The sequence below is a fragment of the Melospiza melodia genome, chromosome 6, assembly GCF_035770615.1.
Source record: "Melospiza melodia melodia isolate bMelMel2 chromosome 6, bMelMel2.pri, whole genome shotgun sequence".
NCBI classification, from domain to species: Eukaryota; Metazoa; Chordata; class Aves; order Passeriformes; family Passerellidae; genus Melospiza; species Melospiza melodia.
The window spans coordinates 68,577,151-68,649,093 of record NC_086199.1 but is presented as its reverse complement, the minus strand read 5'-3'; the positions used below and the strand labels follow the sequence as shown (position 1 = coordinate 68,649,093).

The following is a 71,943-nucleotide window of genomic DNA, read 5'->3' as shown; positions in this document are numbered from 1 at the left end:
TCTATGCCTCCCTTCCTGTTACTTTGAGGGAAAAAAAAGTTCATTATTAACTCACAAGATGGTCAGACCTGGAATTCTACAGTTGTCAGGTTCTGTAATATAATATGTCTTCTGAAAAGACATTGTCAGTATCAAATATAGACATTATGTGACTCAGAGGGCTGAGGGAGATCAGTGCACCAGGTATGAGCCCCCAGCTCAGGGTATTGTTTACAGCTGCATTTTGTTCCACACAATGCATTGCAGAGGAGTGTGTGTGGAGGCCACTCACTCCCAGTGGCTGGCCACAGGAAACCACACCACAGGCGTTTGCAAAGACATGCTGCTATGAATGTCTCAGGCTGCACATCACCAAAGCACTCTGTAGACTCAGTTGGCCTATTTACTTCATTGCAGTGCATATCTAAATTTAAACAGCAGCTAAAAGCCCAGGGTACTGACCTAATCATCAGTATTTTTTCTATTGCTTCCCTCTTTCTGTATCTGCTGCTCTAAGTCAGGTCCTGTTTGATTTACTCGGACTTCTAAGGTGACCATCTAAAAAGAGAGGGAAAGGCTGTGGATGTTGTCTGCCTGGACTTTAGTAAAGCCTTTGACACCATTTCCCACAGGATTGTCCTGGAGAAACGGGCTGCTTCTGGCTTGGATGGGTGCGCTGGTCACTGGGTACAAACCCATAGAGAGGTGATGCCAGCAGTTACATCCATCTGGTAGCCAGTCACAGTTGTGTTCCCAGGGCTCAGTGGTGAGACCAGTCCTGTTTAATGCCTTTATCAACAACCTGGATAAAGGCATTGAGCGTACCCTTGGTTCACAAATCACACCAAGCTGTGTGGGAGTGTTGATCTGCCAGAGGAGAGGAAAGCTCTGCAGAGAGATCAGGGTGGGCTGGATCCACAGACTGAGGCCAAGTGTGTGCAGCTCAACAAGGCCCAGTGTCAGGTCCTGCCCTTGGGTCACAACAACCCCAAGCAGCGCTGCAGGCTGGGGGAAGTGGGGCTGGAAGGCTGCCCAGCAGAGCAGGGCCTAGGAAGGTTGGCTGACAGCAACTGAACGTGAGCCAGCAGTGCCCAGGAAGGCCAATGGCATCCTGGCCTGGATCAGCAGCAGTGTGGCCAGCAGGACCAGGACAGTGATTGTCTCCCTGTACCTGGATTAGATTGGATAACAAGAAAAATGTCTTCCCAGATGAGTTATCGAGCATTGGAACAGGCTGCCCAGAAAAGTGGCTGAGTTTCCATCCCTAGAGGCATTTAGCAGGTGTGGCACTAAAGGACATGGCTTAATGGTGGATTTGGCAGGACTGGGTTGAACTTGGTAGTCTTAGAGGTCTTTTCCAACCTATGTAATAAACTATCTTGCTGTGTAATAGGTTTAGTTTTATCCCCAAAACCCTCAATAACAGTGAGAAGCACCAAAGAGCAGGGAAAGAGCACACTACCCTGAGACAGGTACAGAGCACACTCCTCAGAGAAAGGCACTTCTGCACTCTTCACAAATAATATAGCAAATAAAGAAGCAAAAAAACCCCTACACTATGTCAGAAATATACTGTATTGTTAAACCTAATACTTCATCCTTCACAGGAAAAGAAAATATTTTGGTTCCTGGTTTTTAATCTGCTATAGACCCAACAAAAATTTTGTAAATTTTCCATGCAAAGAAAATCCTATTTGTCTACACTCTCAGAAAGCATTAATTCCAAGATCTCAAAATATTGTTCTGAACGTGTTTTCACAGTATTTCAGTACATGAGAGGAACTATGACAACTGCTGACATAAAGCTTAATAGAATAATGGAAATACTCTATTACATTTAATCACTAAGGGCACCTGCTACTTAGTACTGATTGAAGCAACTTATCTTAATTTCTAGATCAAGTGTCTTCTGTTAGTGCCTTAATGAAACAGTGTGACATACAAGAAAAATTACTTTGCTTTGCATATTGCCATTTAAATGATTCACGGGGGGAAATCAACCCAAACAAATATTTCAGTGCTTTCCCTGTTTTGTAAACATCTAATTTTCCATAAAAACCCTTTTACAACAGAAGTGTCTCTCGGGTAACTTCACTCTGTGCACAATATGAGCACATTCTTTGGAATGTCCTATTTCAGTGCTGTTCAAGCCACCTCATGTTGGCTTCAGCAGCCTCCCTCTAGTCCAAAGTAGGAATGCTCTCACTGCCATGCTGAACCAAGTTGAAAATCGCTGGTTTAGTTTAGTAGGGTCACATCTACATATAGTTAAGGCTTTAAAATGAAGGATCTAGCTTGTCAAAAGCAGGGGAATATCAGTAAGGATGTTTTTAAGTATTACTTCAAAAGCAGAGGCGAGATGACAGAGAGGAACCATGTGAAAGAGGGATGCAGGCATCAGCAGCAAGGAAGGAGAGTAAGGGGAAGTGGAGCAGTGCCAAGAAGGGAAGCAGGAGTTTGCAGGCACCTAATGCAGGTGCTGAACCAGGTGGGAAGCCCTGTATGCACAGCCCAGCTCACCAGGAGTGCCCCGAGGGTGTAGGAGATAAACAATTCTCAAAATTGGTGTACATATTACACAGCTTTTCCGTTTCTCTCTTCCTGAGCTGCTTCTCTCCCTTCCAAGACAATTTCTACAAGGGACAGCAGTTGGATTTTGCCCTCAGCTGCTTTGATTTTGGTCCCATTTCCTACTCTGATGTGTCCCCTGAGGGCCAGTACTACCCTGCTCTTCCCAACCCCACCCTAATTTGTGCCCTTTCCTCTCAAGGCTTAATTTCCTTGACTTTGATCCTTTAATTGGCTATTTCCCGCTCTCAGCCATTAGCCTGCTTCCCTGTGTGCTGGCCAGCATCCCATTATTAATCTACATTTTGAGAAAAGGGTAAATCATAGCACTGAAATGGCACCCAGGAGCACACAACTGTGCTGTAAGGGGGCTGAGTAAGCCAGACATCCAGGAACACACATCCCTTAATGAGGAGCATTTGCAGTCACTGTTACCTGAGACTTTCTAATGGGCTCCAATCTTCATCTTCCTTGTCTTAGTCCAGTAGTTTTGCAAGTTCTTGTGGCACCCAAGACTGTGCCATCCACTGCAAAACACGATGGTGAGAACTCCTACAAGAAAGATTTTGTGGATAAAGATTGTAGCCACTGGCAGTGTCACAAAACAAAACAACTCAAACACTTCAGTGTACTGTAGGATAAGGGGCTAGGACCAAAATGAAACCCTTATAAACAAATCACAGATGTGCAACAGCTAGTAAGGGAACCATTTTCTAATATGCGGGAATCATTGACATTTCTTGTATTTTAGAGAGGGAGATGCATAGGACTTGGAAGAAACTTCCTGAAATGTTGTAAATCCACCTTCAAGTTCCTTGTCTGCCTTCCAGGTAAATGTCAGACAGTGCTGGTGCCTTTCTCACTTTTCTGATATGAGCTGCCATTTTAATCAAACCCAGCATATTTGTAAAGTATCTCCCTAGAAAAACCCAATATGTAAAAAATAACCAGTCACTCCTCAAAACAATTATTTGGACTTGGAAAAATTTCCTTCATGATTCTGATGTCTTCAACTCATGAAGATGGGTGAGGAGAGAATAAAATGAGAGAACACCATACTTTCTAAGGCAGCAGCAGGGAAATAAAAAGGTAAGCTGAGATGAATGGGAGAAGGGAAAGGGAAAAAGAAGGAAGGAAGGAAGGAAGGAAGGACCATGGGATGCAGAGCAGTGTGGAGAGCTCATTCTCTTCCTTTGACAGACCAGCAGCTAGATTTTTTCCTGAGAAGGATCAGCCCGCCTCACAGCTGCTTAGAACATGAGCAGGGGGATGGGAGGGGAAGCAGAAAAAATAGCAGTTCATTGCCAAGCAGAAATTGCACTGTAAACAGGCTCATGGGAATGTGCAAGATGGGATTTGCAGGCACAGCCATGCAAGGTGAAGAAAGAAGTCATTTTCTGAAAGGTAGGAAAGGCCACTGAAGACAGTTCAGGTGTTCAGTGTGATCTTCTTTCTTCTGAGTTAATACACACAATTTGGAAAAGAAAAAGAAAATTGCAATAAAAGAAAATGGCAATAAAAGTTATTATTTTTATAGGAACAGCTGCCCTGTTGGTGCTTGCCCTCACAGCTTTGGGTCTCCCTGACCTTCAGTTTCATGTTGTCCCTTCAGTGCACTTGGGCAGTGACCCAAGACCAAACCCACAACACACTTGCCACCAGAAAACTCCTTTCTAAGACACTCCAATCATTGCCACAAATCTTCTGGACAGTAGATTTCACAGGTCTGCTGACTGTGTGTATTTCTGTTTGGGACTATGTAAAAGCACAGACTGTTCATCATTCAAGGTTTTGCTTTGCTGTCATGATATCACTGTCTGGGACTGATATTTTTGGTGATGGCCAGAAACAGCAATAACATACTTTCCCTCATGTTTTGATTATACAGGAAGAACTTACACGATAACATTGACTGAAGTTCAGAAAGAGAACTAGTCAGGTTACTTTAAAATAAATTCCTAAGTAAAAACTTAGAAATTGGGTTTTCAAAACTGCATAAAAAATAAATACTTGTAGGAAATTCGATAACTACAAAAATTTCTAAAAAGCAGGTAAAACCCTCAACATCCTTTTTTTCTCTTTTTAGTAAGAAAAAATGAAAGTGAGAATAAGAGAAAAAACAGACAAACTTTAAAAAGTGAATATTCCTGTTTAACTTTGAAATTGAATTCTAATCTAAAAACAAAACTATTTTATAATTTTAGACAAACGTATGAACGTTTTGTTTATGAAAACACATCTTAGAGGGAAAGAAGCGTGAACAAAACTTTCAAAAAGAACTTTGTAGACGAGGTATGAATTTTCAGATAGTGTCACTATTTCCTATTTTCAAATTAAAAGTCCAGCAGCAGAGATGAAACAAATTTTCCCCAGAGAAACATGTAACACTGAAGTGCACAAGGCGAGAATTGTTTAGAGTCACAGAGATGGACACCAGCTTTCTAATAGTGTTCTAAGACAACTGGTGGGCATTCTGTAAAAAGGGCTTTAAGTTGTGTTTATCTGAACTGACAGCAGTTGTAAGTGCATTTCATCCTTATCTATCAACTCCAAAGCTGATTTAACTGGATAGAAGGCCATTTTCATGCAGGGCTGCTGCCCAAGTTGTAATCAGAAAAGCAAATGCAGACTTCACGTGGCCTGAACCACATGCAGACATTTGCAACAGTGCAAACTGCATGCAGAATGCTTTTCTATCCAGAATGGCAGCACTTTACATTTTCTTGCACACTTTCAGAAGAAAGGAGCGCACAGGGTGAGGACAACAAAGAATTTAACACAGAGAGTGTCTGCGACAGGGGGAGTGCAATTATTATGAGTTACAACACTGTCAGGATTAACATGTCTTTTTAACAAAACGTGCAAAGGAATCTCAAGCCATTAAACTGTCTAGCTCCTAGCTATTATATTTGATCCATAAACAGTACCTTCAACAGTACAGTGCCCTCTAGCACTGTAATAAAGTATCAACCATTAGTTAATACTTACCCTCCAAATTGCTACTTAGAAGCCTCTTTAAGTCCTCCCATTCAAAAACCTATCAAAAAAGAACAGTTGATTCTGAAAGGACTGCAGCCCCATTTAGAATCTGCGTTTGACTGTCTTCAAACTGTTAACTCTTCCACAGCCCCAGGGGAAGCAATACTATCACTCATATTTTACTGGTTTCTAAATTAATGTTGTGATTAATCTTCCCCTGGAGTTTTCAACAGCTCCTTATGACTATGCAGGTTACTCTCTGAAACAGGAATGGCCGTAATTGAGAAGTGGGAGCAGAGTTTAAGAAACCATGCTTTTGAAATGTGGCTAGGACCAGATAAGAAAAGAAGTGGAGCCATTGACACCATATTATAGAATTTGCCATTTCTGACAGTACCAGCTGGATGTGTAGAATCATAACAAACTGCACTCACATTTGAGTCAGGATGAGCTGAGCTACCTCCTCACCATCCTATGTCCAAATGCAGCTAAACTGTATGAACTAGGCTTGTTGTCATCTTATTGCAGAGCTCCCATACCTTCTCAGCAATTTCTCATGTGCAGCTCCTCACAGCACTAACAACAACTTCTCCTTCCTCACAGCACAACCAACAAACTCCAACTCTCCCCTCACCCAGCTAACCCACTCTTTTGTAGCACTCATCTTCTTATTGGACACAGCTGTGGCCTATTAAGGGCAGGCCTGTTCCTAATCTTTGGTGATTGGTACAGCTGCAGCTCCTCAGGTGTGAGAATACCTTCTGCACTATATTTTCTTGCATTCTATCCCTCCACATAGGCTCTCCTGAGCATTGGTCAAAAGAGCTAATATATAGGAGCAGGGTCAATCTCAGCTGCTTTGATCCCAGACCCTTAGACTTGAAGATGATGAAGCTTGGTGTGATTTTCTTGCAGAAAGGGATCAGAATATGGCATGGAAAAATAATTTTAACAATCATAGAATCATAGAGTGTTAAGAGGCTGGAATGGACCCCAAGGATCCTCTAGTCTCACTCGCCCTGCCATGGGCAGGAACATCCCAGGTTGTGGATAAGACTCAAGGCCTTATCTATAGAAGTTCTCTTGAGGCATGTAGAATAATGGGCAACAGGTGGATAACTCCACTCTTAAATGCTCCCAATGGCTAAGAAGGAGATTGTCAGAAAACAAATTATAGCTTTGATTTTGGTCCCATTTCAGTCATTGGACAAAGCTCAGTGGGTGCCAGCTTTTCAAGAGGAGCTAGGGAAAAGCAAGGAAATACCCAAGGCCTTTGATACCTAGTCCTGTGTTGCAAGGCCACAGCAAACAGGCACCAGGCAGGGAACATCCATGTCCACACTGCTGACTTCTGCTGCTGCCTGGGGGAAGAGCTGAGGGTCTGTAGCAGCGTGGATACAATAAAACCAGTGGGTTTGGGGAACTGGGAGGCAGCTCAAGTGCCGGATTTCATACTATGTATGAAAATACTATGTATCTGTTTGCAGTCTTAAACAAACGCAATACTCACTACATAATAAACTTTCTTCTTCAGTGATGCACTTCTAACTGTTTCTTGAGTTGCTGGTCCTGCCACATCTTTATGGAACTTCAAGCTTCTCCCGGGTTCATGTTCTTAGTATTTAGAACTTCCTTGTAGATACAGGCATGGACCTTACAATTGCAGTCACACAGAACCACTCACCCAGATTCTGCTGCGTGGAAGGGGGGGCACAGAGACTGAAGAAGTTCAGTGCCTTTCCTCAGGTACTTATTTTGGCAGGATTCATTAGGCTGTGCCTTTGAGCTCCCATCAGTACTTTCCCCCAGTCCTGTTTTGACTGTAGAAGCCATCCCCAGTGACCAATGAGGAATGGATGAGATAGCACAGAGAAAAAGGAGATATTTTCCCACCTTTTATTCCAAATATCAGTGATATGGATGTCATCCACAGCAGATTATATCTATGCCTAAAAGCAGCAAGCCACTTGAGGGAAATTGCACTAATTAAGTATACAGGCTGATTGTTGTCTCACTTAGTTCCTGTCAGCTCTGCCATCAAAGAGGACACAAAGAAGAGATTGTGGAGGCTTCGAGAAGTGTGGATGAGTTTTTCCCACAGTTTAGGATACTTGCATGTGGGAAAGTCAGGAATCAGATAATTTGCTGTATTCCTCCTTCCTTACCTGCTTCATCAGTCAGGGCCTGTTACTCTAAGTCCATTCAGTCAGTATGGTGGGAACTGTCAAGAGAATCTCTGAGCAGCAGGAGTTAGTCATCCCCAGGTAGGAAGCTACCCCATTTGCTGATTGGAAAAGGACACACAGATTGCCCCAGTGGTGCTGGCACTGGAATCTGGGGGATTAGGTCGAATACAGAATATTTCAAGGGCTTTGGAAGCAAAAAAGGGAATCACAGCCAGAAAACCCCTCCTCACATGGTCTCCTTCTATCTTCTCCAGTGGCCTGTAAGATGCTATTGTTTCACTCTCTGTTTTCAGTCTCTTTGGTCAGAAAAACAGAAGCAGCTGAAAACTACTTTTCTAAAGGCTGTGGTAAGTTTGGCCCAGTTCACATGAAAGACAACCAGAGCAATTCCCATTTTTTGCTGGAAGGCTTCTCTCACATGAACTGCTAGATCTCTGAAGTGCTGTCAGTGTTATTTGGAAATAAAAACTATAAGGAGGTTCTATTTTAAAGCACTCTATGTGTAGAACCCTGTGAATACATGTGAGATGCTGTACCTATTGTGCAGTTTGCATCACTCATTAATGCATTGAGGCTGGGACTGCTCTTAACTGACTTTCCATAAACCCAATACATTTAAACAATCCCCACAAAAGGCACATATGATCACTCAAAATACTTTATCACGTGGAACTATTTTGAAATAAATCATGTGCTACTGGTGCTAGCTAGTGGACTTTGAAGTTGTGATATTATGTATGAAAAGCCAATCTTGTCTTTCAAATGTCTCCCTCCATCTCTGATGTAGGGTTTTCCTTTCCCTGGAAGCTTGAACACCACCAAAAAAAGCTCGCCTTAGTGCAAAGGAGGTGATCAGTATTCCAAATGAAGCCTTTAACCTCTTGGATGCATTCCAAAACTACACTGTGGTGAGGGATGTTGGTTTTATTAGCACAAGCTTGGGATGCCCTGCATATCTCAGCTGCAGCTTTGCCAGCACAAGGTGTCAGAGCAGCAGGAGGGGCTGAGGGTGGCAGCAGGGCAGTGCTCCCACCCACGAGTGCAGGCAGCAGAGCGTGTCCAGTGCCTCTCACCAGCGCTGGGCTCAGGCCAGCAGCTGCCACACGAGCCCACAAAGGCAAGGCAGCTCTCAAGCCAGGCTGTGAATTCCAGTCACTGGGTCAGGGACCAGGGGGTAGGAACGTGGTCAGGCATATCTGCAACACAGCTGCAGCAAGGACAAGGGGCCTGGGCTTAACAGTGCCTCTCACCACTCTCCCAGGCCTCTCCAGGGGGGACCCTGCCAAGGCTCCACACAGATCTCACACAGCTTGTTTCACAGTGTCTCACCCCAGGTTACAGCTGCACACAGCAGCCCTGCTCCTGGGCACAGGCAGCCAAAACCCTTGCTAGGGGCAGGGAGTGTTGCAGAGCCTGTTGGTGCACTCTGGCGCAGGAAGGCAGCTCTTCCTAATCTCAGGAGGTGGTAAATGTGAAATGAGTGGATGCTATACCTCCACCAACTAGTGCCCAGTGCCCGAGGATGAGTTATTTTATAACAGTCTGGAAAACAATACAAAGCTGAACTGAACAAAATGTCCAGAACAAGTAAGCAAACAGAAAAACATCTGTAGCATGTTATGGAGACACTCATAGAGTCACCCACATCCACACCCATTCACACAACACATCTGAGGTCATTACAGAATCCTATTTGTTTCTGCAAAAGAGAAAGAGAAAAATGTGTGAAGTTTCCTTCTTGATGCATGCTTGGAATCTCTGACTCAACTTCCTCCCACTCTCCATTTGGTTTGACTCAACTCAGTATACCTTTCTCCTGCATCAACCTTATAAGCAGCATAACAGTCTCTGCCACTTCAGCACACTCATCCAGGACACCTAATAGCTACTAAGAAAGCTCCTGTAGCACACCTGAAATCAGTAACAGCCTCCTGATACCAACACCACAAAATGCAAGAGACATTGCAATAGATCCTGGACACTGACCCTGGGAAAGATTATAACTAAATGCAGTCTGGATGCTGGAGAGTATCTTTGCTGCAGGAAGAAAATAAAACACAGCCTTACAGAGTATATCCAGTCATTCTCAAGCAAAACCATCTGGCTGAGTCCTTGTCACTGTCCATACAGGACTTCAGGAGTGTACATCAGCACTGGTATCCAGATTCAGAGTATCTGCCACTCCTGTGATACCATGCAGGCAATATTCTCAGGTGAAGGCAAGGACACTGAGAAGGTGAGGAAGCTAATTAGTGACAAGCATTAACACTGTTTCGTCACAGTCCCTTTGCAGACTCCGAGTCAGACACCAAACAAACTCCAAGTCAAGTGAGACTTGGAGATTAGCATCTCCCTGTCTGTTATTGATGTGTTTCACATTCAAAGCAATAAAAACTGAAACACTCGGCACTCCAGACACATAGCAGATTTCTAGGCTGAGGAAAAAAACTTGAAGGGAGTCACAAAATTAATCTCTTGTCAGAAATGAGAAATGTTATCAATTTTGTCAGTGGAAAAACCCACCTAATGCCTGCTCAAACAGTGTTTGACTCTAGCTTGTTTATTCCAAAGTTTTGAGATAATCTTGAAACTATGCAAAAGAAAAGGCACCAAGAAAGAGAAGTGGGAAGCAGAGCAGTGGTACAAATTTAATCTTCTGGTGAATAATATCTCTATGCAAACTCTGACTCCATGGCTGGTGAAGTAGCACACTATGGCAAGAGGAAAAGGGACTAGAAAAACAAGAGAAGGAAAACAAATAGTCCTATCTCACTCAACACCACCAGAGACTATAAAAAAAGGGAAGAGGTTTCTCCTGAGCTTGGTACATCCCTCTGTGGTGGGAAGGTCACAGGACAGCTTTTGAAAGTTCCTGACCTGGAGGCCTTCCTGCTCTTTGAGGGCCTCTCTTTCCACATTGTGCTATTCCAGAAAACAGAGACCATGTCTCACAGTTGTTTTAAACACTAAGTCAAGATCAGGGTATTAGAAAAGCTGTTAAATGTTAACAGGAAAAAATGCCTAGTATTTTTTGGGAGTTTCCTTGACTTGGGAGGGGAAAAGGTTAAATTAGTAGGTTCACTGATGAAGAAAAACCACTGTCAAGCATTGCCTAAAGGATCATTTTACTGCTAATCAGTGGATTTTATTGTAATCTGAATTAAAAACACGCTGCTGGATATCAAAGCTCACAGGCTTTATCGCTGAGCAGGGCTATCTGTAGTAGGGACCACAAGAACTAAAAACAAGACTTCAAATGTAAGGCTTATTCTATCCAATTAATTCAGCCTACAGAAGAGAAGTTTTAGAGGTGACATAATTGCTGAATATAGGGATTTACACACTGAAAAGCATTTAATAAGCGGAGGAGGCAAGCAGACATGCGTTTCAGTCTTTCTGTCAGAGACATAATGTGAACCAACAATTGCAAGTTCAACAAGAAAAGTTCTTTCTTATTTAAATAAGTTGTAATTTCTGGGAAGTCAGAACTACTACAGCATAACAGTGGAGGTCAGTGTCTTTTGGAGTCTTTTTGACAAGACTATATATCTTTTGTATGTAAAAACACATAGTTATTTCCTAGCTTCAGGGGAAAAACTGCAAAGGGCATGTTCAAGTTGGCTCCTTCCCTCACAAAGTCAAGATACCTCTGTGGTGCATTGACCCTTCAAGCCGTTCAGAGAAGTTTGGGGTGGGGCTGGCAGCAGAGCAGCCTGCAGAAGCACCTTTTGTGTGACTGTCAGCAAGTGGCCCAGGCACTGTGTGAGCAGCCAGAGCCCAGTACCCCCAGCTACCCCTGCACACAGGAGACAGCAGACCAGCCACTGCGTGCCACAAAGGTCTAGAAGGATCTTAAGATCAGTTCAGAACAACCCACCCAATGCAGGGATCATGTATCTCCCTCTGAAGCATTTGGCAGTGGCCAGAGACAGCATTCCAAAGGAGACAGCCTCCTGGGCAGGCACAGCCTGGCAGGCACTGCAGCCTTGGCACGGGCTGAGCAGCACACAGGGTGTCCTTGGAGGGCTCCTATGCATGCAGCGACCAGAGCTGACCCTTCTTAATTTATGAGCTCGTCTGAGATCACAGCCTCATGTATTATGGCTCCAGGCTCCATTGAAATGAACTTTATTAAAATAAATTCCAGCTGCTTGGAAGGAGTTAGAGAAATGACAAAAAGAAGGCAAACTCCTCCATTCCCATACTCACTGACAGCAGAAAAAGAAATAGTTACTGGAGACCGAGCAAAATTCAGCTGGCTCAAATTGAAGAGCCATGAGAAAAGGATCTAGTCAAAGAACAAGCAATTTTGATAAAATGACATGGTTACAAATGCCAAGGCAGAACTCCCAGCTAGACAACAGGCTTAAAGCAAAGAGACAGAAGGACAAAGGGTCAGGAGGGCACCTGATAAAGTTTCTGACTGAAGGTGGGATACATTTTAATAAATCAGATTCATTTGCAAGGGGTCTTGAATGCTTGTACCTTTCCTGTTTTGTCTGTTCCCTGGCCTTTGGTCTGCTGTATTTCCTTCCCCAGGATGCCTGTGGGCTGTTAATGGAGAATATTAGGGAGCAGCACCAGGATGTACCTCACTCAGCCTGTTGTTACCAGCAGCCTACATGCTCATTATTGTCCCCTGTTTGGTAGATGCTTCTTTTATCCTTGCTTGGCTCCTGGGGAATTTCAAAAGGATGAAATTTCTAATGAAGCCTGGCATTCTTGCCCAGCCACAGCTAATCAGAATTGCAGTCTGGTAAGGATCTCAGAAGAAAAGCTCCAGTTTTCTGTCCTTTCATGGGTCAGCAGTGAGGAGATTAGATCTAGACCCTACCAGAGCAGCAGAATTGCTCTCCTTGGACATAGGAGTGTCCACTCCCACCTCAGGTGTTGGCACTGAAACTGCCCATTGGAGTTCCAGTAGGAGCACCTAGGCTTTCAGAAGCCAGGGATATGAGACATTAGCAGTGCTTATGTGACCTTGTCCCCATTCCTACCTTTCTGCTTCCCAGCAATGAATTCTCATTACCTTCTCACACATTTCCCCAGTTTTAACCAGCATTGCCAGCCGCCTGCTTTCCTCAAGAAATTCTGTAGTCTCCTTGCAATCATTTTTTGATAGTGCTGGAAACAGCCTCTTTCACCTCATGTCAGGCATCACAGACTATATGAGCAATACTTTTCCTGAGGTGCCTAGATCCAAGCCACCTACAGTAAAAAAAAAAAAGAAAAAAACAACCAAAAAAACCCCAAACCCACCCCCAACTAGAAGCCTGGGATCAGTGAATTTCAGTGAAGAGGAAAGAGCCTATCTCCAGTACACTCAGCAAAGCAAAACCATTTGCCAGATAGTCCTGTAAATTGGGAAGATCTGTAGATCTTCAACAGTTTAATGGCATGCACTGCCACTGAGGGAAGGATATCACACCTCAGTAAGAACAGGTTTCACTGAAAGAGATGAGAGCGTTCTGTTTCAGCAGTAATTTCACCTAATGTCAGCTCTGTAGCCGGGGTTTCATGTGAATAGCGTAGCTGAAAGCCATTAGACTTCTCCTCATGCTATCATCAACCACTTTTGGCAAAGCCTGTTAAACAGAATAACTTGCAGAATGAGCCAGAAATAGGGCCTGTGGAACAGATTCCTCAGATCACAAATGTTAAACCATGGAAATGGATTGGTGACAAAGAGGGTGGAGAGGAGAGAGAGAAGTTTCCACACACTATTTTTTTCCCCCCATCACCCCCACACACATGGTCTACACCCCTACATATGTTTGCCACAAGCTTAGCCCAAGAGACACTCCAGATCTTACTCAAGAGCTGAAACCTGGAAGAACCTGCCAAGTCTGACATTAATCAAAGGGCAGGGTAACAGTGTGTGGTGAGTGTAATGGAGTCACCCATGCTTAGATTCCACAGACAAGGGGCAGAGAGGTACCAAGGGCCCTGCAGAAATGACTCTGATCTCTGGTCTGAGGCTCAGCCACGGAAGGCTCACCTCCCAGCTCAGATTAGGTTTTCAGCTGTGACTAGGCTGTCAGTTTAGGCACCCCAGGTGTGCTCCCAAAGTTAGAGAGATGAAGCGTGCTTTGGGGAGCACTTGGCTTTGAAAGAAGGTTCTTTGAATTTTATGGCTCCTTCCTGTCTTGCCTCTACTTCTCTCTCCCCACTACCACTGGATTAGTTTACCAATTTTCACAGAAACATTATGAGCATGAAAGAAAATGTCTCTTCACTTAGCAAAATCCAAAGTGTGCCAAGATAGATGGTTGCTGAAGAGTGAATACCATTCAGGCCATGTCAGATCAGAAATAAGGAAGCTAAATTTTTCTAGCAAAAAAAAAAATTAAATACAGCAAGAGGGTTACCATGTGACACAATTCTTCTATCATGCTTATACAATTCTTCTAAAAATTAAAGTTATACATCTATGTTTCATAGAGACATTTAGGAAAAATAAGTATGTAAGTTTGATAGACTTGGAGACTGGCATCTTTGAAATTCCTGAGAAGATATTACAGAAAAACAGGAATACAAATGTATGTACTAACACATTACTGGTGACATAAGTTAATTTAGGGAGACCTATTAGGAGAATGAGATAGTTCATATAAATGTGTTATTTTATTTATCACAAATGTTTGTGTACTTGATTTAAAAGACACTAAAGATTTAGTGGGCCTTGGGGTATAGGCTGGGGATTTTTATAAAGCTATAAATGAAAAGGGAGAAGAAAGGAGAAACACATTTCATTTTATATACCCAGTACTGAGACTGGAGCTAAATACAGAATAACAGAACAGTGCTCCCAAATAGCCACAACTCTGTCACACGGGGGCCTGGCAGGTAACATATGGAACTGTTAGATGGAAAATGACCCACCAATTTTTGGCTTCAGTTGAACTTTTTTCCCAATGGAGTAAGAGCGGTAACTAAATAAAAATTCATGGAATAGGCTGAATGATGCAGGTCCATATCTTATCAGAGCTGGTGCCTATGTTCAAATGATGAATTAGTTTTGGCAACTGAATTTGGAAATTTATTGCTGTTTTTATTTTCCTTCAGTGGAAGAAAGACGAGCAGTTGGAAAGGAAGCCTATAAATCTTAACATTAGAGAGGGGAAAGGGCAAGGTGTTTTACATACATACAGGGGCTAGACAAGAAATTGTTTTTTCTAGACACAAAGAGCAATGTGCAACAGATTCCTTTTGAAGATTTTTCATTTACTGAAAAATAGAAAGAATATTCAGTGCACATCCCCTTTGTTCTTTTAATTCCAGGTTTTATTAATTTTCACTGAAAAATCTGTAGGCATTTCAACATGAATAAAAACCGACAGCTTCTTTTACATAAAAAAGTGATCACAGATTTTTGCCAGAAAGAGGAAATCACAAAAGAAAGCAAAGCTCTCTACCTCTTTGGAAGATGACATAACCAGAGTTTTTCTGGGATGAGAAAAGTTTGGGAATCACCTCACCCTTAGATGAAGTATCTAACCCAAAGAGAGGTTTGTTGCTCTCCACTATGGATCACAGATGGGGAATGCACATTTCCAATCGGGAAACAGCCAAGTAGAACAAGGCTGTTGAAGGGGTGATGGGAGCAGCAATTGTAAATGATAAAAAATCCTGAAATCAGTTGAAAGCAGTCTGAGGAGCTCCAGCCTGCAGAGGAAAGAACAAGAAGATGCAGCAGATATTCAACTGTCCTCATAAAACTTTCCCTTGGCTATTTGCAGTGATTCCTACTATCCCCAGGCAAGATGAACAAAATTACCTAATTAGGCCCCCGTCTTCAAAAGTCCCAATTAAACCAGCTCCTCATCTTCTCTTGCTGAGAGGCACCCTGCATTCTCTGATTGAAGCTGGTGGCAGCATTTAATGTAGTATGCTGAGAGCTTATGGCTAAGAGTTAGAAGCTCTGAGAATCTCTCCTGTGCCTGTGAATTTGGGATGGAGCTGGTAAGCAGCAGGCTCTAGAAGGAACATGGACACTTTAGTTTGAAATGAGCCCTTGAGGAAGTTCATAAACTCTCTGGTAATGGCAGGTGATGAGGGTTATGAGGACTGGCAGTAGCTTCAGAAGAGGTTTGCCTCTTACCTTGGCAAGCACAAGGGAAACTCCCTTCTCTGCCTCCTTTTTCCCTTAAACAACCCCCTCAGAGCATTTTGGAAAGGAACATTAGAGCACTAGGATGACAAGGCATTCTGCAACATGGGTCTGAGGAACTGCTTCCAAGAAAGAAATCCTCATACACACAGATCACAGGAACTTGAGCCCTTTTCATATCAAAGCAACTTGCTCAAGGGCCTCCAAAGTGCATTTTCCATTCCAAGGCCTAATGGAGTTGGAAACCTTCATGGAATGAGAAAAGATAAATTTCTGCCAAAGAGCCCCACTCCCTGGATTTTTAAGAAATCAAAATGTTTCAAGCTGCTAGGTCTGCAACTAAATATGGGATAAAATGGGATATTTTATCCTATTAACAACACTGCCTTCACACTCCTTTTTCTTCAAGTCCCTAGTTTAAGAAGGATTAGAGTTGTGGGAGGTGAGGGAGGGAGAAAAAGCATTGAAAGGAGAAAAACTGCTAAAAGACAAAGCAATGACACTTTAGACAATGGAAAACTGAAATTAAATATAATTGTTTAATTGGAGCAAGGCAGGATCAAATATTTCTGATTTATTACACAGCTTGACTCTTGATTTCCAAGGAGTAGAATCAGCACTCTGATATATTGTGTGACTCACAGAAAAACAGTTTCAACTTGAAACTGTAGGATAATGGTGACAAGATCTACAGCTGATGACTCTGCAGCACCCTATATATAAGCTTTTGGGGTGTGATTTCCACATCAAGATCAGACCAGGTTGTGGCTGAAGTGAAGCCTTAGATCATGCCAAAGTTTTTTTTCTTGATCTTAGTTTTAAATCCAGTCCAGTAACCACTTGCGACATCAAGCCTCATGCATTTACCAAAACCTTCACCAACCTTTCTCTTAAAACTACAAGTCCTGGATAAATTTCCAAAACTCCTTTTAGTCCTCAAACTCTCCTGAATGCTTTCCAAGCCTGGCCTCACCTAAGGCTGTCCTGACTGGCACCTAAATATCCATGGCCCTTCTTGGAACCAGCCTTTATTCTTGCCCTTTAGGCAAGGAAAGGCAGAACAGAATGATAACTCTTAATCCCAGCCCAGTTCTCTTGGTCTGGGAGAATAAAGGGTTGAGCATGAAGCAGTTACTCAGGAGATTCCATCATTATGTCAGAAGCTAGCAGACTAACCTTTCCCACCAAGCTGATTTCAGGGTAGAGACAAAGAGACTGCTTTCTCCTCTACCTCTGCTTTACCCTCCCTTTGCTACTGGAGCATAGGAGTCCCCAGCATGGCTTGTGAGCAATTCAAGAGGAGAGAAGAAGATCTCATTACAATTTTGCTGCCTATTAAAGAGTGAGACAATTGAGTGTTGGTAAAGAGTAAATAGCTGTATGCAATTATGAGAATCGCCAGACATCTCATGTCAGGCAAGACTATTGCCTAATAGGAAGACAATATAATCCTGCTGTTGCCTTCTCAGATGAGAGAGACTTGAGCTAATTAGCTTCCACTATAGCCAGGCATGAAACTGCCAACTTTATTTTATGATAGCCATCTGAACTCTGCATCTTCTCATCACATAAAAGCTGGTGTAACCAGCTTCACTACTCTAACAAAGTGCAAGCTCCTCACTAATGACCATAGGGATACTGAGGGAAATCTAAAAGAAAGCAAGAGAAGGTTCCCAAATCCCAGACATACCTCTGTCCCTGGGAGGACATCTTCCCACTTCTGCTCACAGCTCACCAGTGTTAGGAGATTGGTTACAGCCAAGAGACTGGACCCCACAGCATCCTGCAGCCAAACCTTCTCATCAAGTTTTGGTATTCATTAGCCAAAGCAGGAACTGCTGGGGACTCCAGGAAGAGGCAGCAAGCGTGAGAACCAATGTTCAATCTCGGTGTTACAGGAGGCAGGAGATTGTTTTCATAACATCTGTGGTGAGAGTGTATAAGGCAATAGACAGACTGCCAATACTTGGAACTACTCAAAAGGCTACTCTGGCAACCTCACAGATTGTTTTATAAACAACTGGTTTCAAACTGATCCTTAAGTTAATGGGAAAGACAACAGAGTCGCTTAAGGATAAAGGTGCTGTGGTTTCTGCATTCCCTGCTGGCTCCTTCCACAACAGCAGCCCTGCACTGCAGTGCTCACATCAGGCACAGAGGTTCTGTTCATCCATCTCTCACTGCTGGCAAGAACCAGTGTGGCAAACCTCACTGTCAGGTGGCTTTGACACCTGACAGCAGATAAAATAATGAAAACAGCAGTTCAGTACTGAAATACTGCTGCAGCTGAAATGCAGCCTACCTGTCTCATAAGTCCCAGTCCCCTGAGAACAACTCTTCCAGAGAAATTTTCTTCCTGCATCCCCCCCATGGCTGGCTGCAACTCATCCTGCTACCCTTCATGGCCATACCACGGCCTGGCACTTGCTCAGCAAACCAACCTACCTGGCCATGCTGGCTGGCTCCTCAGGGCAGGGCACTGCTCTGGGGGGCTCCTCCTGTCACTGCCTTGTCAGGCCAAGCCCACACCACCACTGTCTGTCCCAGACACGTCCCTTACCTCCAGACCATGTGCCAAGGCCTCCCCCTCCTCCTCAGGCAGTTCATTCCTAAGAGTACCCCTCACCTTCCAGAGGCTCCCACGCTGCCCCAGCCCACCTTCCACACCACCTCACTTCCACAGGTTCATACAGACCTGTTACTCATGCATAACATGATAAAAACCAAACAAGACAAAAAAAATATCTTCAAAAACACCCACCAAACCTCACACACCAGTAGCAGTGGCTGCATCATTTCAGCTTCTCCACCACCTCTCCCCCCAGCCTCTCAGCACGCAAGGAGACATTAGCTCCCACCAAGCACCAACGTGACACCAGGGACACACCTGCTGCCATGCAGGCACTGAAGCAAAATCCTGTGTAAAACTGTGCTCAGTTTCCAGGTGACTGGGAATGCACTGGTCTTGAGGAAAGGCATCCACTGATTTCTCCAGGCAGCTTCCCTCACACACCACATGGAGCCCACCTCACTTCTGCTCTGCCCTACTTTGTTCTGCAGCTCTGAAGTTTGTTCTGTAGCAACTGAAGCCCATAGTTGTCTAGAGAAGCCTCTCCAAAATACAAGTGCTCAGGTGTCAGGTTCTTTGCCCAAGTAAAAAGTGACAGGATGGAGGAAACAGCCTCAAGTAGCACTGAGGAGTGGGAAGAAAGGGGATTAGATTGAACACTAGAAAAAACTCTTTACTGAAAGGGTTGGCAAACATTCCTTTGTCTATCCCACCTCAGAAGACCAACACACCCTGGTTTTAGGTCACAAGTTTAGAATATAGCTTTATAATCCTATTTTGTTCAATCTCAAGTCTTTTACATAATTTTTACTATGAGGTAACCACTGAGAAAGCAGAAGAAATCCCTCAATCAGAAGTTATTCAACTATTTTCAGTCTGCTTATGCAGAAGAAAAAAAGAACCAAAACCACTTTGTTTTAGAGGAACTTACATCCTCAAGGGAAAAATGGTTATGCAAAAAAAATCCCAATCAGTGCTTACCAGAGTTAATTACAACATCATATCAAAAGAACAACTTATTTTTGAATACTTTAGAGTATAGTGAAAAAACCTCTGCCAAAATTAAAGGTCTGCACTGTGCTGGGTTATTGTTCCAGGCTGTCTGCAGACATCACTGCATGAGTTATACTATTCTGACATCATTTTGCAAGTTCAGTGCACAAAGCACATGCCTATACTATAACATGACAGGACCTCACATTTCCACCCTAGTAAACCCCAAATAGTTTCCAGAAGGGCTATGCAGAAAATACCCAGGAAGCACTCTGGGTAAGCCATACACATGATCACATGCTCTGGGATTCTTGCTGTCTCTGAAGAACTTCCATATGTTGAGTCTGTAACTCTAAGGAGGGCAAAAAGAAGGAAAAAGTTAGTCTGGTGCACAATCCTCTGATCTCCTGCACTGTCACAATTGCTGCTTTGGAGCTGGTTACCTGATGGTGGCAGACAGATTCCAGAAGAATTGCAGACAGACAATCTCCAGAAAAATTGTTTGGACAAGGAGAGACAACATGGAAAAGATTTAAGCTTATGAACAGCAGATAACGCTGGCCAGAAACACATGATGGTAGAGGTCTGGCAGTCTGGGGACACAGTGAGGACCTGGGGTCCTGCAGGAGGCCTAGGTCTGATGTCAGTATAGTTCCTAACCTGGTAAACACTCACAGAATGAAGAGCAATGTCAGGATAATCCCTGAGCTGCTACGATTGTTCAAAGAAACATTGTGAAGAAATGGGAGTTACATCTGGACCCCAAAGGTGGGAAGGAAAAGGCTCTCTTGTTTCCTAAAGATAAGGCCTGTTGTAGTTACAGAAGTAGGTTTCCATACTTTCTGCTAAACTCTGCATTGTTGAGGACAGAGGAGTTACTCCATGATGCCATTCATCAGTGAGAGAGCTATAGGAAAGAAGATAACAGAGAGAAATTTAATTGAAGTGCATGAAAATACCATCCTTGGGGCCTAAAGCAGCATCTTCCCTCTCAGATTCCATACCTCATAAAGCATCTACATATTACTTGAGCATTATCCTTCTTTTAAATCCCTATTTTAAATGGAGCTAATATTTTTTGCCCAGAGAGCTGAGAATAGTTTTTCTCCAGGTACACAGCATCCAATATTCCCCTAATTCCTCCCCACAAAAGCCAAACAGCTCACAAACCCCAATCAATTGTATTATTAGGAGCTTAGAGAAGGGAAACCAGACAATTTATCCTTGTGAGAAGAAAGAATTCATGGCCAGGGTTACAGAATTTACTTAGGAGAAGGTAATTTCCCATGTTTGGCAGAGAAGATTCCTGCCACAAGGCAAAAAAATTGCATGAACTCTGCCAGCACACACCTGCTAGAAAGTGTTTATAATGGCTAAAGCACATTTAGTAGCTTTACTAGCAGTGTTTTACTAATAGCTCTGGTTCACTAATTGCGTATTTTTTGCTAAGGGCCTTTTGCCAGTGTACAAGTGTTTGAAGACTTGCATGCTAGTAGATTTTTACATTGACAAGCTTTTACTATCAACCTGGTTTAAGATGTCATTCAGAAATGCTGGCTGCTAACTGAGGCTTATATGTAATAAAAGGCCAAGGCTAGAGCAGAGTCTCAGAGGCTGATGGGGTAGAGCCAGCCCATGAATAATTGAGGGTATGTTCTCCATTTATGGCATTGAGTGGTAGCATTTGTGAGAACCCCAGGGTCCTTTGGCTTTTCAGCAGCGAGCCCCTGTGGCTGCCCATTCCTCACTTTCCTCAACAATGTCACAGAGTCTGACACCAGCACTTGCAGTCTGTCCCTTGGCAGCCAGAAACCAGGCTTTTCTGAAGTCTACCACATTCAGCCTAAATCCTGAACAAAGCTGGCAGGGACCAGCCACACCACCACACATGGGAGAATTACAGGGAAAAGAACAGCTGCCACATGTTAAATTGGGGTATGTTCCATACAGAAAACAAGATGCATTGTGACCTACAGACTTACCCTTAGCCACTCTAACTAATGCAATTCCTTTTCCCACTCCAGAAAAAAGAAAACACCTCATGGAAAGAATTATAGCAGCTCGTGAGTGCTTCATGATCACACAGAACAAGAAACGTCACCAGTTCATTACCAGGGGCCTTGCTTCAGGCCACAGGGTGGTCACAACTCTGCTCTTGCAATATTAATTATTGGCCTGGGACAGCCACAGAGCAGCTTATTGGCTGTGCACAAAATGCTTCCATGTGCTGAGCTTCTGCAGAGGCTGGCCCTGTGGGCTTTGCTAGACAAACACTGCAGCTCCCAAGAAGTCTGAGTGCTAGGCTGATTTCTAGCTCCAGCAGCAAATCTCCACCTCTGGAGAGGAGCTGGGAGCCTGGCCCAAGGAGCAGCAGCAGAGCAGATTTCTTAATCTCTGAAGACCTGAGGACTTTCTTCCTGGAATCTTTTTGAAATCAAGTTTTTAAGTATTCAATGCACTCTCCTTCCCCTCTGACTGACAACTCAAAGGAACTGAGGATGAAGGGAAACAGGGAAAAATGGGGACAAGAAGCATCATGGGAATTCCCTCATGCTGAACTTCCAGACCTAGGTAGAGCAGAAACACAAGAAGGAAACACAACTCTCACAATAGTGGAAGACATGCAACAAAATATCCAATTTTGTGTGCTTCCCCAAGAAATGGAAGGGAAAATTATCCCTAAAAATGCCAAGCATGTAGCTCAAATCGTTTACGAGGAGAATACATCTGTAATTACAAGTTAATTTAGCTACCCTGCTGCCAGGAGTAACCGGGAGCAGACGGAAGCGATCAGTGTCATCTTCCCATTCCCCTGGGACCAGCCCGGCTGGGTTTTCTTGGTGGAACACCTCCCTCCAGTGGCCAAAGGCAAGTGGTTTCCACAGAGCTCGGGCAGAGCTGGGGACCCAAGCTGGGACAAGCAATTGTCCTCCAGTCCCCTGCTTTCTCCTTCCAGCTCCACAACAGGCTGGGTGGAAACCAGCAGCGCCCTTCCCACCTAGGAGCCATCTGTCAGGGCTGGCAGTTCTGCCAGGAGTGTAGCCCTCCAAGTTGTGGGGCCCGGGGAAAGCACTACCTCCTGATTAAAGCAGGGTGCTCTGGGAAATCAAACAGAAAGGGGACACTCCATGTGACCAAGAACCAAGCTCTCCTCAAGCACAGCCCAGGACAGCCTAAAGGAACAAGTTGTACTCACAAGTAGGACAGATCATTGCACCCTACTGTGGCTCCAGGATCCATTGAAGTCCCTCTTGCTCTGCACTCATCTGGTCAGGGCTGCTGAAATCCTGACTTAGAACAGTTGCCACCAGTGTTGTCTTGTAGCACCCCAGTGCCTTCTCTGCAAACTTCAGTGTTTCTTCAAAACATATATGAGGACTTAGGTCATGCTTATTACTTCCTAAAGCAACAGCTGTAAAATTCATTAGTACACCATCTTAGTTTCTTCTAAGCCATTGGTCCAGATGCACCAATATGGTGCAGGATCTGAAGGAATTTTGAGATCCAGCTCATATCCACTTCTCAGTTGCTTAGCCTGAGAAAAGCAAGAAGATTTATATAGTTGGTCTATCTACTTCTGAAGAGCTTTTCAGTCAAGGCCAGCATGTGGTGATATAAACTATGAAAAATGGCCATTTAGCTTTCTTCCTTCTCACAGGGTCAGGGCAGGGGCTGAGGAATCCTACTGAAAGTGAGTAGGAAAAAATGATATAGTTAAGCTTGCAAGAGCTGTATGCACTGTGAGCATAGCAGCAACCTTGTATTTCATCAGAATTAGTCCCCAAGGCTTATGACTTCAAACTGTGCAGATTGTGCAGATCTGAAGTAACATCTTCAAGTATTTTGCTTAGGAGATAGCATGTTCAAGGAACTATCACTCAGTCAGCTCACCCTAAGACAAACATACTTCATAAAACAAGAGAAAGTTTACTTTAGAATACAGCCCAGAAAAATTGTAACCTCCCCCTGCTGGGCAGGATCTTTGGAGCCCACACTGATCTCACACATGCGCATCAGACCTTTTGGTACTTTGAACAAACAAGATGTCAGTGATCTGCACGTAAAGCAGAAAGGGGTGGAGAGGAAGCAAGGGGAAAAAACTTCAATACACAAGTCCCAGGCAGAGATATATATTTTTTAGCAAAGTCTTTATTACAGAAATATTCACCCTCTAGTCTTTTATATCTGTATGTGCATTTCTTCCACTAGGAAGACATTGCTAAAAACAGACAAAAACAAAAAAAGGAAATCCAAAATGGACTCCTTTTTACTTGCTGCTCAGCATTGGCATCTGTAACTGAACAAGAATCTTACAAATAAGAAGAACTCATTAGAGAATAGACTTTGTGTTACAAAAGCTAGCAAGCTTTACTGCTAAAGGTGCCTTCTGCTATAGAAAAGGTCAGCTTGAAGGATCTGTGCAGGAAGGGGCAGATATCTCAGAATTGCAAACCTTATCCACAAAAACCAGTTGCCCAGTCATTCTCCCCAGTCATCACTCTGTCCAAGACAGAGCAGGGACTCACTGCTGGGGCCCTGATTCTCTGCAACAGCCTTTCTTCCCAGAAGGAAAATCAAGTAGGTTTTACCAAGTAGGGTTATTACTACCTGCCCCACCCCTGACAGGAGACAGTCCTGGAACCACCTCTCTAAGGCAAAGGCTCACTCACCAAGTACCTTGTAACAGGTGCCTGGCAAGGACCATCCACTTATCTGCCATCCAGCTTCCTGATGTCACAGTCATTGTACCATGTGTAACAGCAGGAAATCTGCTGTGCACAAGACACCTCTGAAAGGGAGGATTTGCACCCAGCTCTCTTACGTAAGCAGTTGGGGCAGTGCTTCTTGTGCATTTCCTACATTCTTCTGGTCTACATCACTCCTTGCTGCTGACCACTGGCTCAATAGAACAAACAGCCCAGCCATTAGCACAGAAACCTGCAGCCTGCACAACTGCAGAACCTGCTACTTATCTGCTGCTGTGCTGGCACTTGAGGCAGAACTCAGGATGCAGCCATGGCTCCAGACAGTGGAATCAGAAGAATGGACAACTGAAATAAAAGCAATTTATCTTTACATCCCAGCTACAGAACCTATACTGGGCACTGATACCAGTGATATTCCCAATATACAGCATCAGCAATCCAGTCAGATATTTCCATATTCATATCTAAATCCACAGCTAACAAATTTTATGTTCATAAAGGAGCAGGGGAAGAATCAAATTAATTGTAATCTCTATAAAGTTGGCAAACCAAGAATGCAAAGAGCAGAGCCAGCCTGGGGCTGAGTCCACAGTATGCAGCAGTCTCTGAAGTAACCTCCAAGCTGACAGGAGCCAGCAAAGCAGAGCTAGGGGGAGAGGAGAAGATAAAGAGGCAAATGGGGGAAACGTGTCAAATCCAAAACCCAAGGGATTCATTCCAAAAGCAGCTGAGCACCACCACCACAATCTGCCAGGTCACACTAGGAATAAACAAGTAGGCTTGGCTCCCTCCTGGTGGCTTCTCATCATGCTCAAAGGGAAGAGCTCCACTGAAGGCAAGGCATAGCTGACTCCAGAAACAGGAGAAGCGAGTGTGACAGTAGCTCTCTGTATTTCAGATCAGAACCTAGGCTGGAAGATGTACAGTAGGAGCTGAATCAGGTCAACTGCAAGGGAAGAGAAGGCCTATAAAGCATGACTAGTTACCACAAGTCAGTGAAGCAAGTGAAGCTACCAAAGCACAGGGAAACAAAAGTTATTGTATGTTAGGTCCAGTGGGTTGCAGAATGAAGATATGAATAGTATTGTTTAACATGGAGCAGACAGCAAAAGCATTGTTCCCTCAGGTTAATCAGTGTCTCGTGTGACACAAGACAGTTTAAGTTCTGCTTCTTGAAGTAGAAATAATCCAGAGGCAGGATGCAGGTGGCCCAAGGGCCCTATTGACAGAAGATCAGGCTGTGTTGCAGCTCTAACAGTTCTTAGCAGAGTGGTATCAGATATGGGATGTCAAAGAAATAATGGTTGTTGGACAGTCTGGGCAGGAATGTTCTGTTTGCTCCTTTCTCTGCGGTGCCGTAGCTCTGGAGCAGCCAACTCAAGACTTGGGCACTTTGGTGTAGTCTTCGCTGTGTATGTTCTTGCAAAGCGAAATGGCCAGTATCATCCCCAGCAGCTGGAACAAGTATGAAGAGCGGGAACAAAATCAGCAACCAGACAGATAAGGTGGGAAGAACAGGTGATATTGGGGAGCAGAATACAGTGAACATCTTTTAATGACACCATACAGGTGAATAGAGTTAGTCCTCAACACAAGGCAAATGCAGTAAACTGAAATGACAAAAAATTCGGCTTCATGAAGATGTGACTTCATCTGGAAACTATGTTATGGGCTTTTTAAGGCAACAAATGGGATTTCACTAAAGTGGGATTTTGCTTGCCTCAGTATTCTGGTTACAGAATTGCCAAAAGTCAGATACAGCAGGCAGAACCACAAGTGGACAAGGCTTTGTTCGATTTTTAATCCAGTCAACAAAAGCCACAGTTCAGGCAGACACAACCACAAGCTAGAACTGCACTGTCATTAAACCACGTGTCTATTACTTGAGAAAACAGCTTTGCCTTTAAAAAAGTCTCCATGAGAAGACAGTATAGGTTCATGTCAGGAAATTACCTACCTCTATAACAGCAACACCAGTGCAAACCCCAAGAATGATACCAAGGTTGTCCTTCAGCCACTCCTCTACACCATCCATGCATCCCTATAGAGAAAACACAGCCACAAAGAAGAGAAGCATGGATCTAAATATGTCAAAACTGAAAATCCATAACATATCTTTGCACACAGGAATTATCCCAGTTACATGCTATACCATGTTTCATGGAAGCTTTTGCAGAAAATGGCAGGATCCCTGTCACCCTGTCCCCCCTTGCCCCAAATTCCACAGGTACTTCAAGCAATAAGGACATGAAAGAAGTGCTCTAGATTTTCAGAGGAACAAAGACAAGGCAGCCTCCGTGGAAGCTTCACAGGGCCCAGACATACTCACTCACCTGCTCATGAACAGGCCAGTCAGCATATGTTGCAGTGCCATTGAGAGGGTCTTCCAGACTGCAGAAACCTCTTCCTTCCACTAAGTCCTTAGATCTATTGGAGCAGGAGCACGGATATTCAGTATTGCTTTTGTTCCTTAGAATCTCATTTTTTTCCCATTCCTTTGCTCCAGTCCAGCCACAGCAGGCAATCTAATAATGACAGAGAAATCATTACAGTCGTACCCTTTGCACTGGCAAGATAACTGCACATGACAATAGGCAGGTAGAAGCACTCAGGAGCTCTCGGTGCAAGAACAGTCATGCCATACAGTCTGCATGAATTAGCAGCGCTAAACACCACCCTGGCTGCTTATGTACGGAGCTGCCCAGAACACAGGGACATTATTTCCTACCGAAGAGCCACTCTGCTAACAAAACAAGAGCTCAAGGGCCCCGGTCTCCGCCGCGGCCCGGGGCAGCAGCAGCCGCCGCCACACGGGGGCGTCCCCAGGCCGCCAAGGCCCGGCACGGCACCGCGCACCAGCGCCCGCCCGGGAGCAGCACGGACCGGCTGCAACACGGGATAGGGGAAATTCCCGTCCAAAGAAACATCTACATTCCTATAGAGCCACGTGATAAAACCCTACTTGCTGAAGGGAAAAGCACATCGGGAAGTCTAGCAAGCAGTAAGATCCTAAGCATGGATCCCAGTGCTTGCCCAGTAGTACAGAGCAGAAAGGCTGTCCTATGTCAAGGTAGAAGTTTAGGGAAAATCCTTCTTTGCTTGGAAAGAAAAAGTAACGTTTCTGCTATAACAGACATGAGATACAAACAGCTGAACATCCACATCAGGACAAGCATTTGGTTTCCAAAAGGGTGCTGTGAAGACACAGCCTCCAGAAGGAACTACATTTCCTTCACAAGAGGTTTGGACTTTAAACTCCCAGTTTACAGAACCCCACCGTCTTTCAAATACTAACTCCAGTGTGTGAGATGAAGTAGACTCTTAACACTCAAATTCTCTATCTCTGCAAAACCTTTTTCTTCTGTTCCTACACAAAAGAAGGGCCCAAGCAGCAGCCTCTCTCCACAGTAGAATCAGGCTTCTCTTGAGTTCACTACCAAGGAGTTACAACTGCAGTGAAAAAACATACATAACTCATTCTCCAAAGAGGAGAAACACTGCAGGTCAGTGTTGTGCAAAGCAAAGAACAGACAGAAGACAAATGCTGTTACTTGTACTTACTACCCATCAGTCCCACGCTGGCCATGTGTTTAACTACAACAGCCAGCCAGCTCTGAAGCTTGTGGTTTGGCAGTAAACAGCTGTCATGACTCCAGTGTGCTTGAATACCCTCTAGTTGCTCAAGAGCTGACCCTGATGCTAAAACAGAAACCATGGGCAGTTGGATGGCTCCCAAGAACGCCGATACTTGCAAAAGAACCATCACAATAAGCAAGCAACATGCACCAAGTAGTAAGGCAGGTGGTGCTGTTGACTTGCCTGGCAATAAACTAGGGACTTTTTGTTACAAAAATCATGTACAGAATGTTTTTCACACATTAGTATTCAGGAGGCCTAGCAGAAAAAGAGAAGTGTTGGAGAGCCACTTGACAGGCTAGATACACTAGCACACAGCCAACACTAGCTAGCTCTAACACTCGGCAGACAAGAATGGTTCAGGGTCTGACACAGAAGCACCAAGCAAGAACATTTTCTAGTCTGCAGGCACCAAACCTCACAGGCCACTTTGTAGATCAGCCAGATCAATATGCAATAGTTGCTTTTCTGTCCTCAGCCTACTTTAAAGGTCATTGCCTGCACTGACAAATAGCATCATCTACCTCTTGCTGCCCCCCACGACTCACCTGTATCTGCACATAGTCCCATGCATCTCGCAAGTTGCTCTTATCTTCATTCGAAGGGTCATACTCTTCAATCAGACCTACAACTATGCCAGACAACTCAACTTTCAACTGGCAAGAAAAAAAAGAGGCAGGAGAGTTAGATTATCAGTTCTTGTAGCCTTTTATTTGGTCTTTCAGATACACATACAAAGCTACAGTCACTCATAAAAGCTGACTGCAAATAATTAACAAGTACAGGTAAGGGCAGCAGCTTTGCTGCTCAACAGCCAAAGCACCAGCAAGTCCTTGCCAGGACATGGGGAAAGCCTACAAACCAGGAGAGCAGTAAGGAAACAGATCAAGTATGGTTACTTGCTAAGACACAGGCTGAACAACTAACTGCCTGTCCCAGACAAGACAGATGTGCAAAGTAAGTGCAAGCTGAAGGACAACACTGCCTTAAGGACTCACAGGTTATGTATTTCTAACTTTGTACTGCAGCAGAGACCCTGCTCCAGGATCTCTGCCACTGCAGCTCCTCTCCACTGCTCAGAGAAGGTATAAACCACTCTGCTCATGAATGGAGATGGGTTTGCTGATACACAGCTGATGGAAACCTGCCTTTTTCACAAGGTGCTGATCTACCTCTCCCCAAATTCCCACAAGTCCTGTTTCTATATTAAGACAGGAAGTATTACAACTACCTAAACTGCTCATTAACGGTCTTATCACAAAGTTCAGGTGTATCAAATCATCCCTTCACCACCATTCCTTTTCCAGAGATATTTACAACACCCTTCAGTTTGATGTGCAAGCTACCACCTGGCAAGCTACCACCTGGCAGACTCCTTCACCTTCTCCCTCCCAGCTACTTCTGAAGCTCTTCTTAACCAGCCTGTACATAAGGACTGCTAAGGACAGACCCAGATTCACAAGAGGTTGAAGAAAAGTGCCATTAGACTACCCAAGGCATAGGATAGACTTACATCAACCTAAGCACCAGGATGTTCCCATCCCACCTATTACCTTTTTGACTGTGGTGCTACAGCATATTTCAAATCAGTGGAAATGGGTTTTCTCTTTTCTTCTATTATCAAGCATTTTCAATCACCATGACAAATACCAGGACACTCAGCAAGAGGAAGCACTGCCTACTGTTGAGAGAAGCTTCTCTACATCAGCAACTCCTCTTCCTAGGAAAACTGCAGCTCAGTTCACTGGGATCAGCTATGTCAGGCCAGACGGATGGGAGCTGCATGATCTTTCTTCTCATGATGTCTATCTCTTCCCCTTTTAATTACTTCACTTCCCTTTTTCTTCCCTTCAAATCAAGGCAACCTGACCTGGTTCTCACTAATGAGATTGGCCTTGGCTGCTGCCATAAGCCTTATCAGTTACTGAACCTGTGAGTTCCTACCCTGACCCCTCCTGCACACTGCTGCTCCACATGCAGAGGGAGGCAAGGAGAGCTGGGTTTGTTTCCCTACCCTGGGCCCATCTTGCCCCTTAGCTATTGGGTCAGATGGAGCCTACTGCCACTTCTGCAGGATCCCACCACAAGCAGACAGGACTTGAACCTGATGTCCTCAACCACAGCTGCATAGGGAAGCTGTATGTCTGCTTTGCCCTTAGTCTTACAAAAGAACAGCAAAGAAGTCCTGCAAACAGCTCTTGTTTCAAAAAGTGAAGCATTTCAAATTAAAGAAAAAAAAATTCAGGCTTTCCTAGGTGTTGTAGCAAGCAATCTGAGAGAGGGGGAATATTATGCAAACAGTGGCACAGTTCTGGAGCCACATAGGCAGCTTGCTTGTGGGTTTAACCTATAAAGCAGCCCAAAGGGAAAACACAGGCATCTGCAGCTGTTCACCCTTAAGCACCTGGCAGAGGAAAACTGAAAGAGCAACAAGCCAGAAAGGCACACAGAACACACAGGCTTTCAACATTCTAACCATCTCCACCCATTTAAAGTTATCAGGACTTAGCACTGTGTGAGACATGAATATCTCAGGAAATGGCTACCCTTGCTTTCAGGGCTTCTTGCCCCTTCCCACTCTGGCAAGCCCAGTGTCCGAAAGCACAATCCACCTCCAAGCAGGGGCACTTAGATCCTAGGCACCAAAGCCACAGCTCACTGCCAGAAAGCAGCAAGGCTGTCAGTCTCCCCACCACATGGGTTACTGAAGAGGGAGATGGGGAATGCTGAATGCCAGAGGCAAGACCAGGTCTTTGATCACACAATAGATTGTGCAGGCTTCTTCCCCTATCAGACACTGTCAGTCATCTATCCTGTTCCTGTCAGATCCAAGCTAGATCCTTTCCTCAGCACTTATTAGCATCTAGCCTGCACACAAAAGCAGGCTCAAAAAACTGGAGGGAGCTCTCCTCTGCCATGTCACTTCAGATTCTGAAACTCATGCATAGTCCACAGCCCCAGACAAGTCGCTGCATGCAATCACACAGGCCTGTCTGCTGCAAACAATAGCTAGCAAGTAGGGCTATTCCCAAAACACCACCAATCTCCTTTACTCAAGGCACTCAGAGCCAAGCTGCATAGAACTGTGTGAAACAGGCCAAGAGAGAACTTGCCCAGGCTCTCACACATTTAGGGGCTTGTGATCTACTAGATGTAGGTGATAGCAACATTCAGTTCACAAAGCAGAATATCATTTGCAGCATTTGTGATGTTACTATGTTGTTGACGACAAAAAACCCCCACCACAGAGTTTCAGCCACCAACAAATGTAGGGAAACTAATCTTGCATCAACATCCTCCCAAAAGTACTGGGCAATTCCAGTCTGAAGGGGCATTCCTCTAACAATGCCCATGGGAGAGGCAAAGCAGCAGCCTTCCTGTCAGAGGCTCAGCCTTTTACAGTTACACTAACTCTATTCCAGTATACTTTCATTTGTCAGTGTGGGGGAGGATTTTGACACCAAAAAGGAAAACAGATATGCCAATAATAACTTCAAGTGAATCCATAGAAATAAATACTTCAGTTACAAGTGAAGGACTGAGTACCACCTTGCTACATTCTGGATCCAAAATCTTTTCCTTCACACTTGTTGTTCCTTGTTTTATATCTAACCAAGTTCCTGAAGTCAGAAAGAAATAAACACAAAGAACACAATAGACATCTGGGGACTGGCTGTTGAGCAGTTTCAGTGTGCCTCACTGTGCTCCAAGCTGCCCTGGGATGACGTACAGCCAGCGAAGCAGAGCGACTCGCACAGCAGCACTGAAGCGCAGCCCCAAACCACTGTGCTGGAGGTTTCAGCCAAGACCTTCCTCAAGCAGCTTTTCTTAGTGCTCTATGCAGGTGCTTTGGAGGATCCCTGAAAAGAGAATGGCTCTAGAACAGCTTTTCCATTCATTTTGTTCATTAGGGACTGAACAGGAGCATTTGTTCAAAGCCCAGCTTCCCTGACCATTCTCCCAGATCTATAAAAGTGATGATGTCAGTCACACCAGCTCCAACAGCTGTGGAAAACAACCCCCAGCACTTTTAAACTCTCCCTGGTCTGATGAGGTTTAAATGAAGAACTACAGCTTAAAAGTTGGAGTTTTCTAGAGTAGATTGGCAACTGGAGGAGAAATGCTAACAGAGGTACAGAATTTCCTGGTTTGAAGTCACATTTCCCCATCGCAGGGGAATGCCCATCTCCACACCTCCATATCTGCATTAGTCAGAGCTGTTTGTTGAGAATTATCTTTACACACCAGTTTTAGTCACTGTTTTAGTTTCTCCTTTAGTTTCTTTCAGCCCAGAGAGCAAGCTACAGTCACACCACATTTGGCAAGGAACCCAGCCGACAGCTGCTCAGTCACCACAGTAACAAAGCTCACATCAGTTATGCTGGTGGCAGGCACCTTCCCCCTGCCCCAAACTTCTCCACCCGGCCCCATCCATAACCTCCTCAACTGTTCTGCTTTCTGTAGCCATCTAGCTAAAGAGTTGGCTGAGGAGAAGTAAGCACAGTCATACAGTAGTATATACAGCTATGCAGCAAAGGACAGGGTTACCCACAACTTGTACCCGAAGCCAATAGTGACCCCACAGCTATAACTTGCTTCCACTGCATAAATGTGGCTCCCAGTTTAGCTCTTAAGTAACTGAAGACCCGATCAGGCACTGCCTTGGCCAGTCAACCTATAACCAAGATGGACTGTTGCAATGCACTTAGGTAGCTCAAAACCAGGTAGCTCCCTTTTACACTACGAAGCATATTGGAGCTCTAGAAGCACACACTGTGAAACTGCTTTCCGGGCAAAGGAATCCACTTCAAAATATTAAACCACTTGGCTTTAAACTCCAGCTGTAGAACGGGAACCATCAGATATTTGGGTTTGCTTCTGTGGAAAGAGGACAGCTCTTTCAAGAAGAGTTCCACCCACAGATGCAGAAAGACTGAAAGGACAGAACAAGATGGCACAAGGAGGAAGACCAGTCAAAAAAATGCTCAGGCTGGTAATTCCTCAAGACACCAGGGATGGCAACATGGTAGAAACCACTGCTACTACCTGCCCAAATAGCTGTCTACAGCAGGATCAAGAGAAGGTATGGTCTAAAGCATTTTAGGACTTTTTTTTCCCCCACTATTCCCACTACCCAAAAATAATGCCTGCATACCAAATAAAGTTTCATAATCCTTAAGAAAACAGCACTATTGAGGCAGATACAGAAAAATCAAATAGCAAAGCTATTGAGCTAGGAGAAAAGGAGAATCTAGTTATGCCTGCTAGCAGGATAGCCCAGTTTGGAAAAAAGAATTTCTAGGTATCACCCTTCTCCGAAGCCAAGACTAAGGAAAAGATGCATGGTAATAAAGACTCACCGTTTCTTTCTGGAAGTAGATGACCAGTGCAGCAGCAACCTGAGCTAAGAGGATTATCATCAGGCAGGTGAAGTACTGGAAACAAAAAACAACAGGTGATCACTGTCAGTCTTTAGAAAGGTCTGTGTACAAAAGTTAATGAAATTACACACAACATTAGCTAATGTCTTTTTGCCTGCAGACGAACTCTGCTATCAACAATGCCTTCCCAGGAAAAGGCTGGAACCAATGTCAGAGCAGTGCAGTTCAGCACTTCTCCCATTAGGCCAACAGAAAGCCTTCAGGAAGGAAAGGGTTTACACGCCCTCTCTGCACGTATCATCTTGACTGGGACTCTCTCCCACATCCAACTCCATTCACAGACCATTCTGGCCTCAATCAATCAGCTGGATTCTGCCTACCTCAAGCCTCAACAGAAAAAAAAAAGAGTCAATTTTACAAACCTAATTTTTAATGTATTTTTTTAGAAAAATCAATTACCCTTTTAAAACATGCTATTTAATTTATTTGAGGATCTAAATTTAAGATTCACCAGCAAACTGCTGAGGTTACTTTTAAATGGTGGCAGCTACTATTGCTAGACAAGATACTTCTAATACCAGGACACAAAGTGTGGGCCATGCTTGGTTTCTAATACATATGTGCTCTGCATAAGACAGACTCATGTAGCAGGCTGAGATGTATGTATCATCTCACCTATCATGGACAGAAAGCTTCCTATAGATGAAATGCCTGAAGAGAGGTCCTGACATACAGGTCTCTCTCAACTCTTGCACTTTCCACAGATGTGGCATAACAGGATACTATCACTCTTCCTCTTTTCTTTCACTGCCTTTGGAACTTGCTCTTCTACCACTGAGAGCACAGTACCAACTGGGAAGTCAGGGTGAGGGGGACAGGGTATGCTTCTCAGTTGGTAGTCCTCAACTCACTGTGTGCAAGAAGTGTCAGTGACATCCTCTCTCATTCACAGTTCTGAGCTTATTATCAGTAATGTCTGAGGAGCTCTGCTGCAGTCTGCTGACTGCTGGAGAATTTAATGTGTGCCAATTAAGAATTAGATCTAAGTTGACCTAGCAGGAATAACATCTCCAGGAGACCAAAGTCCCATCTACAATCCAACAGATATTTTGCAGGAGATGTATTAAAGGCTGGCTCTAAAACAGGAATGAATACTCTCACCAGACCCAAGAGACACCGGATTTCATTGACAGCTCCAAGACAGCCCAGGAACCCCATCAGCATGGTAAGTGCCCCAACACCAATGAGGATGTATGCACCAGTCTTCAGGGAGGGAGACGACATCTCTGTAGGAGCCAGGGGAAGGAACAACATTAGCTGCTGACAAAAATATACGTCTGTCATCACCATTTATAGAACTGTGTCCATATCTACTGATAATTGTCTTTGTCCGCTCCAAACAGACTGCACAGATGTGTGCCAACCACGGTAACAGATAGATGCTTCTGGTTGTCTTTTGATGAAAGTAGACTTCAAAGTCATCCTGCAGGACTCCAGAGCCTGGAAGACCCAAGGTCACTCCAAACAAATAACTGTCTCCAAACAAGGCTTATCTCCTTACTGGAATTTTACTCCCTCATGAATGTACTGCAAGTAACAGTAATATAAAAGATGATCTACTCCATAACTACTGTCTCTTTGCTTCAATTCCCTTTGTTATCTTCAGGGAAGCTTTCTTCCAAGTCCTAAACCCCATTTTTGGATAGCCTTTTCACTCTGAAGCACTATTTCTTGTTGTAGCCACTCTGTTTTCACTTATCCACTTGCAGTCAACACTGGGACAAACTAACTCTGCAGAGTGGAACATGCAACAAGCTACAGCTAGTGTTGAGCACAGATGATGTGACAGGTTACTTAGCAAGTCTGGCTTGAATGGCTTGTGGCCAGGCACCTACCACAGGCTGTTGAAGCACCTGTGCACAACACCCTGCAAACAGATGCTATTCCAGGATCAAAACAGATATAATACCCAAATTAGCTACTTTTACAAATCCTCCTAGATATCCCCTGCTATTGTTTCTAATGTCTGCGCTTCTGAATGCTCAGCAGTTTTTCAACCAAGTTTAGGTCAGGTTATTTCAGACAAGCTGGTGATGTCAGCCCTCTCCCCTCAGCATTTAGTACTGCAAGCAACAGAAGAAAAACTCCTACATTTGAGCTGGTCAGCTGACTATTTCTTGCAGACTATTTCTTGCATTACAGCACAAAAGTTGAAGAGATGCTCTGTCTAGAAACAGTAACTAGAAACCTCATTTATCATTAAGAGAAATTCCTGTATTTGCAAGCTACAGAGTATAGGGGAATTCTGGATGTCCAGTGATTAATGAAAATAACGCTTTTAGAGATCAGCATTTAGTTTCCTGAACTAAGGAAGTCTCAGGAGGCAAACTTCCTCTGAGATTCTCCTGAAATATGTTAAAGGAGAATAATCAAGCCCAGACTGATACTCTCCCCCCTAATATATACTTCTCCCTGCTTCTGATATCTGGCACAAGCCACCAGCTTCCAAACTTTTTTCCCTAAAACATGCTGAACAGAAGAAAGTTCAGTTATCAAGAAGTGAAGCAGATCCATTTGTCACACAGGTCACTTCAGCCAGCTCTCCCTGGCTGGACATATGCCACAAACCCCAGGATCCTGCTTCCTCACCAGCCCTGTGACTCTTGCTGTGCAGGTTACGTGCTTATACTGCAAAGTATTTACTGAAGCAGTAGCCTTACAGGAGTGGCCTTCACAAACCTACCCTATTCCCTCCCTCAAAATCAGCTCAGCTATCATGCAAGTCAGTGTTCAAGTGCCCAGGCTGCAGCACCTCCACAGTGCTAGAAAGCATTGCTTTGTCAAATTCTCATTAGAAGAAAGAAAAACCTAATTCCAACTCAAAAGCCCCTTGGAGAACTGATAGTGTCAGGGGACAAGAGCCACACTTGCAGTTGTCATCTGCAAGAGTCTTGTCTTGCAAGAGCAGGCTCCGAGGGCATTCAACTCCTGCTTGTTTGCCGTCACTCCGCGTTTTCCCCTGCGCTGGGCAGGCAGCCAAGCAAGTACAACAGGCTCCTTTGGCAGCAGCTGGGTGCCCTCCCTGATGCCTAGGTTACTAAAGCAGAGGGAAAGAGGGGCAAGGCATGGGAAAGGAAGTGAGGGGGCAGGCAGAGAGCTGATACTGGAAATCTCCAGGAAGGAAACTAAATTCTTAAATGCTCTGTTAGCAGAGATTCTAAGTAAATGGGAAGAAACAGGGCCAAGTTCAGGGACTTCTCCCTCTACAAGTGGCTGTAACACTCATCAATCTGAGAGAATCAGCTGCTGACCCACTGGTACTAAGCACACTTCAGACTGTGAGGGGTACTGCAAACAGCCAGGCCATGATAGGCTCCATTTAGGCTGCATGTTCTGCTTCTGCTCATGCCCCTGCTTTATTAACCAACACCTCTTGCTGTGCTTCTTGACCTTCTAGTACTGCAGTGGCAAGCCAGTTGCCACAGCGCAAAAGCAGAGTAAGGAGTAACATTTGCATGTGTGGTATTAGCAGGGGTGTCTTCTCCATGCAGCACCTCTCAAACCAGGTCAGAGTGCTCAGGGGGACTTGGGAGATGAAGCCCTTTGCAGAATCAGTCTAGCTGGGAGCAGGGCTATGAATGCCATTGGTGTGCATTCCCCACATGCAGGCAGCCCTCCTGCACTGTCTGAGGCTGGTGCCCAACTCAGCAATTCTGAAGGTAATGACAACAAGTAACCAGAACCACCAAGCAGAAAAGTTTGATGTGTGTCTAGGAAAGAGCTCAAAGGAAGCAGAGCTTCTGAAAGATGGAGCTGAGATACTCATTTGCTGAAAGTCCACTTACAGTCCTCTGAAGCCCAGACTCTGCTAAGCCAGGTCAGGTTTTGGTTTTTGCAGAAAGTAGACTCTCTGTTAAGACTCTAGTCAAACTTTGTGGCTGACTTTAGGGGAAGAAAGCTAAGCCCTTTGCACAATACAGAACTTCTCCAATGCCCAGGTTAAGTCTCACCAAGTGTAATCGAGAGTATGTTTTAGTAGTCAAAGCACTTCACACACACCCCAAATCTGCATTCTCTACTGCTTAGCAACAAACATACCACCTCCTTTCAATGTACATGAAGCATCAAAGTAAGGTACTTACTTTCTTTGGCATTTAAAACATTTAAATTGAAATAGATCATTACAGAAAGAAAGCAGTGGAGGACTCACACACCAAAACTGCATTAAGGCACAGGGGACATTTGCACATTATGGTAATAAGGAAATCACTGTGAAAACACAGAGCATGCAGTGAAAATAGGATTAAACACTAGCCCCTGTGTTTAAGACAAAATATTTGGATTGTTGGTTGAAGAGGCAGTAGTCTCACTCAGTCTGACCGTGGTGTTTCAATCAACAAGACTAAGAGGAATGCTGTGTCTCCAGGGCTGCTCCCTTTCACCATGTCCCTGATAACAACCCCATCTTGCTAAACACCATGTTACTGCTCAGGCTACAGACTGTGCACAAAAGTATTGCTATTCCTAGACAACACCATGGTCAAACACAGCCCCAGAACAGAGCCAATTTAGAAAAAGAAGGAAGATGAAAAAACACAGCCTTACGTAGAACTGCAATGAAACTCGTTTTGTCGGCCAGAATCCATACTCCAAACCCCAGGATCACAGCACCCAGAATCTGAAAGAGCAAGAACAAAACATACACGGCTTTGTGTAAGTTATAAGCTTAGATAAATAAGAGGAGGCAGTCGCTATTATCCATACTTCCAGTTAAAAAACAATCATTCCTTTGCAGTTCCCACCCATCTCCCCTGTGGTACTCCTCCCAGGGTAAACAGGATTAGCACAACTCCAGGAAGAACGCCTCAGCCAACTGCACAGGAGCCCCAAGATCTGCTTGGCAGTTTTTCACACAGTATTTTAATAGTACATAATGTTGTATGGGAGGACCATTCAAAACAGTCTGAGGAAGGGACACCCTGCTGCTAGAACATTGTTGTCAGAAGAGAAAGGTAAGTGCATTGCTTCTGTGAAGAACCAAGGAAAGACAAACACATGATTTTAAATATTTTTAAATAGAGAAACCGAAGAGGCTTGGCCTCTACTTTCTGGCAGAATACCTGAGCCTCAGCAGAGTCAAGAGTTATGAAACATTAGCCTTAGCCTCTGCCTTGCTCACCACACAGTCTTATGTGGGGCAAGGATTAATAGAGCAATACATCCCTGTGAGAACTCAGCTGAATCCAGACACTCAACTCAGTAGCCAAGATAATGCATGTATTTTCCCATCTCACTTTGAAAGGTGGGGGAAGCATGCTCTGTTTTAACCTTCATGTATCAGCAAGTCTTCAGGTTTGATAAGAAGCTGAAAATTCTGCTGTTCAGCCAACTAGGACTGGAAAACACTTGTGCAAAGGTCCAAAATAGGCTTTGAAGAAACAAGGAGTGGACAAGAACTGCAAGAGAACTGCAAGCAGCTGTTCTCACATCAGCAGGCTTTCAAGATAGTATGAAGTGAAATAAACTAACAGGGCTAAAGACAGATTGCAATTCTGTGCTTCATTAGATAATGCTTTAATACTTGGGAGATGTGGAAAATGCCAAAACACCACCCAAACCAAGCTGGCAGATGGGGTTGTATGGACAGGCATTGGCTCCATACTTTGAAAGTTTACTCTAGGCTTCAGCTGCTCATACAAAGAAGCTTTTCTGAACAAAGATAAAGCCACAGTCTGAAATAAGCTGCTTGCAAGCTTTCCTGTCTTGGCAGAAGGTGCATCATGTAGTTAGCTCTGGGGACAGCATTAGAAAGTCATCAAGCAAGTTCCCACCTACAAAGCATACTGACTCAGCTTCAGAAAGCATGTAGCTGCTGTATCTTAGAAAAAAAGAATTCCCCTTTGCCTTATGTCCCAACATGCTGCCCACAATGCTCAGTCTACTGATCAAGCTAGAAAGGCCCCTCGAACATGCAACAGCTGGGACACGTAAAAAAGTTCCTCTCAAACTTGGTAGTATCAAGAACTGTTGAATAGACAGTTTAAGGCAGTCTCACATTTTAACTATAGTTTTAATAAGCATTTGTTTAAACAAAAGATGCAAACCGGGCTGTATGTGACATCCCTTTTGGTTCACTGACCCTGATATGTCACCTAAGTTTTGCTGTTGCTGACAAAACACAGAAGGGCTGCTGAGCTGAGTTCCTGGCAAGTTATTTGTCATGAGGTGCTCAGACTATCCAGGGCCTGTTTTCACTCTGATCTTTGCTCCAGTCCACAACTTGTGCGCTTACCAGGAGCTGCTATGGAAAACACTACAAGGGGAAGGCAGGGAAACACAAGAGTGTATTTATTTCCTAGTAGGATAATATCTCTGCTCAGCATCTTTAGGAGTTTTCATTGCATAGCAAGGCTGCTTCTGCCACTGGCTTGTCTTCAGACCCTCCAGAGAAGAAATCACATCTGCTTTCCACAGAGTTTAATTCCTCTGTTCCACTGCTGTAAACTCCTGAAGTGGGGAACAGATGTCTCCCCTCCTCCCTGGGGGGTGGCGGTTTCACCCCCAGTTTCAGCAAAATCTCCTTCTACATCCAAGCCAGAAGGATGCAGATCCCTCATTGCAGGGTCAGCAGTTTCCCACAGAGAGGTAGTCAAGAGGGGTTTGGATAAACCAAGCAGTGATGAAGCTGATTCATCTTGCTGGAAAGAGCAGCTGGGGGTTCCCAGCTTTCCTTCCCCAGCACTGCTTTCCTTCATGCTAGGATTGTGTGATGTAACACTGAACCTGCACAGGGGTCAACAGAAAGGCTCTAAAACTCCAGGCTTTGCTTTAGGTGGCTACCTTCTGCTGCATTTACGAAGGATTAGAAGCAGGACAGACAGTTATGTATTCCAAACAAATAGTTTCCAGAGACTGTTAAACTTGTCTTGCAGAGCTGTCTTCCCTTTAAGGAGAAGCATGTGCTGCAGCACGTGTCTGCTAGCCAAGAAGGCAGACGTGTTAAATTCTGATTAGGAAACCAGGATTATACTCCAAGCTTATCTGGTATCTTTTCTAGCAAGCAGGCAGGCAGTCCAAGTAACCTTCTTCCCTTCAACCAAAGCAGGTCAAACCCCTCCCTGAAGTAAATCTCCAAGACTGCAAAATACCACTAAGTCCCTGAACTACTTCAGCTATAGCAAACGACCTTCTCGCAGACCTCGAGCTGCAGGGAAGTGCTGTTTCAACTTCTCAAAAGAGTCACCAGCATCTCTCTACAGGCTTCAAGCATCAGCAAGGCTGAAGAACACACTTCAGCCAGCCAGGGCTGGCCTGCACGGGGTGCAATCACATAGGCTAAGCTCAAGGCTCAGAGCAGACACAGGGCTCTGTCAGCAGCACTGGTGCTCACCTTTGCTCAAGCACCCTCCTCACAAAGCTCAGCAGCTTCAGAAAAGCAGCACAAGGCATTCAAAAACTGTCTGTGCAGACAGCTCACAGCAACTCAATACAAGCAGTTTCTCTGCTAATTAATATAGCTCTACCACACTGTACAAGCTCAAAAATCACCAAGTACCCTCCCCAGTTCAGACCTTGAACAAGAATAATGGAAAAATGTCTCATGTCACCTACTTCCTATGAGATGGAGGGAGTAATGTATGCCACCTTCCTCAACAGCTGGTATGTGCAAAAAGCCTGCCCTCAGTCAAGACAGAAGCACACTCAAAACCTTCACTCCAGACAAGTATCAAACTCAGCCAGAACACAGTGGCTTTGGAGACCCCACTTTGACAGAGCAGTCCGAGGGGAAGACAATGCTTGTGCTGCACAGCAAGGTTAAAGAGCTCATTTAAAGCAGCTTCTCCCTTGAGTCAGCACAGACCTCACAATACACCCTACCACAAAGTTCTTACTCTCCAGGTCCAGCTAGTGAATCAGACCAGCTTTCCACAACAGAGAGGGGGCTGGGTGCTACACCAGAGGATTGGCTCGGAGCAGGGCATGCACAAGACAAAGAACAGCTACTTCCAATCACTGGCCATCCAGACAGGAGTACTCAAACTGGAGTTCTCCAGGACCCTGAGAGGGATTCAGCACCTGCCATCCTCACAGTCTTGCAAAATATAGGAAAGTGCAGCGTGGACGTGGGTCAGCCCAACAAAGCAGTTCAACTCTGCCTCCTGAGAGCACATCTCTCCCCACAGGCTGCCTGCAACCATGCCTGGCTCAGCAGAGCAGGGAAAGAGAGGACACATGGAATAAAGGTGCCACAATGACCCCAGACAGCATACAGCGAAACCAGTGACAGTGTTTTAAGGTACAGCAGTATCTCAGGCTCTCATCTTCTCCCCTTCCTATATGCTAGGCTGGCTTTCTTGAAGAGAACTTTCTCCACACAGAGCTTAGCTAATGAACTCAGACTGAGGTTTGGGCATCAAGGAAAACTAGACAGTGGCCAGATACTGGGCTTCAGCAAGACTCAAACACTGTCTTAACAAATACACCTCTGCCTCCCAGGGTAGACTGGCTGTTATATGCTGCTTAAAATGTATCACTTCTTCAAGAGAGGGGAGAGACTGGCTGCTGGTATCTGCAGAGGAGTCCTGCACTAGTAGGCGGACAGGCCTGGACTCAGATGATTTTTTTCTATCTTTAAAGTGGACTAAATCATACTCAGAAAGACCCAGTGGCACTTGAAATACCTCTCCTCTCCCTCCCAAGAACCTTCCCCCTGGATGCTCTGAGCACCCCTGACTTTGGACCATTAGACTGCAGTTACCTACTCCTGGGATGGAAGGAAACACAGAGAGCAAAAAACGAGCACAGTAAGCCAAGGGAAACCAGATCCAGATGTGCCTCAAGTTCATCCTGTGTGCTACCAGCAGGAAGCAGGAGTGAAGATGTGTGCAGGGACAGAGACCAGAAAGCAGTGCTCACCTTATCATTATTCACTTCCCTCCCTTCTCTCCCAGCCTGACCCCTCCTTTCCTTACACACTGCACAAAGGATACTGATATGAGACAGGCCATTTTCTTGCTGACACGTGGAAAGCTGAAACCTTGCACTTCCCCACTACACCATTCCACTGCAAGAAGGCATCACCAACAGTACCATCACTGCCCACAGGACACACAACATCCAGGCATCAGAAAGATGCATGCAAGAATGTGTGTGGCCCTCCCAGACCCAATCTGGGAGGAGCTGGTCTTTTGCTAAACCTCACACTTGAAAATTACTGCACCCAGTGGGCTGTTTTATTTCCCCAGACAAGCCTGTCCCAGTCTCCCCCACCTCCCAACTCCATTTCAAACAGGAGACTTGGACTAATTCATCTTGTCACAAATCAAAACCAGCCGTTGGGACTCAAACAAAATTAGAGTTGCTCTCTGAAGCCTGGCTGGCCTATTTAGGAGGGCACTGCCATTACTTGGCAAGGTTTTGTAGCTTTGCTGCTCAGGGACAGTTCAGCTGCTGCTCCAGATGTGTCAGAGAAACTAGTTACAACTACTCTCCTTCCAGAAAGAACCCATAACTTCTGCTTTCCCTTCCCAATGCAGGAATGGAGCTGTGTGCACTGGAAGCAGCAGGTGGCTACTGGGACTGGACACCTTGGCATACCTGAGACAAACACAGAGGCTCTAACATCCCCAAAATTCAGGGGTCCTCTCCCTCCTTCCAAAACCGTGGCCACTTTGTTTAATGAACACACTAGGCCAACATCCAGAAAAAAAACATTTTCTAGCTGGCTTTGGTCCAGGCCTTCCTTCTTACTCTACAGATGCTCAAAATACTTACAAGGAACAGGAGGTTGAAAAGGAAGAGGAAGTACTTGGTGACTTTTAGGCAGCCAGACCCCATCTTCTTTCACTTACAGGACCTAAGGGGAAAGCAGACAGACAAGGAGTTATGACACAGACAGATTCTCTGGGTTTCTGGTGGACCTCAGAGCATATGCACAGACACCACGGAATACCAGAGTTGCCTTTTCAGGACAGTAAAACATGACACAGTAGCACACTGCAGTCACTGCCGCCAAGATCTCCTGGAGAGTGACACAGAGCAATTACAGAAGAGATTTAATCACAAACACACTGCTAATTCCATCACTATATGGACTTTGCAATAGTAGCATCAATCACAACATCAATCCTAGCTACTACTTCTGGTGGTGAAAAGTGATGCAAGCTACCACAATTCCCTGACAGCAGTAAAAGAGATGCATGGAGCTTTTGGAGCAACATAGATTATTAAAGGCAACAGAGATTATTAAGGGATGGAGCACCTCTCTTATAAGAACACGCTGTGAGAGCAAGACCTGCTCAGCCTAGAGAAGAGCTGACTGAAAGAGGACCTCATCAATGTCTGTCTCACCCTGAAGAGAGAGTGTCAGAGGATGAACCAGGCTCTGCTCGGTGGTGCCAAGCAACAGGACAAGAGGCAACAGGCAGAAATTGATGCACAGGAAGTTCCACCTGAACATGAGGAAGAACAATTTTGCTGTGCATGTGACCAAACACCAGAACAGATTGCCCAGAGAGGGTGAGGAGTCTCCCTCACTGGAGACATTCAAGAACCATCTGGATGCAAACCCGTGTCATATGCTCTTGCATGACCCTGCTTGAACAGGGAGGTTGGACCAGACGACCATAGTGGTCCCTTCCAACCATTCTGTGGTTCTGTCAGCTTTTTTGCTTCTCCTTCCTGGCCCAGAATCAGTTGTTTCCTACATAAGCAACAGAGAACTTTTAAGTTCCTTAAAATTTGCTCTACCAAGCTCCTTGCTCCAAACACACCATGCCCCTTTAAGAATCACCAACCAGAGGAAGAACAGTAACAGGCTGGTGTGACCAGCCTGGCCTGGGAAGGAACAGCCCCAAGAGAGAGCAAGGTCAGCAAGGTTCTCTGCTGTCAGCCTCAGTGTACCAAGGATCACCAGAGCCCAGTTTGTTCTTTTGTTCCAATCAAAGGCTTTTGCTTAATCCTATTAAATATTTAGGTTAACCCTGGAGCTAAACTGGTATGTGGGCCTTGTTGTAACTGGCCAGCCTTCCCAACAAGCAATGGTCACCCTCCAGCTACCAGGAGAGAGCACTAGTCTGAACTCTGTGGCTCAAGCTGCTGCTCTAACTTCAAGGAATACCACAGCTACAGACTGTGCTAAGCTCATCACTGCACAGCAGTGATGTTATTGAGATGGGAAGCAGAAGAGATATATAATGTCAGCCAGCTGTGCTGCAGGCTGGTCTCAAATCTTGTCTGTATAGCAGTCATTGCACCTAAGGAGCTCTTACTGCACAGCCATGTTAGCAACACCTCAGTCAGTTTTTCTTCAGTTAACTCCTCAGGTCAGAGGCCATAAAGCCAGTTGTACCCAAAAGTAGGTCCTTCAAATGAGCCATGGAAAAGTCCTGTAATAGTTTCTGGTCCATATGTACACCAAATGTCAAACACACAGCATTGCCATTTTCAGGGCCCCTGGGTGCAGCCATCACCATGAGCTGGTTCTGTTCCAGCACAGATGCACTAAACAACAGCTGCATCACTACCAACCTAGGAAAAGTGAGTGAAGGCTCTCTGTTAGCAGAATGCCTCCTTTCCTCTGCAGGAGAAATGTTCTCTCAGGCCACTAGTCCTGGAAGGTACCAACACCTAAGGCAGCACTTGGAGAAGATAACTAAGATGTGAATTTTCCCATCCAGCTGGCTTGCTTCCTGCCTTCACCATGAACACATCTCCTCTTAATAGGATCACAAACCAGAGCCTGGAGTCTGACCAGAATGCAAAGGCAGCCAGATCCCTAGGTGATGATGAATTTCTCTTGTGGGAATTACATATGTTTTTCTCTTCTTTAACCTAGCCAAGAACTAAGCTAGCTAACAACTTCCTGCACAATGCACTGGACTTCTTACCTTAAGACATCTGATCCCAGGTGCAATCCTTCTAATTTTCAAACTGGAGGGGCAAGTCCCAGTACTCACTGACTTGTTTCCTACCACCAAAAGCTGTATGCTGCCTACTTAAACTCTGCCCACATTGTTTTGATTTTTCAGGAAAACAGATTTGCAAAGCTGTTAAGATCTTTATAAAAGTTATTTCAGCTAATTAAGCAGCAAAGCAAGTTTACTGGGAAAGAAGATATGCCTGAGGTAACTAGAATACAATATTTTTAACAGGGCTCTTCTACTCCTAGCTATTTGTTAAAGGCATACCAACTTCAATGTTTATTAAAAACACAACCCCAAAACAAATATCCAACCCCAGTGGCATTACAGCATTATCCACCATTCTCTTCTTGCCACAGGGCAACCTATCTCTTTCGTAGCCCCTAGCCATAAAGTAATTCAAAGTACAGTTTTCATGTCAGAAGAGAAAAAGAATCTAAGGTTTTGCTTCAAGCTTTTAAGATACTTTAGAGCTTCACTGAAATATTACAGATTTTCCAGTTTTCTATTCTTTGCAAATTAACTTATTTTTGTTCACTACATCAATGAAACTCCTCAAAACTCCATCTTCTGAAATTGTACAGTCATGAGACCAACACTGTCATACAGTAGAAGCAGAAGCTCAACAAATTTTCAGACAAGGCAGGTTTGAAGCAGATGAGCCTGGAGTTAGCACAACCAGGCATATTCAAATGCCACTCAGTGCCGAAAAGCCAACTTAAGCACCATAGCTAGTGCTGCAGTAAAAGCTGAAGTTTGCCTTCTGAAGTTGGTCAAGTTTTGAGCTTTAACGTCTTGCAGCAATGCATGCAAGGTTAAATACATGAAGTCTGCAGCTTTCAAATTCCACTGACTGTCCACAATTATTTGTTTTTTCCTCTCCCTCTCCATTCCTACTGCTTTAACCATTTGAATTTTCATCTCCAAGCAGCAACATCCACTCTTTTCAACAATCCTGTACATACACATGCAATTTTTCCCTGTCATTACCAGACTGACGCCAGCTCTGTAGAGGATTTCATAAGACAACATCAGCTGGCAGAATGCATTTCTTCCAACCTCTCATTCTCCATCTTCTACAGATATGCAGGATTACTTCTGCAGTGTTGCTTTGAGGCACTAGTGCCACAAAAACTTGGTTGCCAACACAGCCTGGTTAGCTGCTGTGAAGTTGATCCAGGTGTTTCTTAGCCCAGTGTTCAGGCCCAGGACCTGAAGGGAGAACTAATTCCAGGAAGGCATCAATTGATCCAGAACTCAGGGGTTTCCTACCAGGAAGAAATGGAACAAGTCTTCACAGGCTACACTGACATCAGGGGATAACTTCCTGTCCCCTTGTGACCTCCAGGTCTCAGGCCCATCATTCTCCCAGCAACAGCAATGACAGCAAGACCTGCATGTGGAGTAGGAACATAAAATCCAGGACATGTGTGCCTGAGGAGATGCAGACAGAGACCTGCCTTGTTAGCAACTGCAGAGGAGTCCTATCACAGCATAGAGGTTAACTTATTTTTGTCACAGGAGCCTGTGAAACTCCCAGTCCCCCTCCTGTAAAAGGTGACCCCAGAGAAGGACAGGTGATATGGGCAGAGCTCAATGCCTTTGCCTCCTGACCTGCACTGGCCACAGAGGCAGGAGAGGGAAAATTCATGTGCAGACATTATAACCACATCAGTCAAGGGGCAGAGAGGCTAAGTTAATTTTTAATTGCAGTTCTGCTCTATCCAATTAGATCCTGTACTGCCTCACCCAGCAAGCACTGCATGCTTGGTGCTCAGTGAAGTTAATGATATTTGGCCCAGGCTAGCTCTGTACATGCCTGGGCCATGCAGCTCTGCTGGGAAGGGCTCAGCCCTCCTCTGCAGCCACCCTCATGCTCACTCCACAGGTTTCTCCCTGATGAGCTCTGGCAGCTGAAACACCTCAGCTGCCAAGTTACTGTACAGCACAAATAAGGGGCTCATTTATGAGAGCAATGAAAGAAAAGAACCACAAAACAAACCAGAGCAGAACAGCTGTGTAAATCACTGTCTCAGTAGATTTACAAAAAAGCCCAAAGATCATGCAAACCCTTAAGGACAGCACACATGTTCCCAAGCACACTGAGCTCTGAAAGTCAGTCCCAATACTCCTGCTCAGGCAAAGAGCATTCACATTTGACTGTATCTACATAGCCTGAGGATGCAGTCTCCTCTTCTCCACATCCTATTGCTTAAGGACAGGAAATGATTGGTTACAAAGAAGCTGCAGGTTGTTTCTGTGTACTCTGACCAGTTGCTCCCCACCAGCATCCCTCAGGCTCTAACACCAGGGGACATAAAACTAAGGTAGACCCTATAGGACACGCTACTACCAACTTCTACCAGGCTAGGATGGGGTCAAACCAGCACCAGGTTTGGCTTTGACAAGCTGCTATTTCCATTGCCCCCACAAACACCTCGAATGCCCTGTAAGGTTGGCATGATGGCTCAGATCTGCTATCCCTCCTGCCTGCTCAAGGAGAAACTTCCAGTTTGACAGAGGCAGAGATGCAGCAGACAGCACTATGAACTAAGGTTCTGCAACATACCCTAAGGCTCCTGATCCTCTCTCACATCTTGTATCTGATGTGGAAGGGGGGATCATTGAGTGAAAGTACAGCTGATGCACTGAAGGAACCTCCAAAGCAGCCACACCTGATTTCAAGAATTGCAGGTGCTTCTTGACATAACAAACAAGCACCACTTTCCTCACTTAGGTTGTCTTACACATTGCAACAGGTCATTTCCCTCAAGATATTACAAGCCCGGACACTTAAAATACCTAAAGCTGTCCCTGATCCTGTCTCACCTCCCTGTCTTTTCTTTCTCACACCACAACACTGGCCAAAGTTAGCTGGATTCATTTGCAGACAGATCGACCAAGAAATCCTGGAGATGGAACTCCCACTGCTGTACTCAGGCTGCACAACTGGCTCCCTCTGCCCAACTAGCAGGTGTCCCCAGGAAGGGATCAGCATGCTGCTGGTTCCATAAAGATGTTTATCTGCACAGCAATTTGCGTGAGGCTGAGGCCATTTTGACGGCCAGTGCAGTTACTTTTTACAATCCAGAAGCCACAGAAGCCAGCACACTAGTTGCTCACTAAATGGCCACTTCCCAGCTCCAAAGCAGACATCCCCACGCAGGAGAGACTGGGTGAGGGGCAGCTCACAAAGCCGTGGGGCTGAGGAGGTCATTCTTTGCAGGATTCTGAACCCTTCACCGCAAAGCCCAGCTGCTTCTCTACCCATGCACATGCAGAACAGACATTTGGCAATCAGAAAGTCTCCTGATCATGACTGATGAGACAGGACAGCTTCACACAACAGTACCAGTTAATGAACAATGACAGAGTTACTATGTCTCCTGTTAACCAGGTACATCACTGCCCTCAGGGCAGGGACTGCAAGTTACAGCCCCATTAACGTACAAAGCATATCCTTAGGAGTTCATCTTGTTGACATTAATATACAAAGGCCTTAGACTTTCAGTACACCTGGGAGGTACATCTTGTCTCTGGCAAGCAAATAACCACAGAGCTGATGAATGACCCAAGTCTGAATTCACTGAACTTTCCTTTAAGCTTCACTGAGATAATACCAGCTGTGTATTGACCTTGAAAACATAAACAAGATTGTGTTTGTCATGGAAATTTTCCAAATAGCATCTCTTCACAAGTTATAGTGGAAGGATGGAGGGAGAAGCTGGATCCTAAAAATTAAGGCACATATATATTACATACTATATATATATATATATATTTATATGTGTGTATCTCAGTGATACGGATACACTTTCTTTTTGAAGGAAGGTGTCAGTACAAGATAGAAAAGTATTTCTGCATATTACAAATTTTGAAAACAGAACAAACCAGATCCTCTCTTATTCCATCTACTACTAGAGAGTTTCTTCTGAAGTAGTCATCTTCAATGGTAGAGGAGATGGTCTGAGGGCTAAGCACAGAAAGACCAGCATAGCTATATCAGCCTGCAAACTGCAGCATCACACTCGATTACCTACAAATTTTGAACTACCAGCACAGACATGCACAGAGACCCTAACAGCATCTGCAAGACATCTGCAGGACAGAGACTCAAACGTGAGTGTGGTCCCCCGGCATTTGCTACTCCTGGGGCAAAGGGAGCAGACTAGAACAAGGCAACAGCTGCAGAAGGTACTGCAGAAATACCACTGGAAAGAACTATTCCTGAGAAATAGTTTCTGAGGGAACTTATCAGCTCACAGTGCAAAGGTAGACTTGCTCCTGGTGCACCTGGTAAGACACGCAGATTTCTGTCTGACTTCTATAATTAATACACTGTTGTGTGAATTATCTGACTAGCAACTGCATTCCCCAGCAAGACCCTGGATTAGAAAGCACCTGCAGGACTTCCTAGGATGGCACAGATTTTTCAATGTGCTTTATCACAGCAAGCATGTTTTGCTTTGCATGTAGTTTGTAAAAAGGAAATGCGTATTTTAGAAATGTACTTCTGATCCTCGACAGGAAGCGATCAGACATTTATAAACCTTAAAAAGAAACCAAGCCCACAGTTCAGTATCAAAGAGCAGCAGAGGTTTTAGAAGCGTCAGTTTTTATCTCTATGTTTACAAGCAGGGCAACACGTTTTGAGAACATCTGGCCTTCACACTTCAGACTGAAAGCCAACATTTAAGTAGGTCTTCAGTCCCTACAACTGGCAAATTGAGAAAGTTCTTTGCTATTTTCAGCCTACACACTCATGCTTGCACAGCATGACAGTATTTGCAGGACAGTGTTTCTCTGACTTAAGCAAAACTTTCCATACATCAAGACCAGAGATAGAAATCTGCCAAAAATGGGAGGAAAAAACCAATCCCAAACCCAACAAACTGTCCCAGAAGTCATTTGATTCTCCTCTCCCCCTACAAAAAAAAAAAAAAAAAAAAGTAGAAGAAATTAATCAACTTACCAAAAATAGCAGACAGAAGAAATAGGCAAAAGTAGAGTTTAGTGGACTTTCTCTTTTTAATTACCATGTATTAGAATGTTAGTTGTGCAACAAGCTCTGCAGGTCAGGTCCAGAAAGAGGTCCCCACACTGACTAAAAGCCAGCACACAACGCAGTAAAAATGCAGAGTTTTCACAAAACTGGTTGGGCAACTCTGTCACTTGACTACATTGGCTCTTTAATCGCTTCAACAACGAGACCAGCTCAGCTTTGTTTTCTGCACTTGGAGCTGCCAGGCTGCAAACCTAACCTCTGAAATGGATGTGCCCACCAGCTCCCACTGCCATCTGTCAGTGGCATCAGTGTGTCAGAAGCAGTCCCCCTGCTCTGGCCTGCCCCACACCTTCCCACAAAGGAGCAAAACCTGTGAGCAGGACCTGCACTCCAAACTGCAGCAGGGAGACCGGCACAGGCAAGAAGCATTCTGCTTGTGCTTACCTGATAAGCCTCTCCCCAGCATGGTTCTGCAGCACAAGGGATGTTTCAGTGTTTCCCTGTGCCAGTCATCAGCCTGGAAATCCCAGGTGAAAGTCCATGCACAGGACAGGCTCCCCTATCTCCCTTCTCATGCAAGCAATGCCTTGGAGGTCAACAAATCTCCAAGGAGTTGCACACTATTATCCCTCCCAATGCCACTTGGCTTGAAGACACCTTCCTCAGACTCTGCCAGGGCACCCAAAAGCTACCACAATCCAGGCAGGAAGAAAGCCTTTTTTTCTATTTTATGCAACAGCAACAGAGACTGTGAGACTTAGGTAGGAGCCAGGTAATAGAACTGATTTTTATCTTTCCTGCTTCCTCCTCCCCCCATAAAATGCAAGAGGTCAAGGTCGAGGACTTTTATAATAAAGTTCCCCTTCCAAACAAACTGGTTTTCAGTTACTTCCATTTTCTCAGATGCTAGGGTAAGTAACTAGTGGGTGGTTAGATTCAACACACTTATGACAAACATGTTTCTGAGAAGTTACAGCATCTGCTTGACCTGGGAAATGAGGATTTCCTACTCCTTTTTTCAGGAATTAGCAGGGAAAGTAGTCTTACTTCAAGGGCAGGAAGTTTTCCACAGCTTAGCAACTTGCACAACACTTAAACAAACAACTTCTCTCTCTACCTGCCCTCTGCTTATTGGGCCTACACCCTACACCTCCACAGACAGGTGGATGGGCTGAGCAGAGCCTGGGCACCAGTACCTGGCATAGGAAGGAAGCTGAGCTTACCCAGCACCACTGCCAGTAACTGCAGGTTGTCCTGGAGTTCATTTCATAGCTGAAGCCAGACACTTCTAAGTCCGAGTTCTACAGATTGCCTACTCAGTAGGGCACAGGGCAATGAGCACTCCCTTGTCCTTCTCAGATTAAACCTCTGGAGGAGCTCAGACACCCTGCCAAACTGTTCTGACTCACCAGAGCAATGAAGTCCCTTGCAGCTGACAGCCCACTGGAGAATGGAAGTGTCCTCTGCCACAAGCATTCTCCCCGAGAACTCTCTCCCTAGAGTACTTCCACATGCTCTCAAGCGGCAGAAAAAAACCCCAAACCAACAAACAAAGCAAAAATCCAATACTCACCACAGAGCAAACAGAAGAGGCCTCTGGCTTGTTATTCTAAATGACTATGAAGCTTTAGAATTAAGTAATCTTCCTTGAACAACAGAAGAGACAGGCTAATAGTCTACTTTAATCATATCACATGCTTTGTATCAGACTCTTTACTGTAGCAAGGCATTGATCTAAAGAAGCTGAGGCTTTAACCCTTAGCCCACAGACTAAGTAGAGCTGGAAGAGTACTGCAAACCCATCATGACTGGAAAGTGAAAAGAAGTCCTACTGTCACAGGAAAGTGCCTCAGGCTGCAAGGGGATACATCTTTTGGCTTGTTATTGGAAACAGCCAAATAGACTTTCTTTGGTTTTGCCAAATAGACATTTTGCTAATATTTAGCTACTTAACCACTCCTGTGCCCCTGCTAGTACATTGGCACTGCTACCTGGGATTCTAGACCAGAAGAGCACAGATCAGCAGCTGTAACAATTGCCCCTCTTCAGCAAGGTGTGCCCTACCGTCACCCACTGCAGGCTGACAGCACAGCAATCTGAAGTACAGGATTCCTGCTAGATTCTCACACAAAGGACCCCGTGATCTCTCCCAGATCCGCATACTGGGTAAGACAAGGAAGGCAACTCAGCCACACCATTTGTTACAAGCAGGCAGCGCCAGCTGAGCCTGGGGGTCTCCAGCCTCAGTGGTACAGAATCACACACACTGTGTGCTGCCACTGTGTGTGGCAGCAGTGACACAGCCACGCAAGGTCACTCCCTGACCCAGCCTCTGCCCCAGAAGAAGCTGTACTTCCACCAGATCACCCCAGGGTCACAGGAAACCTTGTGCCCTGCTGGAGCGTGGTCTGCCCTGCTGACATGGGGAGCATTGTCACAGACAGTCTGGGGATGAACATTTCACAACATCCTGAGTTTCATGCCACAGATGCCACTTGACACCACTAAAGGGTACAAATGAAAAGAGAAAGCTGGAACTATAAAAAGCTCCTGAGGAAGGGACTCTGTCTCAAGCAGCCCATTTCCAAAATGATGACACACAGAGGGCAGGAGGACAAGAAAAGCCCTAAAGTGCAGGACTTTAAATCACAGATATTTTGAGTCACTTCCTGGTACTCAAAAACTTTCACCTCAACCACATTTTCCCTCTCCAACATCATGGTAAATAATATGAATAGTTTCATATTTATAACTGGCAGTACCTAGCCACAATAGCCAAACCCCTTGCTGGCCTGATCACTCTGAGGATGCAACACAGAAGCTATTTCAAACCTTGCTCTGAAACAGTCAGTCCCAACAGGGGCTGCTGTACAGTCTCTCAGATGTACGGCAGCATTGTCTAGCACTTTTTCCTTTCACCTTTAGAGAACACTCTCCTCATGCCAAGCTCTTCTGACAGGAGACAGAAAATGGAAAAGAAAGCAACATTGTACAGCAGTAAAGAGCAACGCTGTGAGGAGCAAGAATAACACAGCATGAGCTGTTACAGAAGCTGCAGCGAAGCTGCTTTGTTCCCAGTCTAAGCATTTTAGGAAGTGAAATGCCACAATACGAAATCTCAGCAAGACAAGGCTGGAAAGCAAAGGGGTCCTCTAGAAAACACTTAGCCAGCTGGAGGACATAACCAAAAACTTTTGGTTGCCCTTCTTTGAAGATGGTCCTGAATTCCAAGGCAGGCTACAACACACAGAGCGATTTTGCTACCCTGACGATTGTTACATTACCATGCAGGTAATCCCAGCAGAATTAACTGGAGCAATACAAAAACACTGATTAGTGACAGACCTGCCACCTGCAGTTAAGATCACTCCTCCAACACCACCCCAAAACAAGAAAATAATCAATCAATCCTTCTAAGCACTACATATGTAGGTTCTGGACAGAACCGTTTCAAGCCAAGAAGCACAGACATATGGGATAGGTTCCCTAGGAATTTGGCAGTTAAAAAAGACAGCAAGACTTTGAAAAGCTGGGTCTGTTTTGGGAAAAAGAGGGGCCTCCTTGGAGTCTGCAGACCTATGCACAGTGGTCTGGAAAACGGGTTCAGCTGAACCTGAACCAAGAGAACCTGGGTGGCCTTTTCTTTCCTGAAAAGGTCTCCTTTTCTATATTTAGAGCATAAATATTTCCAAAGACTATTTGGTGGAGGAATGCTAGAAGAATAAGATGGAAAAGAGTAGTTCAGAGGTATTTACTTTAAAATAAGAAAGAACTCAGAATAACTAATTTACAAATAATCCGATGAGCCTCAGTGCAGACATAAATGCTCCCATTTCAGGGGGAAAAAATGCAGACTGTTCCATCTTTAATCAATAAATCATGACTGAGGCTAAGACTACTTCATAATAGGATTGCAGACACAATTTCTTCTTGCTTGCCTCTGTCCCACTGTATTGTTGTCTTTCCCCTCACAACCCACCTGGTTTTATTTCACATCAGCTCTACAATTTTTAATCAAGCCAAACTCACCAATCCCCTAGAACTACAGCAAAAGGTCTCATGCATGCTACCTGGGCAGGTTATGGTTGTCACCCATGGCTCCCTCTGCCCCCAGCATACACACCCACCCCTTGCTACTGCAGCAGCTTGAAACCCAGCCCAGCAAAGCCCCATTGCCTGCTCCTCCTGCCACCCATCACAGGGCACCAGGGCTGAGATCCTGGGCACAGGAATAACCTATGGAATAACCATCAGACAGCACCACACAGCTGCTGAGCTGCCTCAGCTCACACATGGCTGCACAGGCTGCTCTCCCTGACAGCAAACACCCTGTGGCAAAGGTTGCCTCTCTTCTGGGCAAACAAGGAGCAACTGTTGGGTTCCCAAGGGGTAGCACCAGTGCATGGCCACCTACTTGTAGACACACCGGTGGGTCTTGCTGGTGGCTGGGATAGGAAGAGGTTTCCTATCTGCCTGAAGCTACACAAAGAAGGAACCTAGTGTTTTACTACAGGATCAAGTCTAAATCACTGCCACAACAGCCTTCAAAGCTGCTACACGATGGACTGGTAATGAATGCAAAAACACTCAGGCTCTGAGGCCACCAGCAGGACTGCAGCACCAAATCAAAGAAGCCTTTGAGGTCTTGGATTTGGGAATTAAAGCAGCTTGCCATTCCTCAAAATAGCCCTTCCTTGAAGTAGTCTCTTCTGCCAAGGCAGCAGCCAGTTTGATGCAGTTTTTGACATTAAAAAATTCCCAAGAAGTTTTGGCAACTGCCTTTTTGTCACCTCAGTTTCATTCCGGGAAGCCCTGAGTCAGAACACCTCCCCCAGCGAGAAAGGGCAAGAGGAAACTCTGACATTTCAGGTCCTCTCACATCAGGCAGGAGAAGCACCAGCAGCTATGGGCATCACCAAGCCCTCAGGATCACCCCAATTACAGCTGCCCTTGCACGAGGTGTTCTCACCCTTGGAGGATCCAAGGCCCACCTGGAGGGAGGGACTGGGGCTCACCAGCAGGGCTGATCTATCACACAGGGCTCCACTCCCCCACACCACGAGCCTGCAGGAACTCCTCCTGCTCCTGAAGCCTCTCCCCCCACTCCTGTGCAGTCAGAGAAATGCAGCAGACCCATGAGAACCAGGGAAGGGCTGTGCCTTTGCCTTGTTTCACAGGGCTCACCAGGGCTTCTCCACACAGCTGTGGCCTAGCACTGTTCCACAGCAGCTGCTGAGCAGAAGTCCTCTCTAATTAAAAGAGCTTCCTCGGGGAATAGGCAGATTCACTGCACAGCTCAGAGAGCTCTTTAGCTATTCCACGTGCATAGCTGCAAGCTGGAATCAGAAAGGGACCTGAATGCAAAGAAGAGTCCAGCAGCTTCTCAGACTGTTGGGAAAGTACATTTAGGCAACTGGAGTTTTATCTGGTCCTGCCTCCCCTGAAAGACTTCAGAGATGAGCATAATTAGAATTCCTGTCTGCCTTTTAAGCCCCAGTTTCTTCAACCATGCAGCACAGATGCTGCAGAATAGCTCCCATATCTGTTTGGTCAGTGCAAAACACAAGGCAGCAGCAAGGGCAAACAGCCTTGCTAACCTGCAGGTCAGCACTCTGTCTCCTTAATCTGAGTCCTGCTCTGCTTCTGTGTCTTACAGGGTGCCTAGCTCCAAGACACAATAAAGGGAGTGAGGGAACCAAGAGGCCGAGGAAGCACACTGGGAAGCTGAGGACATTCCAGCAAAGCCACTCAAGACTGACTCATTACCAGCAACTTCAATCCACTTCCACAGCAGGCAAGAGGACACTTTGTGCCACAGCACCACATGAAAGAAGCCTCAGGAACCAATGCAGCCCTAGAGACAGTGTCCTGTTACCACACCACAAAGAACAGCACCTTTTTATGCAAAGAGTACCCTACAAATTAATTTATTACAAGCAGAGAGGAGAGGAGCAGAGTAGTCTGCATAGCAACTTTCAAAAGCAGCCATAACTCTGGGGACTAAAGTCCAAAAAACCCCTTGACACTCTCACCACTGAATAAAGAACTTCTTTTCAATTTCTTTCCACACACATTCGAAGTAATACTAAGTAAGCCATTTGCATGACCAAAAAGAAATCAGAAAAAAATCATATAGTAAGGGAATAAGACACTCCCAACACAAATATTTTTTCCTCTGTTACTAGAACACTTACAAACTGAAATGCCACAAAAGGTATAGAAGCCTCCCTGGAAAGGTCTAACTAGACTAAGCTAGTACACATAATCTATTTAATTTAGACTCTGCAATTGATTCCCAACAAAACTGCTTACCATCTATCACAGGAGACATACCAGCTCCGGGCATTAAGGATTTGCATATTCTTATATTATGGGATGACAGCAGCAGCCCTTGAAGTCCTGGTCAAGAGCCAAAAATGCCCCTTCCACACCTGCCCTGCATGCTGTTCCAGAAGCCCAGCACCAATACAGCTTAAGGCGTGGCCCCACAGCAACCCAATGCACGAAACCCCAGAGCCAGGTCGCTCAAACCTGTGCCAGTCTGGTGTACCAGCCCAAGAAAAACCAGCATCCTGGAGCAGCTTACTTTTAGAACTAGAGAGACAAGGTGCTGCATGAAGCTCTCCTGTAGAGGCAGGAGCTAAGGGCATCACATTCCTCTGTAGTCCCTTGAACCCTCCTGGCAAGGGCACAGAAACCTCATGGATCACAGAGGCAGTGACCCAAGCAAGGTGCTGGAGAAGAATATGTTTAGATCCAGTGACTGTAACCCCTTTTCCAGAACAACTCTGGGAAACAGCCTCCTTCGTTCCCTATAGGTATAGCTACTTTACAGCATGTTCAGTCCCTGCTGTGCAAACCCCTCTGAGATAATTCCTCTCCTTTCCCAAACTACCTTCTTGACACTGGGAACAGGAGGGACCAAGGGCAGTTCCCAACTCCAGCTGTGGGCAGACCAGCTTAGCTCAAGGTGCATGGCTGCAGCTCTGACAGCTCATCCGTTCTTTTGCTTGCATATGAGAGACTGAAGAAGATTTGCTTTGCCTACAAAGGGAACTCCCCATTATATAACTTCAAATCTTCAGGCTGCTGGATATCCTAATGTATAGGGTTCGTCCCAGATCAGCATTTCTCCAGTACACATGGCCATGGGATTATCATCATACTGGAAGAGATCAGCAATCTGCTTACAGCTCAGTAACAATTGTGTAGTAAAGGGTAAAGCGCTTTCATGATGCACCTGCCTCAAGGCTGTGCTGCAAAGCAACTAAAATCAGCAGCCCAGCAGCATCCTGAACAAATTCCACCAGTACTTCGCCTTTTGTGCAAGGTTCTTCCTCTGGTCCTTCTCAGCTCCTGAGCTCCTTAAAGACAGTCAGGGCACTTATCACACCAGCAACTTTCAGATATTAAGTACATGCACTGGACTTTGGTTTGACTTGCTTTTAAATGGTGGTGTCCCAGTTCTGAAGCTCCACCAAGGAGACAAATAACTAGAGCAGTCAGCCAGACAGCCTGTGCACGCACCTCTTCCCACAGGACAAAGCCTGTCCCCAGCTTAGTCTCCTTCCTTTTCTCTCCTGTATTTACTTTGGATGAGCCAGAAACCACCCAGCTTCCCCGTATTCAAAAAGACACATGGTTGGGTTCAGAGCTGGCAGTCTCCAATCCCTGTTCCCATCCCCACAGGCTACTGTTTTATTCCCTTTTTCTCCTCTGGGCAGCCAGACAGTCCCTTCTGCAGAGCTGCTCACAGTAATGCCTCATCCTTCTTCCAGAAAATTAGCTAGCTCTGAATCTGAGAGTGCACACAAGAAGTGATTTAAGCAATCTCCACTACACAGTTCCTTTGCTTCACTTATCACCCCATCTAGACTGAAGTCAGCCATTAACTGCTTCAGTGTTTCCAGGCCCTGATAGCCCAGAGAGCTTTCAGCAAACAGGCTGTGCCACAGCCAACCAGCCGTCAAGGAACTGCTGGCGCTGACCGTGCCTCCTTGTATTATTCCTTTCACCATGCCAAGACAGCCTGTAATTTTTAGCCTTTCCTCCATTTCATTCCCTCTAAGAATACAGAAGAGCCAAAAAGAAACAGAGGTGGTTAGGTAATGATTGCATCTCATTAGTTCTAAAAGAAAGGTGGCTCACTCAGCCATCCCTTCACACGTCTGTCATTAATCAGTAGCCTGTAGAAAGCTCCAATCCCACATTCCTCCAACAGATGCATTAGTGCAAGGACACAGTTTATTTCTTTGTCCATTAAAGCTGACAAGCACTTGGTGGTGGGTAGGCTACAGGGCCCAGCTACCCCTCTGCTGCACAAAAGGACTCCAGGACTCTGGATGGCATGATCCATGTGCAGAGACAAATGAAGGCAGGGGGAGAGAAGAAGGGGATAAAGATGTCATGCTCCTATTTTAGAGAGGTGAAGTTAAGGCACTCTAGGGCGAGTGCCATAATTCTTGGCAGTAATAAGTTAGCTTTGGTGCACGTAAGTTTTTCCACAATGGAAACTGAGGAATAAGTGCAAGAAGGCTGTGGCTCCGATCACCCCTTGTTACACAGGCCCACTGGAAATAACTGCTACCTCCTCCAGCCTTCCAAGCTACTCAAACAGAGCCTGAGCCCTGACAGAACCCACCCCCTCTAGCACTTCCCACTCACTGGCCAAGGGAAACCAGCCCAGGAAAAAGGTGGCTGCCATGCCACAGGCACCATTAAAGTGGAGCAGTAATATTGCTTCATACAGCATGATCCAAACCCCCTGGCATTCCCATAACAGACCCTATCCCATCAGTGCCCAAAGGTCTTTGTGGCAATGCTTTTGCCTGTGCTGTGTGCCTCCTGATGCAGCAATGCCAGCAGGCACCAAGAACCACAGCCATGGTTTGAAAAGTGCCCTGGGGCCTGTGGCTACCAGAGGTCTCAAAACTCCCACCTGCATCCCTCTGACTTAAACATCTACTGGATGAACACCTGCAGTCCTGAATAGACCCTTACTGCCCTACAGCTATGAGACCAGGACACAGAGTGAGAGAAGAGTGGTAAAACCTATCCTTGGTTACACAGTCAGATAGGAAATTTCATGCAAAACCACCCCTTGCACTTCAAAGAGCTTGAAGCAGAGCAGTTTGAGCAGCAGGGACAAGAAAACCTCCATGGAGCGGTGGGAAGGCCTCGTTAGAGCATTTCCTGCACCAGCTTACAGTTGTAGGTCACACTACACCTGCCTGTCACCCGAGAACTAAAATAGAGACAATAACAGTAATGAAGAGAGTCCAGATGAGCCACATCATTAAGGCTGCTAAATCCTCTTAAGGGAGGAGCTTCCATGCAGCAGGACAGAGATTGCCCACAGGGAGGGCTCTCTCCAGGCACTCAGCTTGCGTCTTGCTCTATTTCTGTCACACACAGGTAGGAAGCTGAACAAACACTGCAAGACTTCACCCGGCCCTGCAGCACAGGGATGAGAATGTCATCTCAGTGGCCCCCAGCGCTCCTGACAAGGATGGAGAAATGCAGCCAAAGAAGGGTTTGGGTCCAAAGAGGCTACCCCAAGCAAAGATATTCGGGCAGCAAGATCCTTCTCTAAAAGGGGTGCTAAGTGACACAATGTTATGAGTGAGGTGAGGCTACTCACTCCTCTGAGCCACTCCAAATCCACATACAGGCTTGCAGAGCAGTTGGCAAAGGTTCCTTTCACCTGTGTGGGCTGCCCAGCATAAGCAAACATCCAAGGATTTTATTTTTTTTGTAAAGAAGCGCAACTGCAGTTCTAGGAGTTCTGCTCCCACCAAAGGACCAAAAATAAACGTAAATTTTAGAAACCACCTCACTGTTGCAAGAGGTTCTGCTATGGAACACTGGCAGGTCTTCTGATGCCATTGCAGTGACACTGCAGAACAGGTCACTCACTGTACCACCCAGTGCCCTTCTGCCTCATTAACACTTTCTTCCCACTTAGTGCTCATGAAGTATTTAGTAAGAGCAGAGTAATTTGTCATTTTTACAGTTTATCATATGCTTGACATCAGCATACAGCAGCACACTACTGAGAATACTCCTCCCACTAAACACTTCCATCTAGATTTTCAGAGCAGTGTTTCTACACTTCGACCTTGTGGTCCACCAAAATTATTCTAACCACAGTGTTCTGCTTGACAGTTCCTATGCAGTGAGCAAGCTTCACACCAGCAGGCTCACATCTCAGGCCTTGAAGGGGATTTTTCTTAAGCCCAAGATGTCCGAGAAAGTAAAAAAAAACCAAAAAACCCATGGAGGGGAAGTATCACTGATGGCAGATTTCAAGACAGCACTCTCCAGCTGTTCACCCTCACTTGCACAGAAGCACACGGGTGTTGTCAGAAGCTAACAACCAGAGGCCTCTCAAGTGGTGGGATGTTACATCCCTGTGAACCCCCACCCTACACAGCAGCTCAAACATCTCCAAGAGCAGCTCTTCTCCCCAGCCACTGCCTCTGGGAGCACTGCAATAGCACACTGTCCCTCCCTTGCACAGCTAGTAAGTTTCACGCTCTCGTCTTATACACAATATACCAGAGCTTGTCCAATACATAGAAACACTTTATCCTAAAGCAGCTTTACAGTTCACTGAATCCAATATTTAGAACCCAGGATGGTTGGGTTTGGGTTCTTGATTTCTTGGGTTTTTTTGTACCAAACACCCCATTTTATATGAAAGCATTCACAGCAGAGCTTTAATGCTCTGGGGCAGAATCAGCATGCCTGGAGAGCAACAAGCCGCTATTCCCTTATCAACAGATTTGTTACCAGTCACATTGCAAATACAATTCGCATTTAAAGCATCTATCCAGCTGTTGAACTGCAAGCGCTACTCTGAATTGCTCACAGGGATCTTAAAAAGGAAGGAAGGAAGGAAGGAAGGAAAAAGGGACACAGCAGGCTGAGCCAGCACCAGATTTCTGTAGTCGTAATAGGGTAAGATCGCTACGGAAGCATGTAATCCACATCTTGGAAATCAATCAAGACAGAGCCGACTGAAGCCAGCTGTATGCCCAGTCTCATCGGCAGGCAGCAGAGGCTCTCGGCCGATATCCCCGCACAGCAGCAGCCCGCCGGGCCAGCCGGACCCGCTCCTGCGGGCACCGTGTCCGCTGCACCTGGCGCGGTCTCAGTCGCACAGCGGCTCCGCCAGGAGATCGCAGCTCAGCCCCCTCTCGAGCGTGGAGGGGCGCGCTGGGGGCGCCCAGCAGCGGGGACTGGCGCCCCGAGCGGCTCCCCCGGCCCGCTCGCAGCCCCGCCGGAGGGGCGCGGGGGTGCCCGGGGCTGCCGGCCCCGCGGGGCTGCGAACCGCAGCGGGGGCTCCCGCCCCGGCCACCAGAAAGGCCCGCAGAACACCCCCGGGAAGTCCCCGCCGGGCACGGCCCCGTCCCGCCACACCGAGACCCCCGGGTCGAGTGGAGCGGGGTGTCCGGGCGCCGTGGAGGGAGTCCCGGTCTGCGCCGTCCCGGCCCGCACCCCGCTGCCCGTGCCGCCCCGCTCCCCGGCCGCTCTGGGGCGGGGGCCGCAGCGCGCCTACCTGCTCCGCTCGGCGGGCTGGGCACGGCTAAGCTCGGCAGAGCGCTCCCCCCTCCGCCGATGTGGCCCCCGGGGCGGAGCCGGCGGCTGCGCTGAGCCGGCCCCGGGGCGGACTCTGCCCGGCCCCGGCCGTGCGCAAGCCGGCGCCTCGGCCGGGCCCGCCGTGCCCGCGCCTGTGGGCTCTTGCAGCGCCCGGCAGTGCCCGCTCCGAGCCTGTGCTGCTCGCTCCTCGCACCGAGCCTCGAGTTTCCCACTGCCCACCTGTGAGGCCTCGGCCGCTGCCTCCTCCTCTCCCACCGAGCCCAAGGCAGCCCGCTCCCTGGGGCAGGTGGCCGGGCAGCGCTGGGCCCTTTGCCCTGCTCGCTGCACTTGCCGTGAGCCGTCTCCTCCCGCGAGCCCCCTGCCTGGCCCGCCAGGTAGGTGCAACAAGCGCACGCACAAACACCCCTTAAAGCCCTCTGAGGCCGCTCGCAGCTTGTCTGGTGCTGCGAGACGCACGCTGTGACTCCCTGCCCAGTGAAAGCAAGCCTGATGACCCACCGAAAGATTTTTCCAGTGGGCTATTTCGCTGCCCCAGTGAATCCTGTAAACATCACCCCGGGCTGCACATTGTTCCCCCTCCAAACCCCGTTAAGCTCTTGTTTGCCCCAGTGCCTCCAGCAGTGTGAAGATGGTGTGGCGTTCGCATGCTGTGGCTGCTGTTTGCTCTGCTGACCAGTGCCACTGCATTGTTTCCATGGGCTTCTCTGTTTTGTGTAGTGTATCCGCTCTGCGCAACAGGCAGCAAGCTCAAATCACCAGCTCTTTGTTCTTGGCACGTGGCATAATTAGCCCAATGGGATCCTGCCTCTTCTCTACTGGGAGAACACAAATAAAAATAAAAGTGATAAGGCAGTCTAACAGTATCAACGTGATTTTCTGTAAATCCTCATTTCACAGATGCTGAAACCAAACCCATCAAGCCAATCCTAACATGAAGGAAGATCAGGAGGTCCCTCACCATTCTGAGGAGCAACATTCTTCACCTTCATGTATTCTGCTGTCCTGGCAGACAGCAGGAGGAGGACCAGCCAACTCGTGCAGCTCAAAGTCTCAGTCCCCATTCCTGGGGCAGCAAAAGCCAGTTTGGCTTTTGTGCTGAGACAGGTGTCCCATGGCCACCTTACTCTCTCCTAACAAGATGCCTCTTGGGCCTCTTTCTATGTCTGAAGGCTGATCCCTTACTATGCCACCAGGCTTTGAAGAAAATAATTTAAAAGGTCCGCCCCATCGAGCCCAAACCTTTCCCTGCAGCTCCTCTGGTACCAAGATTAAACTCATCCTTCTTCCCTTTTTCAGCAGTGGCACTCCGCAGCCTTCCCACTAGCCTGTATTTTATCCTGTGGACATATTTTCTGTCAGGATAAGCATGTGGCCACGTACTGGGCAGGGCCAGGCCACATAACAAGTCCTCCTTCACGCATGGATGGCGTGAGGCAGGAGGGGCCGTGGGAGGAGGCTGCACCTGGAGAGCAGGTGACACTTGCTGAGTACCACACACATTGTGTGCAGCAGCACCCTGGGCTCCACGTCCTCCTCTGTGCCACCAGCAGGTAGCTGCAGGCTCGTCAGCTGGCATGAGGGCTCGGCTGGGGAGAGGGGAGGAAGTGCAGGTGCTGAGGAAGAAGAGGGACATTAAGGTGGAAGTGAAATTACTCGCTCTGCAAAGGGGTTTTTGTGGGTGTGGTCTCACCACCCCTATTTCTGCAGCTGCTCACAGAATACCAGGCTATCCATGGCCTGCAAGCTGTCTGATTTTGCTCAGACTCCTTCCTCATACAAAAAAAAATTTGTAAGGCTGGTTGTTAGTGTCTAAGAGACAAATTATGCTTGAGAATTATGTGGGGCGATATCTGAAAACTCATTTACAACCAGTCTTGGGGATTGTGTCTTTCTGGAAATCAGCAGCACTCCAGTATCTCTTTTCAAGCAGAATTAAGCTTCATTAAAAACACTTCTATTCTCAAACAAAATATTGAGTACTTTTTCTTTACCTCTTCCCTGTCTGTAATAGTCTTTGTCTTTAATTCAAACTTCTGGTCAGGCTTATGCCTGTACCCTGTAAGCCAGAATGCTTACCTATAAAGACACAAGGCTCGGTGGGGCAGGTGAAATAGCATCTGCCTGTTCTTATATTTAGTCTTCCTCATCTCTGTGCCAACAGATTATCCAAACCTACAGGTACTGAGCATGTAGCTTGTTTCTGATTCTTACAAAAATTGTCCTACTTTGAGGAAGGAAGCCTCGGCTCAAAATATTTCCCCTGAGGATTAGTGCAAAGGCTGTTTCTTAAAGAAAATAGGTTGAAAACAAAAAGTGATTAAAGGTGCAGTGCAGATGGATTGTGCCAGCAGCTCTGTGCCTGAATTCATTTGTGTCAGAGGCTTTGAGGGCAGGATCCATGTTAGCAAGGGCAGTGTGGGAGTACATATGCATCAGTGACTGCATGCCTAACTGGTTATGCTCGAGTGCCACTTGGATATGAACCAGTGAGTCCAGAAAAAGCATTAAGTCTGTACCACTGCATTTGCTGAGAGAAGGGAATAGGTTTTAAAAAAGAGCTTCCAAAGTGCCTGAATTTTATTAGAAAGTCTGACGTGAATCATGCTCTTGAGAAGGCTTGCAACAGGGACTTGGCAGCAGAGGAGAAACAGATCTACTGCGATGTTGTAGCTAAGCTGTGCACAGATGGCAGACTAAAAGCCCAAGTATAAACAGCATCTTTTACAATGTACACATCAGGCTGGATTCTCAGCTAGTGATTAGACAAAAGTGCTTGTAAGAAAACACCCAGGCTGGAGAAACCCACCATTATGTGGCATGTAGGGCTGAAAACTGAATACCATTTCAAAGGCAGCCAGAGACCAGCCAATGGGTCATTGAGCCAAGCAATCTGTTTTTGCCTTGGGCCATCTTCATTTCAAACACAACAACCATTCCCTGTCAAATGAATACTTTCTTTTTAGGAGGAATTAATCTCTGTACCAAATCAAGTCATGGCCTATTCTGTGGGTAAACAAGGGAAGTCTGCACAGGAGTCCAAGTCCCTGGGATGCAGCTTCATACAGGTTCTGATTCATTTGTACACAAGGTCTGTTTCCTCAGGCACAAGGGAATACTAATGCTCTGCAGGGAGCTGGCTGGCTGTGCTTTTCTGGCTGCTCGCAGCCTTGCCCAGGGTTGTGAGAAGCTGCACAGTCCCCATTGCTTTGCAATGAAAAACACAAATATGGCATGGATGGCTGCTAATTATGGGTGGCTGCTAATGATGGAGGGAGCTACAGCCCCTCATTCTCTGTAGTAGACCCATGTCTGGCTGGGTAGGGGCCATCCTGGAGCAGCTGGATGCAAGCAAGAAACTTGCCACAATTTTATGTATAGGCAGCTCTTCATATCTCTCTGAAGCTGGGATGAAAGGTCTCAGGGTTGTTTGACTGCAGGCTGAAGAGTGGAAGGTACCAAACTTCTTTTCTTTACTCTCAGAGGATCTCTGAGAATAAGGGGTTTGAGTTGCAGCTGGCACAGATTGCTGTGCTGTACCACATACACCAGAAGGAGGAAATTAGTCTTTGGCATTGGGGGGAACAGAGAAACAGGAAGACACGTGGATTTCTAGTGTTTGCATATCTATTTCCCTTAAAAAGTCTTTGAATTGGCCTCGCATTACTGTGACTCTAAGAGAGGAAGGATTTCTTTCCTGATAGGGCCAAAACATTGAGTGGCCCAGGTGATATCATGACAAGGACTGTAATAATCAGTACAAACTGCCTAACTTAAAAAAAAAAAAAAAAGTTCTTTCAAGGTTGCTTTGACAAGGAGAAGAGACTTCAAAAATAGAGCAAAGAATTGCTGAGGGGGAGGGGGGGAGTGTGTTTCTGTTGAAACTCCAAGTTAAAAACAAAATGACCAAACAACATAGAGTTCATGGTTAGTGTGTGTTTGATAGCACAGTATAAAATAGAAAGAATGCAAAGCACAGTCTAAAATTTCAAGTCTAATTTGAAGTGTGTTCATGTCACTGTAAGTGGAATCCTCTTTTATTTGTCCCAAGCTGTGATTTAGTATCAGATTAATTATATAGAAAAATAATGGTTAGAATGAACAGCCATAAAAGTGCAGTGGATGCTGAGGCTTGTGGTGCAAGAGGGGATTATTTTAATTCATATTAAGGAAAGACATGTTTATCAAAAGGTATGTTTTCAGGACTAAAATATTTTTCATATTCTGTGGTTTAGAACTTCGAAGTTCATGGCAGCTTTAGTAAACTGATCTTAGTTTCCTGATGACCAGTTGCCCTCCCCTGGCTGAAATGAGAAATGCAGGCAATTGAAGTTTTCCAAAAGTTGGACTTGGATAAGCTAAAAGTAAGCTGTTCTGCCAGAGGCATCGTATAACTGGGAAGCAGATTTGTCCGTAGTTGGCTTATTTTGGATCCTAGTATGGGTCCCTCATATTTGACTATTACAGAGGTAACTGCAATCCCAAACTTGGTATTTTGCAAGAAAATGTTGATCCCCCTCAATAAGTGCTGGAAAATCCAACACACAGGGATGTGTCTTCACTAGATTTGGGGCTATTGAACTCTACGTTTTTGTGATCTGTTAAGCAGGAGCATGTTAAATAGATCTGTTAAGTATGGAAGCATGTGCCTCCATACACGTTGGATATCTGTCTGACCCTTGAGATGGGAAATTTGCTGGAACAAATCATCAAGATTTACCATCCTGTGCTTTCCATAATTTTTCCCTTTTAAAAAAGTACTCGTAGAAACAAATCTCAGAAGGTGTGTGAGCAGGTCACAGATGTCTCTGGATTGAGAAGGATCCACGACTGTTGCCATGGGCGTGCTCATTTGAGGTAGATAAGACAGAAAATTACTGGAAGGGTTTCAGAAATGCATCCCACTCACTAAGGAGCTCTTGCTAGTTTTGCTGAGCTCGTGGGCATGCCTGGGCTAAGAACATCCCCAAAGCGAAGCTTCAGGAAACTAGGTGAATATACGACTTAACCCAATTTTACAGTCCTCATTGTGCCTTTTGCAGTCAGCTTTGGCAACCAGATATTAATTTCAAAGTGGGAGCATTCAGGCTCAGTCCTTTTAAACACCTGTAGATATGGATGAACACCTGAAGAACTTGACTGTATTCCTGAGGCTTCTATAGTAGACACCAAAATTTTTTTCTTCCTCTTACATAGCATTATCCTGCTTTTTCTGGTGTGCTCTCTTTCCTTAGAGATACAAGGTGTTTTGTTTGTGTCTTCTGCAGGCATGCTGATTTTGGCTGGGATAGCGTTCATTTCCTTCACAGTGACTGGTACAGGGCCGTGTTTTGGATTTGTGCTGAGCACAGGGCTGATAATGGAGAGGTAATTTTGTTATTGCTGAGCAGGGCTCACACAGACCAAGGCCTTTTCTGCTTTCCATGCTGCCACGGTGGAGAGGGAACTGGGGGTGAATGGGAGGTTGGGAGGAGACACAGGACAGGTGACCCCAGCTGACCAAAGGGATATTCCAGACCATATGGCATCATGCTCATGATATAAACTGTGTGGGGAAAGGAAGAGGAGGAGATATTTAGAGTGATGGCATTTGTCTTCCCCAGTAACCGCTTCATGTGACAAGTCCCTGCTCTCCTGGAGATAGCTGAACACTTGCCTGCCCATGGGAAGAACTTAATTAATTCCTTGTTTTGATTTGTTTGTGTGCCTGACTTTGCTTCCTTTTTTAAATTTTTTTAATATATTTTTTATTAAACTGTCTTTATCTAAACCACTGAGTTTTCCAGCTTTTACCTTTCCAATTCTCCCCCTGATCCTGTTGATAGGGAGTGAGCAAGCGAGCAAGCAGCTGCACAGGGCTTCATTGCTCACTGGGGTAACTTTGAATCCCAACCTCCTGTTCAGAGAGCAGCAAGAATGTCCACTGCTCTTCCAGGAACCAAGTACAATCTTGTTTCTAAAGGCAGATTTCTGGAGCACAATAAGTTTCAACTATAAGCTTCTTTTGATCTAATATTTACAGACTGAAATGATATTCTGGATTTTATGTGCAGGTTTGCACTGTGAGGTTACAAAATGCCAAAGCACTATGGGATTAGTACCCTCCCACAAGATTTGAGCTGTTTTTCTTAATATCTTTCCATAACAGTATTTCTGAGGCTGGTCTGCTGGCTAAGTACATGCATTTTTCTGCATGGTAGGAAGAAGGAGCCAGAGTACTGATAAGACTGCTTTCCTGCTAAGTTCATAGCATGAATGCAGAGTTGAATGCATCTGCCCTTGTCTTTCAAAGTATGAAGAAGAGAATTGGCACTAGAAGAACATGGGCACGTCTGGGCAGATCTAATACATCGTTCATTTCTGGCACCCATGTTGACCTGGACCAGCTTCATCTGATAGAAGACTGAATAAATGTTTTTAAACACTCAGTTATCTCTTGAAATTTCTTTTAACTTTCTTTTACATTGGATTGAGAGGAATGAACATTGCTGATCCCCATTGATCTGAGAGGTGTGTGTGTGAGGAGAGGTGCTCTTGCCTAGGCAATATTATTTCCACACCTCACAGCTCCAGAGGCTGGTGAGAAGTCATCCTTTTGAGTCCAATTAATATAAACCCCTCAGAAAAACTGAGGAAGGAGAACCCAGTTTAAGGTCTGCTGAAGTAAATGAGAGTATTTGGGAGCTGGTACTGGCAGGCTGGGTGTTTTCCCAGGGAATTGTGTGCAGCACTAGCATGATTTACCTAAAGGAGCAAGGCAAGTGGAACAAACAATCCTATGACACTGATACTTCTTACATAAGCTCAGATCCACAAAAGTATTTAGAGACTTAATTCCCTTCAATTTCATTTATTAAGGCATCCAAGTTCCTCCTTGCTATGCTAAGCCATTTCAAATCATGCATTGGAAAGAATCTCTTTTCCGCCTTTGCCTCTCTTTCTTTCCTCCCACGGATGCACGTTTCAATGACCACATGGCCAGTGAAGTGCCCAAATGCACCCCTGCATCACCTACCTGGGCACACAAAGCTGCAGCAAACCACCCAGAGGAATTAAATCCTTGAGGGCCGCTGGCATCTTGCAATTAGCCATGAGTCTTTCTTCCACTTGGTGTCTCCCTTTAGTCTCAAATCTGGGGCTGCATCGCCAGTGGTGCTCTCCTGGGGACGAGTATTTGTTATTTGCACCATATAAAGCACCCCAGAGTTTCAGTGGTGCACCACAACTGCACTGGAACCCAATTTTTTTATGGTATATAAGAATTACTTGGTAGGGAAATTTGAAAGTTTAGATTCCTTTTCAATTTATATATACTGCAAGCCAGTTTTTCAGAGACTAAAGATACACTGGAAGTTTCTGCTTTAAAGACTTCAGGTATTTGCAGCTACATGGAAAACACTGTGGCTCGTGGCATGTATGTACTAATGTGCTTGATCCACTCCTGTTTCTGGGCCTTTTCTGTTCTGCCAGTTCCTCTGAGATTAAATCTCCAAGAGAAAATTGTCCAAATCTAATGTGTTTGGCATTCCCCTCAAATAAAAGCTCCTTTCTCCAAAGAGTGCTTGGTGTCTTGCTTAATTCTGATCTGGAGACCTAGAGACTAGACGCTCAGCTAGTATAAATGGGGGAAGTATACCACATAACAGCAGCTGAGGATCTGGAAAATAGTGTCTACCAATAACGTCTTACTTCATGTGGGTTCTATCCAAATAATTCACTAGCCCTCCTGTGGGAGAACAAAGCACTGTATATTTCTTTTTACGAGCTGTTTTGCGCATAAATGCTCTTTGCAGGCCTAGTACATCTTCACTGAAAGCAGTGAGTGCAACTTGGCAAAATCTGTGTGCAGCTTATTTTTAAATCCTTTTAAAATCACAGAGGAATGTTCATCAGATTGCAGATCCCTGATGCAAAATAACTGAAAATTGTGCCAGCATTTTCTTAGAGCAGATCTGAGATAATATATCATCCTTTTGCTGTGCACGTGTGGGATGAGCAGGGTATCCTGGACTTTCACAGCTGTGAGATACCTGTGAGTTTGGATGAGGATGGACATGCCATCTAGCGGCTGCCTGTCCCGACTGCTTGGACAATCTTATCACAAATTATTAATAGGATCCCCTGTTTGTCTCTGAAAAGTGAAAAAAGAGACATTGCAGAGTTGTCTGGTCCATCTCTTCCCTATAGCATCGAGCTGGAAGATTTCTGTGTCAGGGTTCATCTGGTTAGCCGGATTTTCAGCAACCAGTGTTTCTAATAATCAGTCAGTCAGTCAGGGATATGTCCACTGTCCCTTCCTCTGACCCAAGAAAAGGAGCTTCTGTCACTTGCTGGGGGTAGAGGTTTCCCTCTCCAGAAGATTTTGCCCTCTTCCAGTTGCAGGACTTTCCCTGCCCTGCCCCATTTCACTCCTAGCCTTCTGAGCAGTCTCAGCAGCTCCACTTAGTCCCTGGTGCAAAGGAGGCTCTGGAGCAGCTATAAACAACTCTTTAATTCTAGTCCTCATGCCAAAAACTGACTGAGGCTGCTATGAAAGGGGTGTTAGATGTGGGAAAGCAATTTTCAACCCTCAGGGTGCTGCTTGCCACCAGCAGAGTTTCCCCAGCAAGAAGAGGCAGAGAAGCATATTCCACGCTCTCTCTAGACAACCTCCCCTGAGCAATCCCATACATCAGGCCAATATCAAATGCAACCACAGAGGAGGCTTTCCCTTATCTTTCAGGACAATTACCAAGCTATACATCACTTAAACAGTATGGGAGCGATGGGAGATTGTGGTTTCTAGTAAAATGGGAAAATCTTTTCATGGTTAGCGCTAGCAATGAAATTTGTTGCCCACCTCCATCTGGGCTGAGCCATGGGTGATCATTCTTGGAGATGAGCTTCTCTCAATGTCAAAGGGCAAATAAATAACCAACTATGTGGGAATGTGCTTTTCAAGGAAAAATCATGCTTTTTTTCCTTCTCCCTTCCCACCCCTCATTTTGCCTTGGAGGAATTACGGGTTTCCTCAAGTCCTCAGAGAGGTTGAAAACTGTCCAAAATGTGCTTCAGGAAAGTGATCGCTCAAAGTGAATCAGTTTGCAGTGTCTGCTCACCATCTGTGTGCCTTTAGGAGATTGTCACACTTTCGGCTGGCTTCATCCATCTCTCTAATTCCTTGGTTACAGTCAAAACAGTTTTAAAAGGGTTTGGTTCCCACAGTGGGAAAGTAACTTGGACGCTGCTTGCTAGCATCACTTCACCCAGGAGCAGCTGACGCCTTTTGGAAAACTTTGAAAAGCAAATTTTGCTTCTGAGTCAGTTCTGCTGATGTAGCTTCTACTCTGAGAATTACTCTGCTCTTCTCTGTTTCTATACTTGTTAGGGAGCTTGTATGAGAAGAGGATCTTGCTTTCCTGGAAGGATGCACTGCCTTCAGTGAAGTCATCAGCATCTGTGGCATTGGTTCACCCACTCTGAACCATCTGAACTGGTTGATTTTCAGGCAGAAGGAGTCTGATATGATGAGCCACGGCTTTCTGGTTTGACATGTTTTGAATTATTATTCCTCTGTTACATTTTTCATAGAAATGCCCCAAGCCACTGACAGACTTGGTTTAGCAATAAAGAAATAATCGTCTCCACAGCAGTTAATGGGATGCCAGCAAAGATGCTATGTGGCTGAGTCATCTTCATGTTGCAATAGTGCTGCCCAGCTAGCCACCCTACGAGATTTAGCAGGCCCAGACTTTTCAGCTGGGGCAATTAATCTCTTGCAGTCTCTCTCAATAAGCTTCAGTAACTAGAGGGGTGAAAAAAATGCCCTTTTCATTACAGAAGACAACTGATGGTCTCACCACCTAAAGTGCTGACTGTTCCAATATGTATCTTCATTAAATTTGGCAGTCAGTAAGAAGGTTTGGGAAAAAACTGTCCTTTCATTGTCTGAGAGCTCAACGAATGATCCCATAACACCCACTGATCTGTTCCTAAGCTCAGACTGTTGGCCCATGGCTGGATTTCTAATGCACATCATGGCAGCTAAAGAGGAGTTTGATATCTGAATAATCATGGGAGATCAGGTCAAGATTAGAAAGAGAGAGAAAGCAGGAAACCAAAGATCAGTTTACTGTGAGTGAATGATTCACACCTTACTACTTGCCTGCTCTCTAGAGGGATAATTGCACCCACCCTGCTGATGAGCAGCACCAGCTTTCTGCTGATTCCTTGTCATGAGCAGGAACAGTTGTCTCTACAGCTTTTCTTGCCTGTTCTTATCTTGCCACCTCTTGCTGCAATGTGAAAACTGTTTGACTTTGGTCTGTTGGGC

The 71,943-nt window shown here is 45.5% G+C and overlaps 1 protein-coding gene across 2 annotated transcripts; it reads right to left on the bottom strand.

Moving 5' to 3' along the window:
* Positions 1-23,515: 23,515 nt before the first annotated feature.
* On the bottom strand, positions 23,516-61,678 carry CD82 (CD82 molecule). Of its 2 annotated transcripts, none has more exons than XM_063158836.1 (9): positions 61,594-61,678; positions 42,882-42,963; positions 37,713-37,785; positions 34,269-34,393; positions 33,087-33,161; positions 28,275-28,382; positions 26,424-26,615; positions 26,048-26,131; positions 23,516-25,545 (listed from the first exon to the last, which is right to left on the bottom strand). In XM_063158836.1, the coding sequence occupies exons 2-9, from the start codon at positions 42,942-42,944 to the stop codon at positions 25,468-25,470; spliced, it is 798 nt and encodes a 265-aa protein (XP_063014906.1). In that variant the 5' UTR covers positions 42,945-42,963; positions 61,594-61,678; the 3' UTR covers positions 23,516-25,467. The 2 variants fall into 2 exon arrangements, with proteins under 2 accessions (XP_063014906.1, XP_063014908.1); XM_063158838.1 differs by lacking the exon at positions 61,594-61,678 and adding an exon at positions 50,001-50,142.
* Positions 61,679-71,943: the final 10,265 nt, after the last annotated feature.

Coding starts and splice junctions, on each gene's coding strand:
- CD82 (XM_063158836.1), bottom strand. CDS start 42,944: ATGGGGTCTGGCTGCCTAAAAGTCACCAAGTACTTCCTCTTCCTTTTC. Junction 28,383..33,086: donor TCTACTTCCAGAAAGAAACG/GTGAGTCTTTAT, acceptor TTTTCTTGCCAG/TTGAAAGTTGAGTTGTCTGG. Junction 26,132..26,423: donor ACTGGCCTGTTCATGAGCAG/GTGAGTGAGTAT, acceptor TTTTCTCTATAG/GGATGCATGGATGGTGTAGA.